The sequence below is a fragment of the Tachypleus tridentatus genome, chromosome 7 (genome assembly GCF_004210375.1).
Source record: "Tachypleus tridentatus isolate NWPU-2018 chromosome 7, ASM421037v1, whole genome shotgun sequence".
Taxonomy (NCBI): Eukaryota; Metazoa; Arthropoda; class Merostomata; order Xiphosura; family Limulidae; genus Tachypleus; species Tachypleus tridentatus.
Window position 1 is genome coordinate 154,479,270 of NC_134831.1, and position 62,248 is coordinate 154,541,517.

General features: G+C 33.9%; 1 protein-coding gene and 1 long non-coding RNA gene across 9 annotated transcripts; one reads left to right on the forward strand and one right to left on the reverse strand.

Annotated features, from left to right (window-relative positions):
• Positions 1 to 1,732: 1,732 nt before the first annotated feature.
• On the reverse strand, positions 1,733 to 33,402 carry LOC143256951 (uncharacterized). Of its 8 annotated transcripts, none has more exons than XM_076514867.1 (7): positions 33,164 to 33,402; positions 32,526 to 32,644; positions 16,024 to 16,102; positions 14,063 to 14,175; positions 7,328 to 7,423; positions 5,388 to 5,866; positions 1,733 to 5,138 (listed from the first exon to the last, which is right to left on the reverse strand). In XM_076514867.1, the coding sequence occupies exons 1-7, from the start codon at positions 33,186 to 33,188 to the stop codon at positions 4,394 to 4,396; spliced, it is 1,656 nt and encodes a 551-aa protein (XP_076370982.1). In that variant the 5' UTR covers positions 33,189 to 33,402; the 3' UTR covers positions 1,733 to 4,393. The 8 variants fall into 8 exon arrangements, with proteins under 8 accessions (XP_076370982.1, XP_076370985.1, XP_076370987.1 ...); XM_076514870.1 differs by lacking the exon at positions 33,164 to 33,402 and adding an exon at positions 21,604 to 21,759; XM_076514872.1 differs by lacking the exon at positions 32,526 to 32,644 and having other exon boundaries at positions 16,011 to 16,102; positions 33,164 to 33,347.
• A 98-nt stretch (positions 33,403 to 33,500) lies between these two features.
• LOC143256952 (uncharacterized) lies at positions 33,501 to 48,866 on the forward strand. The gene is made up of 3 exons (XR_013031636.1): positions 33,501 to 33,606; positions 42,547 to 42,626; positions 48,460 to 48,866. It is a non-coding gene; the product is annotated as an uncharacterized LOC143256952 (long non-coding RNA).
• Positions 48,867 to 62,248: the final 13,382 nt, after the last annotated feature.

The window sequence follows — 62,248 nt, forward strand, 5'->3', positions numbered from 1 at the left end:
ACCATTACACCTATTAGATATTATGATGCAATAATAATTAAAAGAAGAAGAAAAACTCTGAAGGTTCTAGTGACATGATGCAATAATATAACAATTACCAATTCACTATAATTGAGCTACACAATATATGATTCATAAACAATTATTTAAAAAGCTTGCCATTAATCATTACTTTTGAAAAATTACTAAATTTAAGACTCAGAGAGGGGTTATGGTTTATAGCATTAAAGCTAGAATAAAAAAAATCACTTCTGTGTAAGGCTTGATCTGTTAACTTAGGAACAAAAACTTTACTACCAAAATACTCGCCTTAGTAGTGTTCAACCACGAAGTTGCCTAGTTTAAGTGTTAACTTCATGCATATACCACACTAAACAACTTTACAGTGACAAGTAAGTTTCAATGGGTCTTCTTTGCCATCTCTATCGACAGAACTTGTGAAAATCGTAGAGAAAATGCCTCAGTAGATTTGAAGAAACAATTTTGAATTGTGCAACATATGCAGCTACTACCATGTTTTGTTTGGAAGAATATGGGTTTTACTCTCTCATAGCTAGAAAACTAGTACAAATGTTAAATTTAAAATGTATACTTAAAACATACTACCCTTAGTCTGTTTACTTATAATTAAACACAAAGTTACATTATGCGTTATCTGTGCTCTGACCACCAAGAGTGTCAAAAACTTGTTTTCTAGTACTTTACGCCCTCAGACTTACTGCTGTGCAACTGGGATACACCCGTAGTCAGTGGGCATTTTAATATTTAACTTCTTTCAATATGAAGATTCTGAAATGAACACCCATTTCATTATTGAGCAGTTTGAGATAAATAGCAGTTGAATGAATGTGTAGTAGAATCAAGTTTATCTTCCAGTCAGATTGTTTCTGATTATCTTGCATACTGTTCCCTAGCCACATGGATCCTTTTTGTGTTTGTGGATTATCACTTGCCCACTTTGCTTACCATGACTGGTATATGAACTATTACAAGTTCCTTCTTCTCCAAGTTGCTCCATATTTTTTATTTTCCAATACATTTAAGTATGTAAATTAACCTCATTTTGAATATTCCAAATCCCTGATCTCAACACATTTTTGTGATCTAAGCATATGAATATTTTGTCAGAAATGTCAAAATGTATTTTTGATACATGCCTTTCCACCTGAACTTTATACTGACTGTAGTTTTCACAACTTGCTTGCATATTCAAAATAACTTACTCCACCTCTCTATAAGCAAAAACTAAAATTACAGTAATATCAAGTGATTAGTTACTTTCTAGAAAAATTGATCATTTAAGAAATTTAGGAGACCAAATTTTGTTTCTAATATTGAGAGGGGAATTATTAAGATATTTAATTCTATTTGAGTTCTTTAAAGACAATATTTTCTGTCATGCAAAATATAAAAAAAATGGTTTTTAGTAGAATTTTTGAAAATACCCAATGGACTTTCTTTCCTTCCAGGTTGCTAGGTAGTTGTTTACTAAAGTCATCAGAAAATGCAATACTTATTGGAAGATTATTCAATAAGATCAAGCACTCATCAACAAGATTAGTTTATAGTCATGAGAAGTTCAAGATAAATTCTAAGCAACAACATTTCTGCCACCTATTGGAGAGTAAAGAAAAATCCACTTTAGTGTTACAAGACTACCCACCAGTTAGTTTTACATAAACTTAATAAATGTTTACATCTAAGAAAAAAGAAGCCATTAGTACAAAGATAATAAAGGTGTATTAATATATTTATTTTCTGAATAGGTAATTTACACAACAGTTTATACACAAACAATAGTTACTATCTGGAGAGCATATATACTGTACACTTCAGTAAGGCAATAAATATTAGATATTAGTACAAACTTGAAGCATTGGGCACTTATGTTTTATCAATATGTTTTTGAGTAAAACAAGTTTTGTACTTGGTAAATTACATTACTCATTCTGGTGTAAATTAAACCCAAATTCTATTTATAATAATCAGCAAAGTATTGACAGATTGAACTGTATTACTCAATATCCAATCCTCTCTAAACTCAAACACAAGAAAATCTTGAGTAACGTCTTTTATCTTGCATATGTATTCTGTGCACAATTTATGCTTATAGTATTCCAATACAATCATAGAAATATAATTTTACAAATGTTTTCTTTTATGTAAAAAAAAGTTGAGCAATTAAAAATATTTTTCACTATTAAAGAATTTAGGATTATGGTTGGAGTAGAGAAATATGAATTTATGCAATCTTTGTTACCATTATTACTAAATATTATGTACTCGTCATATTATGTGACAACTCCAACTTAAATACCATGAAAACAAGTTTCTGAATTTTGAAATTGTCAATAATAATATTACCTTGCTAAAATTAAGAATTGGGATAGACACTAATAAAACATTCAAAACTCTGTAATGAAAAGTTCTTTCACGTTTTGTTAGTTTTACTCCTTTTTGCATGTTTACTGGAAATCATATGCTACTACTGCAGTTATCATTGATCCCCAGTTATTCGTAGTAAACTGTAAAATGTTTTCTTTTTTAATATGGGTAGAAAATGTCACTTATCATTATGTTTAGGAAAAGTTCATAAAAAACAACTTACTAATTACACGTACTTGAATCCGATAAATAGAATATTTACCCTTTGAATTAAAAAGTCATTTTTGTCATAATTGATTACAAATACTTAACTATAAAAGTAATTTCTATCATATTATCCTTGATAATTAGTGATAATTTATTTCAAAAATCATACTAATAATGAAATGTTTAAGGTACTGAGGTGGTTAGGTGTAAATATGAAGTTTTATTATATTTCACTTGAAACTGATTTTTGTTTTTTTATTAACATTAATATAACTGTACAAACATTAAAGATAAAAAATAATGATGGTTAATAATATTAAGTTGAAATGAAAAATAGACATTTAAAATTATCAGTAACTCTAGTTTTTTTTTTCTTTTCCCACTGTGTAGTTTTGCATTATCTCTGCCCTGCTCACCTTGGGTAAATGAACACCAAATGTAAGCAATGTAAAACTGAAAACTTACCACTGATCCAAAAGAGAACTTACAAGTAACTATAAAATGTTTTTGATTTTCGTTCTCCAATAAACTACACTTTTTCTTTATATAAGGCATTATCCAGTATTAAATGTTTTTCCTTGTTGTAGTTTCAAACTATTTTGAAAACAAGTTATGCCAACAACTCTGGATATGAGTGAAAAATAAGCCTCTTAACAGTAAAATATGAATAATTAGTGATGGAATAGTTATAATTATTTCAGTTATATCAGTATCATTTAAATGCCACTAACAGTAAGTTATTTTGGAGTAACAGTCTAACAGAAGTTAACAGAAAATTTGACATTCAAAAAATTAGTCTTATTTAGTTCTATACATTTTTGTAACTTACTGAAAAAATTCTGATAAATAAAAAATAGTAAGATATATTAATAATTTTCTTTTTCACATTGGTTTCTTTTTACTTTTTAAAGACCCGTATTTGCTGGCACACATTCATCAAACTTAATATTCACACAGATTGTGCCATTCAGCCACTTCCTAGTGAGTGGCTATCTGTGAATATTTTCACCATAATGCAACTTTAAATAAATTTCAGTAGATGTTTGATGAGCAGTGAACTGCAGTCCCTTGTAAGAAAAAATATTGTAGTTATAATTATTTGACAAAAAAGAATATTGAAACATTTCATTATTAATTTAATCTGTAGTTTTCTATCTTTACAATGTGATTACTAAACATACCTAAGTGATCCCTTTAGCAAACCAAAGCCCAATAATGATTTTACTTGTAACTTTTTATTGCCACAGAGCAATTCTTTAAGAAATTGTTGTTATCTATGGCTGAATGTCATGGATTGCTAATAAGGAGACAATTCAGATCATATACAAAATATTATTAACCTTAGCAATAATGAATATCAAACTGAACTTACTGTAAGAACTTACAAATTGTAATACACCATACAATGAGTACATGAAGCATGATACTGCTACACAATGCATGAAGGCTAACACTGTTTTGGGGATAAAATAATATTTTTAACACAAAATCATGTATAGATCTTCAACATAACAAAAAAATATATATACATGTTTCAGGTCAGGCTGTTGTTTCTCACTCTTAGCAGTATTAAGCAACATTTCATCCTAGGGAGATCAAGTTTTGAAGTTTGGAAAATTCATTTATTCATTCTGAACTTTTTTTTGCCAAGTAAAATTGGTGACAGAACTAATTAAAAATTGTCTGAAAAATCACTGAGAACATAATGCTTAAAAGGAATATACAACTTTAATAATAGATGCTATACAGAGGATGTTTGGAAATTTAAAAATGGTCCCTTTCCTAATTGGCACAATGCAGGCTAAGAAGGTAAGTAATGATGATAATGATGGTGAACATGTTCATGAATGTGGTGGTGTTCATGCCTTTGAATTACCACTTTTGGGGAGTGAGAATTACTGTTTGTATTTTCCTTAGATACTCCAAGGTTTGTTTTTTCTGAACAGTTATTCATTTGTTGCATAATTCGAAGTCTTTCTCGTTCCCGGTGCCTGTGCCTGTGATGATGGTTTGGAGATGTTTCTGCAGTGGTTAATCCACCTTTTGCCCGTAGTTTGATTTTGGGAGAGTACAAAATGTTTGAGTGTAAATGATCATATACATCAAATGATTTAGATCGTCTGTGATGAAGCTTTCGTTCCCAGTCAAATTTTTCTTCAGGAAGCAAGTCACAAAGGTCAAAATTTAAGTTCATGAGATTGTCTTTATGATCAGAAAACACATGGCTGTGAAATAGTCGAGTTGCAGTGTTGGCATCATGAGACTTTGACCTCTGATGACTACAGTGGTTAAACTTTTTATTGCAGTGATTTTCTGTAACCTCCTGATTAGTTTGTGTTCTTGGGCCAAGATTTTTGTCATAAAGTCTGTGTGAAAATGGATAGCAATTGTCATTTCGTAGTTTCCCAATGGCAGCTAAGTCCAAATAATGATTACATCGATCACAACATTCAAGCATGTGATTTCTACAACCATGATGATGTCTATGACGACGTTTTTGTCTAGGATCCTCCCCACTGTTTTTCTTATTCTGACAATATTGTTTCCTGATTTTAAAAAAATAAAATTTTTTTTAATAAACTGTACAATTAACACATGAAAGATTTGCACCATTAGCTTTATGAAAATATTTACAAGACATAAAATAAAAGTTGCTATTGTAATGTCAATTATCAGTTAGTGCATGACTGATGGTTTCCTGTAATCAAAACACACTTTTCATCAATAACAAAAATGATGCAAAGTGTCAGTTTATAGAAACACTTCAACTATTAAAATGTACAACCAATACCCACTTGCTTTTCTCAGAACAATCCAAGCAAATCTTTTCTACACTCTCCTGTATCATCTTCATCATGTCTTGTCTCTGCAAGGAACTAGATCGAAAACCTTGCTGGGACCTGGGATTAGCCTGAAAACACATATTTGGTTTTGTTTCAGATAGTTGTGATGGGAAGCTGTTGACTCCAAGTGAAACATCATCGCACTTAGCCCTTAAATTTTCTCTTTCACCTGAAGAAGATGACAGATAAGTGGTACAGGTATTAACACTGTTGTTACTGCATTGTTTGGATACATTTCCTGTAATTTTTATACTATCTGGCTCTTTCGTCATTGTTGTTTTAGGCTGGTGAAACGTATTGTCTTTTTCTTCTGTTATTTCAGAATCTGGTGAGATTGCTAGCTTGACCTTGATGGTCTGATTTCCAGAAGGAGGGAGCTTGAATGACTTTCCAAGGGTGTCATGAATAGATCGAACAAGTCCTGCAATATCCTAGAGAAAACAAAGAAATAATTAATAGGATGTCTACACCAATAAAAATTACTGACAGGTCTTAGCTCACTTTACCTGTTTTTTTCATCCTTAAAAATTTACTTTGTACAACTGAAACTTATCTAACAACTTGAAAAATAAGGATTTTGATGCATCTTTCAAGTTCACTTTCCACTTATAATACAAGAGAAACCCATGTAGTGAAATGGTCTCAACTAAAACAACATAGAAATAATATCCAGAAAATGTTATGACTTCCCCAGAAATTATTTAAAGACAACTTATAATGGTAGAAGTAACAATTAAGAAAAACTTTTGTATGTGTTGGAAAACCATGAAGTTACAAATGATAGCTACACATGCACAAGACATACTTAACAAACATTTTCCATGAGTAAAAGCTGGTTATAAGCAGCTACTTTGCAGGGATGTTCTATCAACTATCAAGAGTAATGAAGTGTGATTAATAAGAATATACATTATGTAGTAAGTTAATATATTCATTTTCTTGAAATATGCCACACCAAGAAACTGTATGATTTATCTTATTTTAAGCCTATTTGTTCTTGTGTATTAAATAGGCTCACAAAATTAGCATTTTTTTTCTTTTACTAATTGTATACCTTCTCAGTAACACAAAAGATAATCTCAAGATTTATAGTAGTAAAATCTGTGTTTGATGCCCATGGTGAGTACAACATAGATAATCTATTGTGTAGATCTGTGGTTAGCAAATAATATTAATCATACATAAAAATAATATTAAAATCTCATATGATCAATTAGTACTTGCAACAATTCAACAAAACAAATGAACTTTTGCCATAAAATTTCTTTTCCAATAATGAAATTGACAACAAGTTAAAAACAAAACAAGCCAAACAGCTTATTTGGTATTTGAAATTTTAATCAAACAAACATAAACTACATTCACTCAGGCCCAGGGTTTAAAGGCCTTTCTTGTGATTCATATGATCCCATTGTACGATTAAAGTTCATCTATTATCCCCATTTACTTCTATAGTTACCACGAGGGAAGAGTCCATGCCCCAAAATACACTTCGTTAGAATACCTTCTCACATCTGAGCAAGTGTGCCACATTTGGTATGATTAGTTTGCAAGTAAAGGTACGACAAGTTTTAAGCCAAGCACCTTTGGATTTCGAGGGAGTCAAGACACAGAATCAGAAGTCAGATTTAGGTTCAGCATCTACGAAAACCTACTCCCAGAATCCCATCATACCTAAATGAATTTCCAGACATGTTTTAGCTTACCTTGGTAAGGCTACACCATGTAGATAAGAACACCCACTGGGCCATCCTTAAGTCTACCCAACATGATTGGTTCTGTTAGTTAAAATAGTATTGGAGGAGTTCACAGACAAAGAAACAAATTCACAAACACACCTGTAGAACTGAAAGTAACACAATATTGTGAAAAATACTATTTAAAACTCTTACATCCTTAGTGACATTCTTGTGCCCATCCAAGTTGTACAGTGTGAATGAAAACTCTTGCTTCTCTAGATCTCCCTCAGATATATCACATGAAGTTTTCTGCAAAGTAAGTACTTGCATGAATTTAATGCTACATAATCTAGAAAAACAGTTATGTTATATATTTAATACATATATTGCTTATAACAAATTATGTTTTATTTCACTTGACTGTTCAGTATTAATATATTACCCACACACAGACAAATATATTTTTGTGCTTGAGCTTTTCCTACAGTTTTAAAAATAATACAATTAAAACAATAACATGCATAAATCACATGCTCATTGTCTTTTTCAACCAACTGAACAAAAGAAATATATTGAATAACATAGCTTGTTTTACTAAAATGCATACCTATGCATCTCCAAAATTATTTAAATTAGATAATTATTTGTTAACATTAAATCTTACTCTTAAAAAAACAAAACATAGTACAGATGATAGATCTCATTTACTTCAATGCACAATCTTAGCGACTCTGAAAAGCATCATACTTGCATGTTAACATTTTCCTCACCATGTATTATGGGCAGAATAATAATGTGCTCATCCAAGTACCTGTAAACAAGAAGTCAGAGAGCCAACACATGTAGCTTGGCTGGGACATGTTCAGACTGTACCTAGTGCACATTTCAACTCATCCATCAGTTATTATTGGATGAAAGAAGTAGCAAAAGAAGTGCATTTAAATTATTATTACATGCTATCCTCAACTCTACCATTGGACTCTGGACTGATACCAGTTGAAGAAAGAAGGACACAGCATTTAGATCATAAAGTGTGTTATAATAAGAATACACATGTTAACTTGACTAGACAGCCATCTGCTGCAGGAAGAGGGCATGATCTGTTAGTATATGCTGACTCCAATGAATTGAAGATAGCTGCAAGAGGGCACACATGTATAAAGTTTGCTCACCTCAATTCTGTTGAACTCTACTGGTTGGCACTCTTTATTCTAGTCCCATTTGTTAGGTCAAAATCAGTAAGAGTTATCCACAGTTCACCATCACAGTGGCTAAGTACTAGTAAGTGCTAAGGGTCTCCTTAACTCAACTTGAAAAAAAGCGGAGGTGAATTCATGGTAGGGAGACCCAGAGAAAATACCTAGACACCCATTGGTTCTGTCCCAGCCAGAAATGTCTTTTACTGGAGACAGTGCAGTGGGTGACTATATAATCTTATTTTGAAAAAAGCCAGCAAGCACATGCCATTGCAGCAGGCAGAGTACTCACTGGTGCTGACTTTTTCCAGGATAGCCCATGGAATAGGTATGGTCTGGATCATGCAGTAGTTGTATCAGAATATACCACTAGGACACCTCAGGTGGTCTAGCAGAACAACCCATTTCAACAGTGGACATATAATGGAGCCAGAGCAGATGATATGAGTGCTTTCCATTATCCTGGCTCAATGCAGTATTTTGAGAAATAAGTGTAGTCTGGAAGGCATCACCAGCCACCTGGCAGGATCCTGAAGGCAAATGATATAAGAAGAAGGACAATGTACTCACCTGTCTAAAGATGGTAGGTAGACTGAAGGATAGGAAATGGAGGTAAGCAGTAAAGTTCATAAATGTGTGAAATAAAATGGAGATAGGAACAGTCAACTTCCCAACCAGCTGCACTCTCAGGAAGGAAAGCCCAGATAGGATAAAGTACAATATAAGAACAATGGAAAAGGACACAAAATGGGAATGGGGTGGGGATATCTGTGAATAGGATTGGGAAGGAAACATTGTAGTATTGTGAAAGGTGTTAGACAAGACAGACCAGTAACAGGTAATGGAGGAAAAGGCTAAACCTATGTATAACAGCCAGGTTAAAAAGGAAGAAAGATTATCTGTGGTAAGAAGGTCAGGAGGAGGAGGACAGATAAACCACTGTAAAAAACTTATAATGGTAGATGGACCAAGCAGAAAGATGACAAGAATGAAAAAGGAAAAGGTAACCTGCTTAGAAAGTCTGACTGTATGGGGGATAGACTAAACAAATCCCAAACTTTGAAAGTGGATGGACAGGTTTCCTTGATGAAACAGTTATGTATGAATTTGAAGCAAGAGAGAGGGTATGGTTAATAGGGAAATGGGTGTATGGATCTCAAAATGGATGGAACCAGCATTAAGCTGTTCAAAGAGGCACAATCAAGAGGACACAGCAAGGAATGTAGCAAATCTAGGACAGGATTTTTGTGAAGCAACTGTGAGAGGAAAGGCCAATAATAAGCTGCCAGTCCCTGGTTGTTTTGAGTACTATGAAGAGACAAAAGTAAAACTCCAATAAAGGGTCAAACACTGTCTCTGTGCCTTGTTTGTGTAACAGATCTGGCACTACTTATTCCAGATGCCAAGAGAGATAGGATCTGAAGGAGGAGGAAAGTGAACTGGGTGAGGATTGAGAGGGGAAAGGAAGAATTGTAGGGAATCAGTAATTGCAGAAAAAAGTAATCCATCTCTCTGCAGAGGTGTTCCCCATAGATATGCAAACTGCAATGAGTCACCACAAAATTCTAATCTACTTGGTAATCATATATGAGCCCACTGATACAGAACTTTGAAAGTCTAGTAAGTGGTAAAGAAAGGAGAAAATTTGGAATTTAAAGGTACTAGGACAAGGTACAGGAGTGGGATGAGGATTTAGAACAGTCAAGTAATCAAGGATGTAAGCAAGGATTGATGATGAGCAGCTTCTGCCTATGATTTAATTGAATCAAGAATACCTTCAAAAATATAAGAATGAAGAAATGAGGTAAGGTGGAAGTCACACGAAAAGGAGGAAGAAAGTTAACACAGAAAAGGAAAGTACCCCTATTCAAAAATTCTCAATAACAAATGATCCAAGTGAGCAGACAAAGTGCAGAAGTAGTATTATTGGCAACAAAAGAAAAGGAAATGGAACAAGAATCACCAGCAAAGTCATCTAGGGGTTAGTGAAGTGTCTCTGACATTGGGTGTGGAAGGGAAAGGTAATGAAGCAAAGAAATTAGGATCAGGTAAAAGTGAGAGAATTAGAGACTGGAGAGAAAAAACAATCCCAAGGGGTCTGATTTCCTAACTGGTAAAAGATTGTAAAGTTGTAACTGAACAAAAGGTTATGGGTTGGAATAAGTGTATGTCAGGATAAAAAAATCATAAAGGTGAAGAGGGTGAGGTATATAGTCGTAGGAACGTAGTTGGTCTAAAAGGTAGTCACATGAACCTTAATGAGAAGGCAGAAAACACAAAATTAGTTTGGATTGTGAAAGAGGGAACTAGAAGAGTCATGAGACACAGGGGTAAGAGTTAAAACAGAACTTACCTGAGCTATAAGGTCACAATAATGTGGGGAAGTTTGAATATTCTTCTCAACAAGAATAGAGGTCCCAAAGGCATAACCAGGAAATGGAAACAAATTTTAAACTTGTTTTCCTTTTCATTCTTCCCTTCAAAATGAGGAGAAGGCACTCCAGATGAGTGGACAGATACCAAACCTCTTGGCTGCATAATGAAACCCATTACTCTATGCACAAATGACCGTCACCTTATTCATGTTCAAGATAGATCCAGTAGCCATGTTTGAAACTTGACCTGTATGACGAAATTCCTCACTTACACAAGAAGTTGAAGAATCCACATGAATGTCAGAATTCATATTTTGAAAAGATAAAGGAAAAATTCCTTTAATTTACTGCAGGTCTTGGTAAATTATAAAAAGAAAATTCACGTCCAACACGTTCAGTGCCAAAGAAAAGAATCAGAAGGGTTTTACCGCATAATAATATAATAATGTTATTATATACTAGCACAACTCAAAAGAAATCTCATGCGTTTTGGTTGGAGTTTCTTAAACACTAGTGACATGCATATACATAAAGCAGATGGAACAGAGAAGATAGCTTTCTGTCTGAAGTGGTGTGTATCATAATGGAAATTACAGAACATGTGTTAAAAATCAGATAGTTATGTTTCAATACTCACAGAATTGCTTTCACTCTTATTATTTGCTCAAGATTAGCCTTATTTGGTATTGTTAGAAAGTCCATTTAGACAACGTAAAACTGCAAATATGGTGATTTTAATATCTGTTTATCTGTGTTTTAACCAAGATGCTGTGAACTTCGCTAAATTCTTAAACATGAATACTTTTTTCTGGTAATTTCTTTATTCACCTTAGTCAAAAATATCCTTCTTAACAAGTACTAGATCAATGAATTGATAAATCATTTACAATATACAATGTTAAAACACATCAAAGAACTAGGAACTCCCATTATGGTTTTCTCTTCCACTTTATGTAAAAAAAAAAAAATCCAGCATAGTTCTGATTATGTACATATTTATTAAGCCCATCTCTAAACCTCCTTAAATTTACAATATCCACCATGCCTAAATGAAACCAGTTCCAAGGGCCAATCACTCTGTTAGAAAAGTCCAAGCTGCAGATGGCTACACCCTGACAAAATTTGTATTTCCATCCTTTTTTTTCCTCTTATCTTCACTATTAACTACCAAACAATAATGCATTGGTATTATCAGTTCCTTTACATTAGTGAACACCTCAATCATTCCTTTTCCGACTTTTCTATGTTAAAGAGTAACATTTTTCAGAAGTTAAACTTAACCTGTCTTCTTATGACAGACAGCCTTTTCATCCCAAGTACTATTCTAGTAGCCCTCCTTGAAATAATTTAATGTCCTTTTGAAGGTAAGGAGCCCAAGATGGAAACACTATTACAAATGAAGGCTAACCTACACAAATGATAATCTCTTTACTTATATTCAATATTTCTGTAGATATAACCTATAGTTGAATGCACTCTACCACTAGCAATAACACTACTTAGATGGCTTATGAGACTAGTCAATCAGAACACTAAATATTTTTCTTCTTCTATAATGCTGTTGTTAAGGTTATTCCCATCACAATTATATTTATTATTTGAATTATAAAACCCACATGCATTACCTTGCATTTAATATATTTAAAAACCATCTGCCAGTTATTCATCTAAATCACCAGATGATCTATTATTTTTTAATGTAGCAGCATTCCTCTCTCTAACACCAAGCAACACCCAAGATCTAAGTGACCTAATTGCTGATTATCCAGCAAAATTGTAAACTTGGTTAAATGACTTTGCAAGAAGCTTCTATCAGACTTTCAAAAACTTTTCAAACCACTAATGCATAACTAATAGGCCTATAGTTACTTGGATAATTTTTATCACTTCTTTTAAAATACAAGTAACGTTAGCCAACTTTGAATCCTCTGACACACTCCAATGAATCGCTTTGATTATTTTTCATTGGTTTCAATAAAGTACTACTTATTTAACCCACCTGTGGAGTTACCCATGTTTAAGTCATCAGGAAATTTCATTAAGGTTATTACAGTATTGAAATAAACTAATTGCACAAGAAACAGAAACTGTTATGATCATATCTAAGTTTATTAAATCAAATGTGCACTAAAATTACTGAGTTGTATTTAAGTACCATAGTAACACAATAAAGGATTTACTAGTATCCATTTAAAGAGAAATATTTATCTAATTTTTCTGAACTGGTGGAATAAGTTTATTAATTGTAATAATAAAACTTACATATGATAAATAAAAATAGAAGTGTATGCATGCAACAGAGCATACCTTTAAAATGAAATTAGTACCAGCTAAGATCAAAGTTAATTTCAATGCAGTTAGAGTACTTTACTTTTCATTGTCATATTTTTTATGAAATTCTACAAAACATTAGTCTGTGAAAAAAACACTAACTTTCACTGAGTTTTTCTTTAACTGTTAACAAGCTGTATTTTTAACTTTTTTATTCATAAGTAAAGGTCACTGATACACTTGAATACTTCATGTAATGTGTGGGTGAAAATATACAATGTGCATTTAAGATATGTCTGTAGAAACTCTCTCTTCATCTGACTAACACCACATTATTACATACAGTCTATCTGTTCTTAGTAAACCATTAGCTCCAAATGCTCAAGATATAGACTTACAAGATCCAACAATCAACTATTTGTGTAATATTGCCAATGCAAAAAAAAAAAAAAAAAGAACATTGGCAATGCATTTCTTGATAAATTTTGTTACTCTAATATCATGTACATCAATTATAGCAATACTATACTTTCATGTGATGTTATATTTTTATAATCATTCTTAGAACATAATGGGTCTTTGTTGAGCTACCAGGGCAAATGACCAGCTGTTCTTTAAGTCAGCCTCAATCTACCCATTTTAACTTACAGTAAACACCTACGTCATACAACAGTCTTAATGTAGTTAATATCAAGGACGTTTTCAAGTGTTTTTACTGATATTAGATAATTATTTCTGGAAGAAAATGTACGGTTTATTTAGGTAGTTTCTATCTTGTAGTTAGTTACAAAGAATGTGAGGTAGTTATTTTATAGTTACAATATATTAAGAATGCAATATTGGTAAAACTCAAGAGCAAAAATAAATATTTTGGACTGAAACTAATGGCAGACTAACCTGAAAAATGTACAACAGAACACGTAACAGGTGATTTATCAAGTTAATAATCTGCTGAAATGTAAATACCATTCCAACCATATAGCTGACATACTTTCAAAATGGAATTTATACTGCCTTAGCACTCAAACAAGCTGTGAATAATTGTTTAAAACAGCAATAATTGTAATTAAACTGATTTATGCCATAGAAGTTTGAGTAAAACTTACATTTGCACAAAATTTAGTCTTCTCTTCCTTTTCACTCTTTTCTTCTTCTGCCTTTTCTTCCATGCTGTATTTTTTTATCTTCTCTGCAAGTATTGCTTGGTGTGGGAGATTTGCTGCAATAAGTAGACTATATTTGTATGATTTTATAAATTAAATTTACCATATTTGATGTCACTGTTGCTACTGTATTATTTCTAGTTATAATTAATATTCAAATTTTACATTCCAACTCTTTTAGTCTTCAAGTTACACCAAAAGCCACTTCTTAAACAGCACATAAGGTTAATAAAAAACTTTTATCTTGAAAATGGATTTTTGCAAAGTCCATTATATTTAAAACTAGATATATCAAACACACATTATATTCACCATTTGCAGGCGAATCTGTGAAATCAAACGAACTATCTTATTGTTTTAAATAACATTTTCAAAGTTCGAGTTAACATTTCTTCTCTTTTATATAACATATCAAAAGGGTTAAACTGTTTTCAAGAACTAACGCAACCATTGATTTTGATATTGCAATTTATGTTTGTGTTTTAAATGCAAAACTAAACAATGGCTATCTGTAGTTTACATCGTAGGTATAGAACCTCGATTTTTTTATTCACGAGCTCTTAAGCTTACGAATACCGCTGAAATAGTGTAATATTCCATACTCTCAGTTCTCAGTATGAAAAAATACTGTATTACGAAAGAAAGAAAAATGGGCTATTCTAAAAACTAGGTCAAAAATAAATCGGTGAGAAAGCGGTTGAGCAAGGCCTTAGGAAATAAAAAGAGGAAAAGCCAAGTGTTCATTTACCTTAAAATTTTGCAAGCACATGAAAGACTTCCGCCATCAGATATCTGGGAGCGGGGTGCGTGAATGAAGAAACTTAACAAAATGATACAAAGGCTCGCCGACCGGCTAAAGCTCGCAAGTGGATTAGTTCTTTCATTTTAAACACAACTACTCACAAGAGAGATAGTAGTTCAGGTACATATTTAAGTGTATTAGAGCTTTAAGAGGTTAAAATAACCGCACGACAATATTGTTATGAAACGTCATATCAAATGTGACCATCAACTTCTGAATCCGACTTTGCACGTAGGCACACATTTAGCTTTTTGTTTGTTTGTTTATTCATTCAAAGATAACGATTTGTACTGTTTTCTTAGCGCATTATATTTCGCAGAATGAACCGACATTGTACATTTTCATAATGTTGAGAACTCTAGTCCAAATATATAAATAAACTGTTCTTATAAAAAACAAAGTAATCTGTAACGTTTGGACATAAAACACTCAAAACATAACTTGGGCTTTTATCATTTTAACAATTTTATTATTGTTGTTCTGGATAAATAATTTTCAATATAAACACCGGAAATGAACCAAAGCTTTTTCTTTGTGTGCTTTGTTTTGAATTTCTCGCAAAGCTACACGAGGGCTATCTGCGCTAGCCGTCTCTAATTTAGCAATGTAAGACTAGAGGGAAGGCAGTTAATCATCACCACCTACCACCAACTACTGAGCTACTCTTTTACCAACGGATAGTGGGATTGACGGTAACATCATAACGGCTCCACGCTCGAAAGGGCGAGAATGTTTGGTGTGACGGAGATTGAAGCCTGTGACCCTCAGATGGCAAATTCAGCGCCCTAAGCACCTAGCCATGCCGGGCCGAACCAAATCAATCGTGCTTAATATAATAGTTGAGCATTTTTTTAACAAAAGTATTCTATTTTGTTGATATAAAATAATAACAAATAACCAATGTTTAAATACAGCTGCTTTCTAGTTTGTTAGTTTTTTTCTTCAAATTCCACTACAGTAATTCAGAGTACTCTCTGAATTATTACATTTTGTCATTTACTCTTCCAAGATTTTATGCATGTATACTTGCCTACCTTTTAATATTCTGTAATGTAATCAGTATTCTATTTATATTATTGGTAAACTTACACTGTTATCTTACCTTGTAAGGTGGTCCTTTTATCTTCTCGAAGTTCTATTTGGTTATGCACAGTATCATTAGTTATAGGCAGGGACATCTCCTATAGGGACAGAAACTACAGTGAGTGAAGCATAACTTCAAGAATGAATGTATACGTGAATATTATATTAATAAAACACATATTGTATTATAAATTCAAACTTATATAGGTTTACCACACAACAATCTTTTCAAGTAATGTAGTTAATCAAATTCAACTCTAGAAACTAATATTTCACGTTACGTAAAACATCGACTTAGTCGCGTAAACGATTTGACACACAAAAGAGACCCGGTGTGGTCAGGTGGTTAGGGCGCTCGACTAGCATTCTGAAGGTTGCAGGATCGAATTCCTATCACACCGAATGTGCTTGCCCTTTAAGCCGTGGGCACGCTATAATGTCGCGGTCAATCCCACTATTCGTTGGTAAAACAGTAGCCCAGAGTTGGCGGTGGGTGGTGATGACTAGTTGCCTTCCCTCTAGTCTTACACTAATAAATTAAGGACGGACAGCGCAGATAACCCTCGAAATTCAAAAACAAACAAACAAACAAACAAAAAGTACAACAGAAGAAAGCTGCTAGTAACAACGTTTATTCATATATAAGTAAAGGTGAATGTCATGATAACATGCAAATAGCTCGATTGCAATTTATAGCTGTCAAACAGACTCTTTTCCACTTAAAACGTATTACACCAGAAATACATCCACTTTCGAGACTTCTAATGGTTGTTGAATAAATAAAAATGTTTGAGTACTTGGTGTGCTACTTTGTCTTTGAAACGTCGACAAAAGATGACTTTCGGTCGTACTGTGAAATATACATAATATAAAATAAAAAAAACAAGAAAACTGAGAGAATTCTTCTTCACAAATAAACGATTAAAAACACAGAACTATTATCTGTAGTTAAGCATAAATTTTAGTGTTATAAACTTTTTGATTTGTTTTGAATTTCGCGCAAAGCTACACGTGGATTATCTGCGCTAGCCGTCCCCAATTTTGCGGTTTAAGACAACAGGGAAGGCAGCTAATCATTACCACCCACTGCCAACTGTTGGGCTAATCTTTTACCAACGAATAGTGGGATTGACTGTCACATAATAACGCCCCCACGGCTGAAAGGGCGAGCATGTTTGATGTGACTGGGATTCGATCCCGCGACACTCAGATACGAGTCGAGTGCCTTAACCACCTTGACCATACCGGGCCATAAGCTTTCTGACTTACAGTTATGCCACTTGGAAACCATAAACGATCAGAAGTGTTCCCTGGCCCGCATGGCCAGATGGTTTTATAGCACTCGACTCGTAATCTGAGGGGACGGCTAGTGTAGATAGTCCTCGTGTAGCTTTGCGCGAAATTCAAACCAAACCGAACCGAAACAAACCGAAAGTGTTCCCTATAAATTGAGTTTGCATTCATGATTAATTTTACAATACAATCTTCGAACCAAAATTTTTTTCGTCGCTAGCACGGTGGCAGAAGACAAGTCATGCACTTAGAACGTAACATATCCAAAAAGAAAATATCAATATTTACATTTCCACCAACCAATTCAAACTTAAACTCAAGTTTGTTAATATTCTTATTATTCGAATACTGAGAATGAAATTCATAATGCATCAAATGAAACAGAATTAGGATATGTCAACTTTTCCTCATGTCTAAGTTAAGACATTCGGGATATATGAAAATAACTTTTTTCAAGGAACCCCAGTAACACAGTGGTATTTTTGCGGGACTTATACTACTAGAAACCAGATTTCGATATCCGTGGTGGGCAGAGCACAAATAGCCCTTCGTGGAGCTTTTTGCTTAATAATAAACAAAACTTTTCATTCAGGAACCATTCCACACTTCAGTACAACATGTATATTCAACTGTTGTAACCAAACTCCCAAGACAGAGACATCTATTGCGTAATAATTTCTTAAGCCACGCAGGAAAACATACTGTTTGGATCATATCCTTGCGTTGAGAATATTATTTTTTGTTCATTTTCATTCTAGATCAAGCAGTCGGCCGCGGTCAGGGTGACAAAATTAAAGGAAAAGGGAAATTAAGGGACCGAGGGTTTATATCAAGGCCAATCGCTTGGAACCATTTTCTCGCGTGACCTGCTGGCTCTTCCGAGTAGGAAACACGCCTTAATTACAGGGAGCGGTTTCTCCTACCTGGTCTGTTTTTACTGCAGAGAACAGTGGCGGTGAAAACTGAACGTCTGTACAGATTTACATCTTGTAATGCCTAGCGGGTTCAGTATCAAACTATAGATAATTATTTTTCAGTATAGCGACCCCCCTCCCCAACATACACAATGTTTTAGTGTATTTTCCAATTCTATTGTTACAATTTAGTTTCAACTGTATATAGCGTGCTTCTGTAGTATGTAATATACGCCTGAATCAACTGTATTTTTGAATTGATAAGGCTATACGAACAACTACGAAACAATACTGGCATGCGTGACCGCTACAACATTTTTCATTTACAAGAGGCAAAAAAAAAAAGTCTTCTTTAAGATACGCCGCCTCACGCACGACAAGTCGCGTAGGCGCCAAACTGCAGACTATAGTGTTAATGGCTGCTTTTAGTTGAACACCATGTAACAAAACACATAGAAAGACGACTGTTTATTTTATATTCATGCCAATCATGAGTATATTGATGAAATCTCATCGTAGAACCAATCTTATCACCAAGACGAAGTTAATGTCAAATGTAACGTACGCGTTCCTCTGGCGTCAAAAGGTAACGTACTTAGATCCAAATATATAAAATCTGAAATGCACAGATATCAAAGTAATTGACTCTTATTCACATCAGTAGTAAAAAAAGGCGTATTTTTCAAGTAAATAAATTATCTCTAAACGGCTCTTTTCACAGTGTTAATTTATAACTGAAACAAGCTGACCAAACACATTCAAATACCACAACACTTAACTTAAAATTTCAAGTTTGAAAACTTATGACTAAAGAGAAAGACAATATCGAATCCGTAACCAACTGTCTCGTGTGAAGTCAGAAAGTTTTGGTAGATATGTTAAAGATTTTTTGTTTATTCATGGATAGGTTAAATATGTGCTTACGTTAAACTCAAATCTATCTATACAATAACTCCTTTTATCGCACTCTCCCCTTCCAACTAACTCAGCAGCTACAAAACTTACTCTTAAGAACAATATATGTACAAAAACCAAAACAAACGTGAAAATATTCGTTTATATTAATAAATACTTTTATACGCCGAGGAGTTATAAAACTGGTATTACTTGTTTCAGATATTAACACAAAGCTTCACAAAAGGTATCAGTGCTAGTACTCATAATTTGGAACTGACAGACGAGAGGGAAAGAACCTAGTCAATAGCGCTCACCGCCAACGTTAGGGATACTCTACTCGAAAAGTGAGATTTCAGTGCCACTTTTATAACACACCAACAGCCCCAACGCGTGAGTTCAAAGTTTCGACAACACGATGAAAACCATGAATTTCTGGATTTATAATCAGCAGTGCAAACTATTAAGGCACGGCCAACCCGATGTTGAGATGGATAAAAGTTTAAAGTGTCGAGATAATATATGGAACAATCTAAAACGCTTGGGAAGCATATGTTATATACATACACACGTACTAACAAACTGACGCTTTGAAAAGACAAAAAAAAAGAATATATTAATTGCATAAAAAGTTTATGTGCTTATTGTGAATTACAAAACCACACAATGCAATATTTGTGCTTTTCTCACTGCGAGTATCTAAGACCGATTTTTAGAATTATAAGCCACTGAGCCATCGGGGAGGCAATTATAAAAATAAAAGGTATCAAGTTTGTTGTGAACAGATTGCGTAATAACAACCAAACAGCGTTGGGAATACCCTATCTTTGCAACCGATTATCATTCAACAAGTAGGACCTACGTGCTTTAACCCTCAGTGTCCCAAATCTAACCACGTAATCTTTGTTGTGTGCACGGTAGTTTCCTCTTAATAATGTGAATAAAATACACCCACTACATCATGACAGCTAAAGTAAGTAATTTGTAAGAATAATTTTGCAAAAGATTTGGCCTGGAAGGACTAACGTTTTAGGTGATTGAAGTTACTTATCTAAGCATTTCCAGTTTATAAATTGTTTGACATTATTTATTATGTTTATTTTAGGCATTAAAAAATAATGCTAAATATTGCAACTTATAAGAACAGATGTGGCAATTGTGTTTTCATTATGATTGTGTGAGGCATACAAAAATCACTAAATATAAGGAGAACGTAACTATAATTTGGGTCCTATCGCGCAGTTATCTACAATTAAATTGTACTTTTTCATTTTTATAATATGTAAAAAATATTATTTTATATTTATCTAGTCAAAACGCGAAATTGTTATTGGTATATTCGCTTCAGTGTTTATATTGCTAATTTTTATTGGCCACATACGCTTGATGCATTATTGTTTTATACATATTTATAGATGTGCCTGTTAAAGTGTTAAAAGTTACTGAATGAGCAAATTTTAGTCGGTTAATGACTCAGTTTGTTAATTGTAACTTCTAGTAGTGGTCTACCAATTAGCTGGCGCACATAACCAAGTTGCTTTGCGCCATAAAACGCCAAACCCACCCACTCACCCATTCAATTAACTACCTGAATGTTGAGAATACTATTTGTGTTTCTAATGAGAAATAAAGGTACACAACTGACAAATAAACAGAATGCATGTTACATGAAATTAATTTATGAAGTTAAACCTATCGGGGAATGTTGATAATGCTATATGTTGAATTTGTGATGAAATAAAACATTGTTATCATTACGTGGGCTGAACTTTCCTTTATTCTTTTCAGCAAACGGGACCAGTTTAAGGCTGGGGCTGGTGGAGCTGCAGTTCTAGGACCACTAAAAAAAAGAGGCCCAAGACGATCAGCAAAATCATCAAAAAGACGTGTATTAGAAAATATACGTATTCCCGCATCAAGAGTGGATTTCAGCGTTTAAAAAATAAATCTGAAAACGCATGCGCCCTAGTCATTTGTGATAGACTTGCATTTATTAAAAAAAAAAAAACACGTTATTGTTTGTTTGTTTTGAATTTCGCGCAAAGCTACACGAGAGCTATCTGTGCTAGCCGACCCTAATTTTGCAGTGTAAGACTAGAGGGAAGGCAGCTAGTCTTCACCACCCACCTCCAACTCTTGGGCTACTCTTTTACTAACGATTAGTGGGACTGACCGTCACTTATAACGCCCTCACGGCTGAAAGAGCGAACATGTTTGGTGTGACGGGAATTCGAACCCGCGACACTCAGATTAAGAGTCGAGTGCCTTAATCACCTGGCCATGCCGGGCCTACACGTTACTGAGACGTACAGTTTGAGCTAATCCCTTAAATAAAATATTAATGAGCGACTAGAGCTGCAAGGAATGGGAAAATGATGAAATTTGTCCGTTTAGCTTTCGTGTGTGCATCCTTATAGCAAAAACTCATCGGGCTATCTGCCGTTTTTACCGAAGAGAATCGAACCACTGATGTTAGTGTTGTATATCTGAAGACTTACCACTGTCCCACCGGAGCATGTTTAGCGTACGAAAGCTAAGTCACGTCTTTGAGTACGTATCTGTCAGCAGTGGTTACAGAAGTGGTGTTCCGAAGTTCAAACCCCGCCATTTTCGATGCGAAGTGCCCTCAATATGCAACATTGTTTTTGAACTTCCTAAAATTTGAGAAATTAGTCATTATCAAACTTTAAAAATAACTCATTAATAAATTTCATTAGGTCATTTTTCCCTGTGCGTGGAAATCCTACCCTTAAAGTAAACTGAAATTGACTTTACAGATGTATTACGAGCTGTAAACTGAATTTCCCAAAAGTGTCAAGAAAATCATTCGCGTTCATCATGCGTTATTTTTCGTCTAATCACATTTTAAATTGGCAGGAAACCAGAACCTGTTACAATGTTGAATGTAGTTGTGAACAGCCCCCCGCTAGTACAGCGGTATGTCTCCGGATTTACCACGCTAAAATCAGGGGTTCGATTCCCCTCGGTGGGCTGAGCAGATAGCCCTTTGTGGCTTTGCTATACGAAAAACACACACACACACACACTTGTGAACAGACTCAGGCTCATCAACTGTCTATTTGAATGGACAGATCCGTCTAAACCCTGTTTTGAAAAATGCCTGTGATAGTTTTTATCAGTTCATTAGTGTTATAAGAACAGGTCATTTACTGCTAACAGGTAAACTTGTCATTTTACAGAATGAAACTTAGTATACTAATGCATGACATACATTAATATGGCCTTGGAACGGTTCAGATGTTGCACTCGTGTTCGGGGTTACAAGCCACGACCCTCATGTAGTAATAAACACAGTATTTCACCGTGCTATAATATTAGCAGCCGTGACGGAAGTAGGAAGATGTCCTAAACGTTCTTGATTGTGCCGATGCACGCAAGAATACACTTAAAAAACAGTAAAAAATATAAGCAAGACTGTAAAATTCACATTGGACAAAGAGTGAAAAAGAGATAGATGTTATGTTAATGGACAAACAAAAATTTGTTATGAACAGGAATTTTCAGAATAAACAAATTTTATATTAAAAGTATTATGTCCAATTGTTGGTGTTTGAAAAAGAAAAATTAAAGCAACGTCCAGTACGTTCGTGTCCACATATGGATGTAGTTCCACTAGATTACCTTAATGTGTTGATTTGGCCACAAATAAGAAAAAAAAACTGATGTAGTTAGTGATGAATTTATCCCTTGTAGGACGTATATAAAAATGTTCAGACAAATAAAAGAAACTAACCCAACTCCACTTTTTCAGATCAATAATCAAATAAACCCTTACGAAGACAAATGTGTCTTAGGAGCACATTAGGCATATAATGCTTCACGAGTTTAAAAAAGGCAATAGTGCAGCAGAAACTACACAAAACATTCAAGGTGTTTATGGTGCGGAGTCTCTCAATGAAAAAAAAATGTCGAAGGTAGTTTTCAGAAGTTCAGATCAGGTGACTACAGCTTAAGTGATTTTTCACGTTCAGGTCGTCCTGTTGAGTTTAATGATGACTTGCTACTGGCTGGACTTGATGAAGATTGTGCTGTAACTAGCAAAGAAGCTTAATTCAACCCACTCAACGATTCACTGTCATCTGCAACAGCTTGGAAAGGTGTCAAAACTTGGAAAATGGGTCTCCCATGATTTGACAAAAGCCAACTTAGAGCAAGCGTGGACATTTGCACTTCTCTGTATTCTCATAAACGTAACTCACCTTTTTTTGACAGGTTAGTGACTGGAAAAAAATTTATATATTATAAAAATGTTAAGTGCCACAGACAATGGCTCAGTCCAGATAAACTGGTTAAAGCACAGCCCCAAATGGACCTCCATCCTAGGAAAGTCTTGTTAAGCATTTGGTGGGATATTGTTGGTGTGATCCACTAAGTTGCTGCCACTCAATGTAACAATTACATCAGACTTCTACTGTCAACAGGTAGAGCGCTTGAATGTTGCACTGAAAGAAAAGAGGCCTACTCTGATTAATTGTAAAGGTGTTGTGTTACACCAGGATAACCCACGGACCCATACAGCGAGGATCATATCTACAAAGATGAAGAGCTAGACTGTGAAAAACTTCATCCTCCTTATTCTCCATATCTTGCCCGTCTGATTATTATCTATTTCGAAGTTTGCAGAACTATCTTGATGGAAAAAAGCTTGGAACACATGAAGATGTCAAAATACACTCTTTACATTCCTTTCCTCCAAACTCCAAGAATTTTATAGAATTGCATCGTTGGCAGGAAGTAATTAATAATAATAGAACACACATTATTGATTAAATAACATTAAAAGCGTTTGAAATTTTTCCTTTTTTCCTGAACCTAAAATTGGACATTACTTAAGGGATGACCTGATATAAAACCCTACTGGAACGTTCGTGTAAAAAGCATCTTAAAAAGTAACGACTTTCAAATAAGACTTCAAAATCTTTACTCTTTGCTGCTAAGGCTGTGCACATCTATAAATGCACACACACAAAACATGTTAGATTTAAAATTATATATGAGGGGAAGGAGTTAAAAAATCAACACATGATATTAAATTTCATTACAGATATTCATAGAATAAATTCTTTTAAAGACACGCAGGTTTATTTAAAACGATGTTTCAGAAGTATGTGTTTTATTTTAAAAAGCTGCTTTTATACTGGTAAAGTTTTATATTCGCTTATTAAAGGTTGCATCTTAGTCTACGCATATAATTGCCCGTTGCTATGCATTATGTATAAAGAAGTTAGTTATACAGAAAGTATAAATGCTCACTATATTTTCAAACAACTCTCCATAACAATCTCCAGCTGCAGCATAACACACATCCTGAACTCATGCAACCAAATAGTCAGTAGCTACAGTAAATCATCATGAATGGTATAACATAGCTGCTAGCTATGTTTATTATCATTACAGTGTTTGAAATGAGCTACTATATGAAATAATACTTTACACATAGTTGAGCATAAAATGCCAGCAAACAAGATAAAAACTGGAAACCTAAATACCTGCAAATAGTAGTCGTAAAAAGTACGCAAACATGGCTAAAAATACCTTAAACATTATTTACTCAAGTTGAAATTCCTGTTTTCACTCCATCAAATGAAATTATAGGTAACAGCAGAGTCAGAACAGTTGTTTGTAACTTGATTAAATAATATCAACAATTATATCAGTCTTGTTTCTTTATTTTTTACGATCCACATTTGCAGATTTTTAAATTCTCAGCTTTTTATATTTATCTTGTATACACATAAACCAAACTCAATAATTCTCAGTGTCTCTTTCTACGTACTATATCCAAACAAGATGTTGGTAATTACTGTTGTCTTAAACAGATCTGTTCTCCTTAAACAGTAAACATTTTCCAATGTCAATACGCTCATCCACAGACTACCAGTTGCCAATAACTTGACATAGCTCAACCTTTGCCTTCCCTGGATTTTTTCTTCTTTTGGTCTTTCCACTTACGATCAAACTTTCAAATTATAATTATTGTTTCCTCATAACGTGTTCGAGAAAATCCAACTGCCTTTTTCTAATGTTAGTTAGCAGCCTACTCCTGCAACTTGACAAACTATCTACATTTGAGGCCTGAATTGTTCGACTTACCTTCAAGATGCGCCTTAAGAACCACGAATCAAATGTTTCAATTCTCTCTTCCATACTTGGCATTTCTGATCAACATTCTGATGTGTACATGGGAATTAGTATACCATAGCAATCCAAGACTAAATTTCGTGACCAAAGAAAGTTTGCAGTTTCAGTATCTTTTTCATGTTCAGAAATGCGTCTTTATCCATTCCTATTCTGTTTTATTTCATGATCATATTTATCAACTGATGTTATCCAGTTTCCCAAGTAGTTGAATTTATCGGCCTGCCTTATCTTTTCCTTGGCCCGGCAAGGCCAGGTGATTAAGGAACTTGACTTGTAATCTGAGAATCGCGGGTTCGAATCCCCGTCACACCAAACATGCTCGCCCTTTCAACCGTGAGGACGTTATAACGTTACGGTCAATCCCACTATTCGTTGGAAAAAGAGTAGCCCACGAGTTGGCGGTGGATGGTGATGACTAGCTGCCCTCCCTCTAGTCTTACACTGTTGTCTGCCAGCAATCAGCTCTGGTAAATCCTCAATTTCCCTCAGAATTTTCTTACTGTAAAAATAAACCATGTAAAGTGAGAAGTCTTTGCCTCTCTTAATTTGGATGAAAGCACATCATCCATTTTCTATCCTCGCTGCAGCAGTTTAGTCTTAATAGAGGTTTCTTAAACTTCTTTACCATTAATATCCAGTATTTGTATTAATTCCACATGCTTGACTTTATTAAAAGTTCTGATATGATGAACGAAACAATTAAAAGGTCCTTCTTTATTTCTAAGTAAAACTCTGTAAAATTGCAATAACGTACAATCATCAAAACCTTATTATTTGTACCCGGATAACTGCTTTAATATGCTACAATTTTCTCGCAATCAGGTCAGTATATACAAGTCGTCAAAAATTTCCTTACGACTAACTCAGACAAAAAACTAAAATTCTTATACCGATTTTTAACAAACGTTCAACCTCCAACAAGTGCCTGAAACTCGTTCTTCTAGAATCTGTAATATAAGCAGTATAAAAGATGAGTCATTCTTTCTACATTTTCTAGCAAGCCATGAGAACAGGAGCATTAGGGTGACTCATATCAATCGATACTTTTACAAGAATGACCTAAAGGGAAATGGATAAGCCAAACATCCTAGGGTCAAATATAAACTACTTGCTATAAAATGGCTCATTAATTCCACACACCCATATCCAAAAAAACTAATTTGGTCTGTTCGAGCCGTTTCTAGTTTCTGGACAGAATGGTTGAAAAAATCTCTAAATGTCAGCAAGTCTTAAAATTTCCAAGAAGTCTAAAAAAAGCAACATTTTTATATAATTACATTTCTCTAATTAGATCATGTAACTTGATGAGTCTCATGTTGATAATCTAAGAAATAATATAGATTAAATCGATCGTTCAATTTATCCTACAATACATTAAACTAATTTTTTGATTTAAACCATACACATAAGTTTATTTTATGATTAATTTATTAAGTTCATTTCTTATGTAAAATTAAGGGTTCAATCACCGAAGAGGACATGGTGCAGGTACTAAATTGTGTAATTTTGCGCTAAAACAAATTCATTTGTGTCAAAGTTGCGTTAGCTTAGGTGCTTATAAGCGTTGCTTTACTCTAACCAGTTTCGAGCATTTCATATGTACACAGCGAATCAAAATATTTCTAAAACTGTACTAGAAAAGAAAAGCAAAAGCCCTGTAATTGGGCCAATGTTGTAATATATTTTAATGTACCACAAGTGCCGTTTTCAAGATAAAAATACAAGTTTTTCCCTGAGTATTTTCCTTGCTATAATATCCTGTCATATTTATGGATATTGCAGACTCACAAGACATTTTAATTATGCCTTGAAATAAATAAACTATTTTACCCTGCTGTGGGATTAAATTATGAAGATCGTTATTAATAGTAACAGGTAAAGAGATTTAGTGAAAGAAAACGACAATTCTTGAATTTAAAACACGTATATGAAAATAGCATGTTTACATTGCTTTGGCTACGAACTTTCGGGGAATGAACGATTAAATATTTTAGTGTTAAAAAACGTTGGCTCACCGGAAACAAGTGGCCTGACTCAAATAAACGACAGCTAGAGCTGTAACGGTAGAGATTTTGGCCTGACCTACAGCTGGCAACTCGCCAATTTGGACGAGTAGGCAGCAAGACACGGTATGCTTTGATCTTTCCGCAACACAAGAACCTCATACAAGGTCGTGCAGAGGTCTTTCAAATGATCGTAGAAAATCTCCACGAAGTTTTACAGGCGTAGTTTTCCGCTTTAGTGATGAACAGAATCATACAAATCAACTTCGAATTACAAACACTGAATTTTACGGTAAAGTTCCATACGTCAGTGAAATGTGCCTGCAATTTTATTCCGGACTAGTATCAAACGGATAGGAAAACAAGTGTCAGTAATTTTTTAAAGAATAAAAAAGTTTGGAATCTACTTTTTCGTTCACACCTTATCTTTAAAACATACAATAAAATGGTATACGTATAATATGGAACAACTTTAGCTCTTTAACTGGTAGTGGTATGTACAATCGGACAGCAAAAAAAAACTCTCTATATATCTAAATTAATTAAATAATTTAAACCTCATTTTGTGGAGAATATATTTTATACAACTTGGTTTCTTTTTTCTTTTAAAGTTGTTTAAAATTACTCGCACTTTATAGAATCGTTTCATTGTTTTTGATGCTTTTCAGCTCTTCTTATTTTCAATTTGCGTATTGACGTCTTGTGTGTGTGTGTTTTCGTATAGCAAAGCCATATCGGGCTATCTAGTGAGTCCACCGAAGGGAATTGAGTCCCTGATTTTAGGGTTGGAAATCTGTAGGCTTACCGCTGTACCAGCGGGGTATATGACGTACTGAAAGTATTTTAATGTGTAATGCATTAACATACAAGGAGAAAAGCCCTCTCCCACTAGTAGTGCGGTAAGTCAACGGATTTACAATGCTAAAATAAGGGGTTCGATTTTCCTCGGTGGGCTCACAGATAGCCCGATGTGATTTTGCTATAAGAAAACACACACACACAAGGAGATAAGAAGTAAAGTAAATATTAGAACAGCTGAAGACTAGCGAAAACAACGTAACTGATTCTGTAAATAACAAATAATTTCAAATACATGTAAAAGCTGAAAAAAACAATAAAACAAGTTGTTGTATGAAATATATAGACCTATATAAAGCGATCGTAATCACCAAAAGGGACAGGCATGACTCTCACTACATATATTCTTAAGAGTTTCACAGTAGACAATTTTTATCCTTTATCCATGCTATCACATTTGAATAAGTTATGGATCTTGAAAATATTCACAGGATACATCACACTCATTTGTCTGCTTTGCATGTCGAAAACATAAAGTTTGAATGCTAACGGCTTCGATATCCTCAGCAAATAAATAGAGAAGTACATGAAAAAGAAATGAAAATTTTATGTTGTTTATGAGTTGGTATCCAAACTTACATTTGTCATGGAAATATAGTACTAAAAATCGCACGAAAACCGTGCGTGTGTATTGAAATCAATCGTCAAGGTAAAGCATGCGTAATTAAACTAGTATACTGACAAAAGTGGTGTTTTTCAATATACAAGAAAATTTACAGTAATGTCTGACTACACGACAACGCTTTATCCCACACAAACAAACAGAACAAAAAAAAATTGAAAATAAAGGACTACAATAACACCGCTATCAGGTTAATCGTTTCTATAGGGTACAGAACTACGTGCCATTACCTTTGGCTTATCTAAAGCTGATTTGGTCGTATATCTCTTAAGATGTCTAGGTACACAAGGCGGTAGGCTTTAACAGAGGTTTAAGAGTGTACCATTGGATTAAGAATTAAGACTTTCGCCGACTCTCTACACTATGATGAGATAAATATAAGAAGAAAAAGAAAACATTAAACTGAAGGTTTAACTGATACAACATTTTTGCTATTTCTTTGCAAAGCACATTACAAACGAAAGGGAACAGACATATTAACCGCCATGAAGATAGAAATTAGTAGATCAAAATACCATCGATTCACTGGTCACCTGAGGTACATGAGGAAAGAAAGTAAGACATTTTAGGAATCCGATTAATGATTAAAACATCACGTTATTTATTATTCTTCAGTACTAAATCATAACAATTAAATCTGAGTAAAACGTGCCTTCCCATGGCACATTGGATCTTATGCTGAACGTTGACTAAATTGAAAAAAAAACACCTCAGGCCCGGCAAGACCATGAGGTTAGGGCGCTCGAATAGTAATCTGAGGGTATAGCGTTCGAAACCCCATCAGGCCAAACATGCTTGCCCTTTGAGTCTTGGGGACGTTATTATGTGACTCTTAGTTCTTGGTAAAGGAGTAGTTCAACAGCTGTCTTCACTCTAGTCTTACACTGTTAAATTAAGAACGGCTAGCGCAGATAACCCTCGTGGAACTTTGTACGAAATTCAAGAAGCAAACACAAAAACCCTCATAAACAACAGAAAAAACCCATGGATAAATCTATCACAATATTATTTTTTAATAGTTCTGTTCAAGAGGTGGTAACGTATACTTTCAAAAGAAAGCATACACAGAATATTTACAGCAAGAGTTAGTCTGAACTATTATTAAATAAAAATATCCTGTATTTGTCAGAAGTTAAGTGTTTAATGTTAAAACACTAATCGTCAGATCTTCAAAATAAGTAGGAAACAATAGGGAAAATCTTAAACAACGCAATCCAGGCTAAAGGTTAAAAACTGATTTTTTGACAGGCGATTAAAATTTACATAATTCATGTATTTCAAGCTAAAATAGAGGGAATTGGATTATCTTCTTGGAATAACGATCAGGGAACCAGCATATCCAAGTGTTACGTGCAAGTCGGATCATGCCCACATAGCACAAAGAGGGGGCCCTCGTGCTCCGGGCTACTAATCAAAGCGCTTGGACCGCCAGCTTATCATGATACACGATGGCAGGCTGAGGAGAAGTGGGCAGGCTCGAATTACTGCTAGGGTAAAAACCTTGCACAAGAAGAAATATCACGTTTTCGATTCATTACCTCACATAATGAGAAACAACAAAAAAGAAGCGTTTTATGCAAACAGTAAAATGTATTAATAGCAAAAACGGATTTTAGAAATCTTACATATTTATGAATAGAGCCTAAAATGTGAGCATAATATGTAAACTAAACTAAATGATAACTTATAGGTCAACTAAATATGCGTATCAAATATCTTATGCATATTCAGATCACTTTCCATGTAAAGTGAATGTTGGATCATGTTCTAAAGAAAGCTCATTCAGAATGGATTTAAAACGGCTTTAATGACAAGCAGTTTAAGAAAAAAGAACAACTGCGGAACAAAATTATAATTTTTATAGATTAAAATACACTGAGCAAATTGACAAACTTACAGGTTTACACGGGGTTTGACAATACATATTCTCGTTATCCTGTGTTTAAATTTTCCTATCAAACAAAATTAGTCTTCAATAGTTGTGATTTATAATTCACATTGACACAAAGGTGTATGAAAAGTTCTGATTCTCATGTCAACATCAAGATGTGTGTAAATTTTTGTTTCTCATATTAACACCAAGGTGCCTGTATATTTTGGTTCGCAGATTAACACAAGAGTTTTATGAAAAGTTTTCATTGCCACACTAACACGAAGGTTACTGTAAGTTTTTGGTTCTAATATTAACACCAAGGTTTCCGTAAGTTTTTAATTCTCACGTGAACACCAAAATGTCTCTAAAGTTTTGGTTCTCAAATTAACACTAAAGTGTCTAAGTTTTTTGTTCTCACAGTAAACCGACGTGCCTTTAAAATTTTGGTTCTTAAATGCCGAAGTATTAAATAACAAATATTCTAATATTTCACTACGTGAGGCAGGAAGTTTCATTTCACCATTTCCTAAGGCAAGCATGTGCATTTGGCGAGAAACGCCTTTCGTTAGGAAATAGTGGCGTCTGACGGCTTACTGGTTGTCGTAAAATCGCTCTTATTTACATACCAGAGTTGCTTTAGCACGATCACTCCGCGCAAACGGCAGATGGAACAGGGAGATAGCCGCAAGTATATGTTGCTGCACTGCCGGTTTCTTTTGAAGAAGACGCTCCCTGTACAACCCCCATGTCATTCCCCATTCCTTAGGCTTCTATACGCCATTTAACGCTCGTGTAGTGGAAACTGAAGAGAATGGCACCCTTCACCGGCCCTGAGTAAGGAGGTGATGCGTGACAGCAACCAACCCGCAGGGCATGTACAACGAACAGAAAGGAAAGCATCATGTCACGGAAATGTGCCTGAGTAGGTGAAATCACCTGGTGTAAAAACTTTTCTGTAAACACGTGTAACCTCAATCACGAAACTACAGTGTATTATAGATCACAAGATTGCGCGAAGTTTGCTAGTTCACACATTTTATAATTCAGTGTTTGATATAAAATGGCCTACTCGGTGGTGTATAAGCATAACTAGTGTAACATAAAAGCATATCTCACGTAACTTCATAACTTTATTACCATACTCGTAGAAGGTACAGAGATTGACGATAATTACAGGATGCTACAAAAAATCAAATTAAATAGTTAATGAAGTCATTTCGTATTTATGCGACCTAAACTGATTAAAATTATGTATCACATTGAAATGACAGGTATATAACGATTTATTAGAAAACAGTTTAAATGTAATTGTATTGATACCTGAATCCCACGCTTTTGACACAGTGGTAATACCAAGGATTAAAGTAAAAGCCAGATCCTTCACTAAAAAAAAACTAAATTAAACACTATTTATATCTAATAATATGTACAGTACTTTGTTTATTTTCTAAAGTGAGAACTTATAATAGGTATCACGTTGAATCATCTTTGAAAACTGTAAAATTATATATAATTTTGCATATGTCGACATCTTTAATTTTTATCACACATTGATTCTCAGTATAAACTTCGAGACCGACGCCTCGAATAAGAAACGATACAACGCAGTTTTAACATAATAGATTACTAGATTTAGGTAAAACCATTTAAGAAAGTGAAATATTAAGCACATATAATCGAAATAAGAAATGAACTACTAGCTGTAGGAACACTATACTGTTTTAACCGTACAGGCCTACAAGGTCTACGTAGGAACACTATGCTGTTTTAGACGTACAGACCTACAAGGTGTAGAAACACTATACTGTTTTAAGCGTACAGGCCTACAAGGTGTAGGAACACTATACTGTTTTAACCGTACAGGCCTACAAGCTGTAGTAACACGATACTGTTTTAACCTACCGAAGGAGATCTGCTTCTGTCATGATTACCAGTAATATGGTTAACAGCTTTTAGCTTTTCAGCATCGTCGTCTGTTTGGCACAGGGGATTAAAGTGTGCATTCACCAAAAAACATTCCCCTGAAATTGTGAGAAACACAATTATGAATAAAATAAGTATAGGCGGCCAAAGTTTTAGAAGTGTTAGAAAACTATCAACTTTCAACAGCAAAATTTTAGCAAAGTCAGAAATATGGCAACTTGCAACACCAACTTATTCCAAATTCAAAAGTATATCGTCGATTTTTTTTTTTTCAATTTTATTGGCATACATTCATATAACTTTATGGTGCAAATGTTACAGAGCTTTGGCTTTGTCATTACTATTACTGCATTACCAAAAATGTTTTATTTCTTATAAGTTATAATTTAACAAATAATAGTAAAATGTAAAAATAACATCCTTTATAGTTGAGAAATCAAAATGAATAATGGTTTTTAAGTTTAAGAATAATATTTTTGTAAAGTTCAATCTCTCTCCCGATATACATAAATTATTTTCTTAAGACTTATCATTCTTTGAAACACCTGTTTATTTATAGTATAATTAATTCCGAGTTTCACTTCATTCAATACACTTTTCTTACACACAACACATACCATGCTTGCTCTGCATTTTTCCCATATCATTACACGTTGGTGGTACATAAGGATATACAACAGATCCACAATCCACTTGTTATCACAGCATACTCAACATGAATTAGTGATTTCCATCGTAAATACACCATCACAGAACATATTTCAGTTCTCTTTAACATTTAACTTCAATCACATTAACTTCCACAGTGTGCAGAGCGCAGGGGGCGGAGCCCACTATCTTTATTGTAGCCAATCAGTGTGTGGTTGGAATATTCCATCACAGAATGTAGAGGGTACCGAGAATTTTGAACGTAGGAGCAGGAAATGAATGGCGCCAGTCACGCTTCACGTGTTGGAAGAACTCAAACCGAGAGTGGGCGGATGGCATTGCGTCACGGTCTCCAACCACAGAACAAGAATGTGCTTAGGGTTTCTTGTATGAACTTCAATGTCTTATAAAAGTAACTCTTCAGTTATTTTTCCTTATAGCAAATAAAGGTATATGTAAATTAAAATTAAAAGTATTATACGTTACAAAAACCAGATCTTTGAGGTATGTAAAAGCGTGATCAGTTAGCATATGGGTTAGAGGCTTACTTCAGGTTATATCCTAAATATAGGGTTTCTTACAGCAGAGTGTTAGTGTAGACAGCCTCCGGTAACAGAGAGCCTAATTATTTGGCAGGGCTGTGGCTGTTCGGAAGGGCTGTCTGGGCTGACAAAAGTTAGTTGCTGGTAGCGGCGTCTCAAAGCCTGCTCTACAGCCGACCCCGGTGCCTGTTTTGCGGCGGTAGCTTTGATGTTACGAACACCACTGGCGCTTCGTCTCATAAGTAGGGTGCAAAGCACTCGAACGGCGCTGGCCTCAAAAGGCCTTTTCAAAGCCCCCATGGCTATAGTTAAAATGTGGCCATATTTTTCAGTGGTGCAGCATTTAGTTCCCAGCACGTGCCACTCGAGCATAGTTTCCAACAGAAAAGGAAAGAAAGAAAATGGATGAAAGGAAACATACCGGTTTTTCTATACGCTTGAACGCTTGTTTTTGTTGTGAATATAACTGATCTAGAAAAAGTTTAAAACGTATTACTGTCCTTCTTTTATATATTGAAAGGAATTCTTTACAGGGTGCACTGACTTCAAATGTTCTGCTTCTACATGCACATACATTTTTTAAAGATTACAAGCAGGGCACCTATAAACCACTTGTAAAAATCAGCCGAGTTCTCAGTTTTGTGAAACAAGTGCAGTAAAGTTCTATGCTGTGTAAAGACACGTATTGACTCTTTTATTGTGGAAAAACTTAGTTCTTATTGTCTTTGAACTAGACCAGTTTTACGTTAATAGCCAGAATTCTCGTAAATGCCTAAACGCTCTCATACAGTATTTGTGAGGAAACAAATGAACCAAAATGTGTGTAAATTGAGAATAAATATAAATTGTTATCAATCAGTTCTTCCTAGATTGCCTCCTTATCCAGAAGACAATTTGAAAATAACAAATGAAACGCGAAGACTTCACGTTCAACACACGTTTATGACGCGTGGGTGCTAAACGTAAACTGCAGCTAGTGATATTACGACGTTTTCTTTATTTTTTAGAAGCAAAATCGCTACACACGGGGGCTCGTACTCTGATTCTTCCCGACAATTACCCGAATTCACAGAATAGAAAACCATGATCGATATCATACTGAAACGCCGAAAATCCCAGCGCCCATGGGCCAGGGCCAGAATCTTTTAATCACTTAGGGACGCCTCCGCTTAAAGTTACTTTCACAAATATTTGATGTACGATTTCTGTGTCACACAATATAAGAATGACACTTTTCTGTTTTATTACTGATATGTAATAAATAATATGACATTATAGTTCTTCACCTTTGTGATGGATGTCAACCTGAATAGTGTCTGTCTTTCCATCAATTTTGTTAAGTGTTTGTGACAATGTCATCTGTCGATGAGAGAGGTGCTGACGTAACTGTGTTGTAATACAGAGCTGTCAAAATCCATGTTTGGCTGAATGTGGACAGTCGTCTATCTTAAAGCAATATCTTTCCTAAGGTTTGTATTTGTATGACTGTATGTGAATGTGTATAGTCGTTTATCTGAAGTGATATCTTTACTTACATTTTTCGTTGTTCGAGTTCACGTTCAGTTGAATTTGGATAGTCATTTATTTCAGGTGATATCTTTATTGAGATCGGTCTTTGTTTTAGTGTATGTTCGGTTGAATATGAATAGTCACCTATCTGAGGTAATATCTTTACGTAGATCTGCTTTTGTTTGGTTGTATGTTGGACTGATTATGGATAATCATGTATTTGATGTCACAGCTTTACTTAGGTTTGTCTGTTTGACTGTATGCTTGGCTGTATGTGGATAATCGCCTATTTGATGGGGCATCTGTACTTATGTCTCTTTGGTTTACTATTTTCTGCTGAACGTGTACAGTTATCTATCTGATATTTTATCTTTAATCAAGTCTGTCTTTGAATGTGTACTCAACTAAATGTGATATTTTTAATTAGTTGGAGCTCTTTACGATTCCATGTTCGGCTGAAAGTAGGTATTCATCTATTTGAGATAATATCTTCATTTAAGCTGCAATATTTTATTTCAGGTGATATCTTTACATAAAATGAATAGTTGTTGATTGTAAAATCAGGCAGAATTGAATCAGATGTGATAATTTTACTTAGGTCTGTTTATGTTTGACTGCCTGTTTGGTTGAATTTGGATAGTCATTTATTTAACGTGATTACTTTACTTAGGTCTGTCTGTCTGTCTGTCTGTCTTTGACTTTGTATTTGGCTGAATTATGGATAGTCATTTATCTGACGTTATGTTTTCTTGTAGATTTGTCTTTGACTGTACGTTTGGCTGAATGTAGAAAGTAATTTACCTCAGGTAATATCTTTACTCAGGTCGGTTTTTATTTCACTTTATGTTCTGCTGAAAGAGAATAATCATCTTGCTGACGTGACATCTTTATTCAGGTCAGTGTTTGTTTCAGTTAGAAGGCCGATACTCATTTATCTGATGTGATATCCTTCGTAAGAAAGGTATTGTTTGATTGCATGCTCGCTGGATATGGATAGTAATTTATCTAACATAATATCCTTTCTCAAGACGGTCTTCATTTGAATTAGAAAAATCATTTATGTGAGCTGTTATCTTTACTTGGGTCGCTCTTTTTGATTGCAAATTGTGATGAATGTGGATAATCGTTTATCTGACGTAATATCAGCACTTAGGTCGGTCTTTAACAGTATGTTCGAGTTAATGTGGATAATCTTATATCTTCCCTTAAGTCCATCTTTCATTGATTGTATATTTGGTTAAATGTGGATAGTCATTTACCTGACGTGATTGTTTGTTTTTTTGTTTTTTAATTTCGCGCAAAGCCACACAAGGGCTATCTGCCCTTGCCGTCCCTAATTTAGCAGTGTAAGGTTGGAGGAAAGGCAGCTAGTCATCACCACCCACCGCCGATTCTTGGGCTACTCTTTTACTAACGAATAATGAGATTGACCGTAATATTATAACGCCCCTACGGTTGAAAAGGTGAGGGTGTTTGGTGTGACGAGAATCCTATCCCGCGATCTTCAGATTCCGAGTCGAGCATCCTAACCGCCTGACCATGTCTGATGTGATATCTTAATTTAGGTAGGACATTGTTTGACTGCATGTTCTGCTGGAAGCGAGTAATCGTTTTGCTTTAATGACATCTCTTCTTACTTTAATCGGTCTTGATTGATTGTAAGTTCTTCTGAATGTGTATAGCCTTCTATCTGACGTGATGTATCTGTCAGTGTCTTGCTGTATGTTCGGTTGGAAGTAAATAATAATTTATTTTAGGTGATATTTGTTATTAAAGACTGTCTATATTTGATTGTATATTCGATTACACGTGGATAGTCATTTATCTAATGTAATATATTCACTTAGATCGGTTTTTGGTTTAGTGCAATTTGGCCAAATGTCAACAGTTATCCATGTGGCATGGTATCTTTATTTAGGTCTGATTTTTTTATTTTTTTTTTACTGTACGTTTGTATGATTTTAGGCTATCTTTTATATGACGTGATTTTTTTCACTTATGTTTGTCAAGTTGTGATTCTATGTTTGGGTGAATGTACGTGATCATTTCTACCTGGTGATAATTTTTCTTATTTTGATCGAAGTTTTACTCTATATTTAGCTGAATGTGTAAGGTGATTTCGCTCTAGCGATATCTTTTACTTAGTGTTTGTTTGGTTGCTTGACTTGGTGTCTAGTTAAATATGCATAATCACCTACTTAACGTGATATCTTCACTTAGGTCAGTATTTGCTTGACTTTGTGATTGGCTAAACGTTGATAGTAATTTATGGGACAATATAAACTCATATTTGTCAGTCCTTCTTGTACAGGATGTTCGACTGAATGTGTATAATAATTTTTACTTAGTTCTGTCGTCATTTACTGTATTTTCAGCTGAATGTGATAGTCACCCGTCTTATGTGATACATTTATTTAGGTAGGTCTTTACGTGGCTCGATGCTCAGACGAATGTGGATAGTTATATATCTAATATGATATATTTTTTTAGGTCTGTGTTTGTTTCACTGTATTTTCAGCGAAAAGTGGGTATTCATTTATTTGCAGTGTTCGGCTGAATACAGATAATCCTCTATCTAATGAGATATTTTCTCTTAGGTATTTCTGTTTCTGAGTGTGTATTTGCTTAATGGGGATAGTATTTAATTTGGGATGACATGTTTACTTAAGTCAGTCGCTGGTTTAATGAAACAATGCTTATCTGATGTGATATCTTCACATAAGTTTGTGTAGTTTTACTTGTGTGTTCGGCTGAATGTTAATAGTCATTTATCTGACGAGATATTTTCACATATTTCAGTGTTTGTTTTACTGTGAGTTTGTCTCTTTCACATGTTTTTAGTTGAATGTGGATAATCATTTATCTGATGTATTATCTTTATCTAGGGCTGTTTTTGACTTGATGTTCCGTGTCAGATATAAAATATTTATTTTGTGTCTATTATTCATTGATATAGAGGCTATCAAATATTGTGTGCAGTCGACTAATATCGAGGCTATAGAGATTTCTAGAAGATCTAAGTGATAGATGAATAAATAACGGCGACCACATGAGTGGAAACAGAGAGAAGAAGTAAAGTCACGCGAAAGAAAAGATCGCTCAGAGAAAAGTTAAATAGCAAGTTAACCATCCTGGATGTGAAGAGCTTAACAATTTTGAAGGAGATAAGGAAACTACATTGTCTCTTCAAAAGGTGTCTTAAAGTAATTGAACTTGTCTAAGTTGATCTTGACAAAGAGGCAGACGATTATTGGGATTATGAGAGAAACAGATGATTTTTTTAAAGTTCAGGATACAACCACAGAAACTCAATGACAACGTAAGTGAATTGTTCACAGATAATATAACGATAAGAAATTGGGGAAAATAACTTAGGTTGTCAACTGATAAAAATATTTTTCAGGAAGTTCATATAATTTCAGCAATGCCACTTTTAATTTTTCATAGTTCATGGCATCGTCTGACATCATTTTTGCATTTAAGCCTTATACTGTGAGAAGTGATCTGAGTCAGAATTCCCAGTCGCTTTTGTCCCACTTCTCACTTTAGGAGTTCATTTATATATCTCCAGGAAAGCATCCATGTCAACTTTCTTTTCATCAAATCTGGAAAACTTGGGTTGGCTGGCCATGACGTCATTATTATTTTTGGGTCCTTCTTCTTTCTGTTGAGTGAGTTCGGCAATCTCAGTTTGTGCTCTTATTCTCTCTATTTCTAATTTCTCCTATTTCTATTTTTTCTTCTTTCTCAATTTATGCTCTTATTCTTTCTTTCTGTCTCTCTTTATTTTCATGTATTAATGAACTTATTTATGGCATGGTGAAAGAAAACATACCAACTTTGGAACAGTACCTGAAAGGAAGTCATGTATAAGACAAAGAGGAAAACACACAAAAAACAGACGGCTGGAAAGAAGTATTGACTTTTCTATATAAAAACAGTTTTACTGTTTACTCCAAATTCAAAAACAATCAGAAATACTTCTTTAACAAGAAGACCAAGATGAAATAACAATCAGTGATGTCGAAAAAACCCACTTGTAGAAAAATATATATGCAAAAACGGCTCGTTTGGGTTGAGAAAATATTTTACATAGAAGAGCGAACAACGTTTCGACCTTCTTCGGTCATCATCAGGTTCACAAAGAAAGAGTAACTGACCGGAAGCTGACCACATGTTTGGAAGGGGTTGTGTAACTGAATGTCGGAATGTAGAGGGCGGTGTTAGATATTTGAATATATAATTTTATTTTATTATATTTAATATAGGTATAAAGGCGTTCCTTTATATTGGTTTATTTTGAATTTAAGTTGTTGTATAAGTAAGGCTTCTTTAATTTTGCGTTTGTTTATGTTTGTTTCTTTATTTAGTATTTGAGTGTTTTCTATGGTTATGTTGTGTTTATTTGACTTGCAGTGTTCGAAAACGTGTGAAGGTGACTTATATATTCAAACATCTAACACCGCCCTTTACATTCCGACATTCAGTTACACAACCCCTTCCAAACATGTGGCCAGCTTCCGGTCAGTTACCTCTTTCTTTGTGAACCTGACGATGACCGAAGAAGGTCGAAACGTTGTTCGCTCTTCTATGTAAAATATTTTCTCAACCCAAACGAGCCGTTTTTTGCATATATAAGAAGACCAAGAGCTAACGTTTTAAGGTCGGGCAGAAAGTTCTTTTAGTTCTTCTTCCCACAGTCAACAGTAAACTCACCTGGCAGTAGAAGAGCCTTTTACTGTGTAGGAAGTGGTCAACAGAATGCACTATAAAGTGAGAGTGGATGGAACAAACATGGTAGACCACGCCAATCTGTTGAATAGATACTTCGAGAAAGATGTAAAAATTGACATGGTAAGTATGGCTGTTATAAAACAGAATATGAAAACATAAACTTCGTTATAGAAGATAAGAATCTACTAGACCTAAGAGCACTAGGTTGAGATGAGACTTACAAAGATGTCAACATCAGTGAAGAACTCACCAGTAAAAAGAAGAAACAGGAACAAATTATATTGTATCATTATACAGATAGATTAAGAAATATATACACTAGACAACAGAAAATGAAGATTAAGAAAAGGGGTATTGTCATGGTGAAACCCTACTGGAGGACCTATGTGAGAAGAGACCAACAAAAGAACTGTCAATGTTTTTAGAATGTATGAAAATATTTCGTATATGACTTTAAACGAGTCTTTGTATACAGTGAAAAAATATTGTAAATATTTCTCTTTGAAGAGCGGTTTATGTCAGATATAAAAACTGTTTAGTACAGCTAGTATTATTAATTGCTTTATCTTGTGTTTGTAATTCATTAACGTTGAAGCTCTCAAACGTTATCAGCAATCCATTGATATCGAGGCTATAGGGGTTTCAAAAAAGGTCTAAGTATTGGAAGTGTAAATAACGGCGGCTAGACGAACAGAAGAGAGGAAAGTAAAGTAGCGTGAGAGAGAAGATCAGTCAGATAAAAGAATTAAAGTTAACCATTTTGGAAATGAAACACTTAATGGTTGATATATTATATTAATATTAGCAATTTTGAAAGAGATAAGGAGAATAAGCAGTTTCGTCAAAAAATGTTATAAATTTATTGAGCCCACCTAAGCGGACTTTGATCAAAGGATGCTACTGCATTGACATGAGAACATAAGTGAACTGTACATGGATACTACAACGATAAGAAATATAGAAACTAGCCTAAGTGGACTTTTGATAAGAAAACTGAATAGTGTTCAAGATGCAACTACGACCTCCATACTGCAAATAATTTTTGTAAATATGTTTAACTTTTTTTCGAACATACACATATGTATATATATGTATATACGTAGTATTTTAAGAAATAAGTGGAATGCATGTTTGTTTATTATCAAATTTATCCCCGATAAGTCATAAACACCTGCTGCAGGTATAGAGGCTTTAAAGAGGCTATAATTCAACATACCCATATACTTACTTTAATATATAAAATAAAAAACTAAGTTTCTGACATTCGGCATAATTTGTATAGTCATGAATATGACGTGATATCTTTACTTACATTAGCCTTTGTTTCACTTTATGTTCTCCTGAAAGTGAATATTGATCTATCTGAGATTATATGCTTACTACAGTCAATCTTCGTTACAGCGTATGTTTGATTGAATGTGAATAGTCATCTTTCTGACGTCATATCTCCATTTAGTTTTGTCAGTATGATTCAGTTTTCGGTAAAATTCAGATAATCATCTGCATGACATAATATCTTTTTGTATGTAGGTCATCGTTTGATTGTATGTGCCGTTGAATGTGGGTAATCCTCTAACTAAGTTGATATCTTCAATTAGGTTTGTCATTTTTATTCTATGTTTGTCTGAATGTGACTAATCATCTGTTTGGTTTGGTATCTTCACTGAGTTGTATCTGTTCGTTGCTATTTTCGGCTGAATGTCGATCGTTTCTATCTGACATAATAATCATTTATCTGATTTGATATTTTTACATAGATCAGCATTTCTTTTGTTTTTCTAAATGTGGATAGTCAATAGTTGTGATATCTTTAACTACGGAGATTTAAGCAGTATTCCACATCTTGAACAGTTGGAAGATGGAAACAAGATTGAACAAGATAACTCTGTTAGTTTTTAGTTTGGTAAGGACAAAAGGAAAGTTTAAAGAAAGGTAAGATTCCTGGGCCAGATAATTTTTCCCCGAGGGTTTCAAAGGAGACGAAGGACAGGGTATGTGAGCCACTTGCCACAGTTTTTGTATCATGAACAAAATACCAACAGATTGGGAATTAACTAAGGTCACTCTATCTTCACGGGAGGTAATATAAGTTGCACCAGTATTTATCGGCCTATTAATCATACATCAGTTGTGAGAAAGTTTTGGAAAATCTGATGAAAGACACTTTGGAAATTCATTTAACAAAGTTTAGAATTTTCTCGGATAGTCAACCTGTTTTCACTAAGGAAAAATCTTTAGACATGTTTTAAAATGTTATTTCATGCGTTGATAAAGGTAAAGGTGTATATTTGATGTATTTGGATTTTCAGAAAGCATTTGACAAAGTGCCACATAAAAGACCTGAAAAGAAACTTATCTCAATATGTGAGGGGATGAGTTAACTAATTGAATAGAAGAGTGGCTGGATGGAAGAAAGCAGAGGGTTGCTTTAAATGGAGTTCAGTTAAACTGGATTAATGTTGTTAGTGGTGTACCTCAGGGCTCAGTCTTAGGACTCTTGCTCTTTTTTATTTACATTAATGACATTGATGATAGAATATTCAATAAATTATTTAAATTTGCTGAAGGTGTCAAGGCCTTGGGTGTTACTGGTTGTGAAGAGGATGCTGTTACTTCACAAAAGGATTTGGATCATTTAGTGAGTTGGGTAAGTAAATGACAGATGAGTTTTAATTAGGATAAGTGCAAGATATTGCACGTGGATCATCATAATTTGGATATAAATAACCTTAAGAGTGTCATGAAGTAAAGGTTCTTGGTCTAATGGTTGATCAGTCTCCCATCCAAGCAGTGTGCTGTTGCTGGATCTAGGGCAAATAGGAGTTTAGATTGCATTTACCGAAACACTGAATGTAACTTCAAAGAGACTATAATTTCATTGTACATGTTACTGGTTATTCCACAATACTCCAGTGTTCAGTTTTGGGCTCCTTTCCTTAGGAAAGACATTGATTTTTTTAGAAAATATTCTGAAGAGGGCTACTAAAATGGTACCTTTGTCATACGAGGAGAGATCGGGATCCTTAAAATGGTTTTTCTTGAAAACAGTAGAGTGAGAGGGAATTTGATTGAAGTGTTTGAGATTGTAAAAGGTAATGCTAATGTTGGTACATCAAGAGTTTTTATACATAACGAGAATTATGGAAGTAGGAGACACAAATATAGATCTATAGTCTATACGAAGTAAAAGCCATTTTCAGCTAAGATAGTTTTATTTTTTCAAATAGGGTTATTGGCCTATTAAAGGGTACATTTGAATAAGTTTAAAAGAAAGCTGGATAGTTATATGAATTATAAGGGCTGTTTAATTGATCTAATATTCTTAGTATGGCTTTGAGGATAGAACAGCTGAGATGGGCCAATAGGTCCCTTGTTGTCCCTGAAAATTGTGTATTCTTAATAATGATGTGTGTGTTACTACTTAGAATATTCCAGTACACATTGGACTGCAGTTTGTTCAGCTACTGGGAAAAGACACTTAGCCTATTGTGAATATAGATTTCTGGCAAAAAAAGTGGCAACTTTGGAGAGTCGCTCGTCGACTTTTGTTATATCCTTCTTTGTGATTTTGTGAATTAATCTAGATGATCAACTCAGACTGTACACTTAGAGCTTAGAAACTTATATTCTAAGTTGCAACTTTACTTATCTTTTTCGGACTTTCCTCTGAGCAACACACACCATTATTCAAAATTTCTACCCTAATACTACTAATTTAAATAATTTCCATAAGTTAGCTATGGCTCAACATACTCCTTAAAGCTCATGAATTTTGTAGTGTTATAGAATACATGGATAGTTTAAGAACCTCAGAGGATGTTTGTTTGTTTTGGAATTTCGCACAAAGCTACTCGAGGGCTATCTGTGCTAGCCGTCCCTAATTTAGCAGTGTAAGACTAGAGGGAAGGCAGCTAGTCATCACCACCCACCGCCAACTCTTGGGCTACTCTTTTATCAACGAATAGTGGGATTGACCGTCACATTATAACGCCCCCACGGCTGGGAGGGCGAGCATGTTTGGCGCGATGCGGGCGCGAACCCGCGACCCTCAGATTACGAGTCACACGCCTTACGCGCTAGGCCATGCCAGGCCCCACCTCAGAGGAACAAGACCTGTTTTGTAGTGGATGTGCCATGTCTTTGTAGGCCATATTATTTGTTTAAAACGTTTATTTTTGTAGCTATAATGGTTCGTATTATTACTCTAGATGATAAATTTCTGTATTAAAATTACTACACTATGTCACTCAGTTTCTACATTATATTATATTCGTTTAACTTACTGTCTCAAACTTGGCCGAAATTACTGAGGCTATTTAAAATTGTAACACTGCTTATATTCCATCACTATTTATATGCATCCAATTTGGAGAGTTCGTGATGATGAGAAACTCACTTGAAGTAAAAGTGATTCTTAGGGGGCTGATATGGGTATTAACATTTTTACTAATAAAGCAGAAAACAACGATTTGATCTTCTTAGACCATCTTCAGTGGTAATGTTATTATTACTTACATCTGTATTCAGACTCAGTGTGCAATATGGCCATGAATGAGCTTGCACCTTTATCTCTTCATCGAAGGCTGGAACATCTAAAAATTGTCAGTTGTCACTTGTTCTACACAGTGACATGTTGAAAGTCTCTCACTAAGTAGTCTAGGGCCTCCTTTCTTTGTGTCATTAAAAAGCAGTAGTATTGAAGATACTTTTAAGTTATCTGGTTTAAAATAGTTTGGGCAACAATAGAATGAAGGCCCATAGACTTGTGTAAATAACAAACAACAATATTGAGTTTTTTATACACAAACACTGATAAAATACTGTGGTATCACTATCATTGGCTGCCTTCTTAGCTAATTTGAATACTTCGATTACTGGAGCAGAAGGAGTTGAAGACATTTCTTTACAAGTAATACATGGATAGTAAATAGTGTTTTAAGTGTCAATTCATTTGTTGTAGCAGAAAGTGGAAACACACAAGACTAAGTGTGTAGTATAGCATGGAATGACACTTTAACACCCAAAAATAGTAGATTCCACTCATCCAGTGTCTGATGTTTAAGGTTGGGAGGTGTCTGCTAAAGAGAAAGTTTAGGCAGAGAATGCATTATTTTATTAGACAATTTTGGAGATTGCAACAACCTTAGAAGTTTCTGGATGCTGTCTTGAGCTGCTATCACAGATCTTTATCATACCAAATGAATTACATCACATACATGAAATATTGAAACACAAGTGTAATTTATAGATGGGTGAGTGGAATGTCTTAAGAGCTTAAATAGAGTTTGATCTGTGTGAATGTGCAATTTGACTTTTGCTCTATTCATTTTTGACGATAAGAGTCTATAATAGTTGGAAATATATGCTATTATTATTATTCAGAGATGAGTGATAGATTTGATATAAAAGAGTTATTTGTAGTAACTGTTTTCCAAATATTGTGAGGTGTAACGTATTTGTTTTCAGTTCTAGTTGATAATAGTTTGGTCTTATAGTTTTGTTTTACTAGTATTGATTTTACTGAAAGTGGAAGTTAAATGGCATATGAATGTTCCTTTATTCTTTGTTTTATTATCTTGCTGGTCTCTCTGATAGAAGTTTCACTGTATAAAAATGGAATTTTGTAGAAAATTTTGAGCTTCACTTATCTGATTTTTGTTTTTGTTGACATATTACTTTAAACTTTTGCCAGATCTGAAGTTTACTTGCATGTTAGATTTCTTACATATCATTCTAAGATTGTATATATTCCTTGAATGGAATAATGATTGTGGCTAGGCGAGCGATATATGTTTTTTATATGGAACTCACGAAGTTATTTGAATGACCATTTGCTTGTCAAACTTTGCAGAAGAGTTCTTTTTTCTTTTTGAATTCAATTGTCATCAAAGATTTTGATGACGTAATTGAAAAAAACAGTTTACAATACTTCTTTTAATGAAGTAAAGATGATTAAACTCGGAGTGTAGACACTTGTCAGTGTGAATGAATTTTTCTGTAGATAAATATAATAGATAATGTTTACGTTTATGAAAGAGGATGTCTAGTAAAGGAAGAGAACCATTTGGTTCAGTTTGCATAGTGAAGTAGGTGTTTTGATGAGACATTGAAAGGAATCTGTAACGTGTTTAGGATACGAGGCCAAACGATAAATGTATCATCAGTGTATCTTTTCAACAGGTGTGGTTTTAATGAAGAATAACTTAGGGTTTTATATTCTAAATGTGGTTGATGAGAAAGAATATTCAATAGACAGACAATCCGTTTGTTTAAAGAAGGCATCTTGAAATTAAAAATAAGTATTTTTAGTGTAATGTGTGGATAGTTTAATGATGGTGTTAACATTTAGGATGATTCATAGTTTGAAGGTGGTATAGCAATTATACAATTGCTGTCATATTTACTTGAAACATTTCATAAACTGCAAGATCCAGAAAAGTTCTGGAAGTGCTAGCGTCTACAAAAAAACCCAAAAAAACTGGTATCTTTTTATTTTCACGCACATGTATAGACTCACATCTAGTTTGGAATAAACTGAACTGGACACCGTACAAACAAAAGAGACAAGCTAGCGACTTTGTCCATTCATGTTATTGGAAGAACCAAATACAATATTTTCTAGTTCAAAGTAGTCTGAGCTATTGTTTTTCTTCTAACCTCCTCCTGTTTTCTGGCAAAAAGGGATAAGTTTCTCTTCTAGTATCCAAAGAGTCTATAATTAATACAAACAACACCCAGTCCTTCATGTCCAAAATATCATATATATAGATCTAATCCGTTAACATTGATACGTCATAGATAATCTGGGTACTTTCTGGCTACTCTTTTAGAAATGGTGCAACTATAATATGACAGTGCTAATGGTAATTATATCGGGTGTCCTAAAAATATACACATTTTAATGTAGTCCAAAAAATTAAAATCTGGTGGTTACCAAAGAGAACGTATTTATTTAAAGGCTAATGAGAAATTTTTGTGCTCTCATAATTCCTTTTTAAACTACATATTCAACGTAGGCTCCATGTTTACCGATAAAAGCCTGTATTTAGGGAATATTTGTAGGAAGACGTTTCCAAATCTCTCAGCGGACATTGTTCTTGAGCTCATTAATAGCCTGAGGCCTAGAGCTAGTATAAATTCTGTTGTTTAGATAGCCCAATAAAACGAAATCTGGAGGTGAAAGATCATGTGAACATGGAGGCCTTTCTACGTCCTCATGAAGAGAAATCAGTCGGTCTGGAACTTTTCCACTTAGGTAACACCTTGTTTTCATGGCTGTATGAAGAGTTGCCATATCCTGCTGGAACCATAATGTTCTCATGCAGATATTCCTATTCCTTCGCCGATACTGTTTATGTAGTTCAGGAGGGTAACATTTCTCAATTTGATGATAGTTAACTTGGTTAACATTGAGAGTGTAAACGTTTTACAATAGCATCAGCTTATTTAAAGTGAGTTTGTCATTACTGCATGACAAGCAAAGAAATTCTATCAGTTGTGGTCTACATCAAACATTATATTACAACTAGTTGTGTAAATGAACCCCATAATTCGAGTTAACAGCGCTTTTTAAACGTTTCTCACCAATTTTCAACAGTCCGAATGCGTGACATATAACAACATTACAAGAATGATTCATAATTGTGTGAGAAAGTAGCGGTTTTCATTGACTCATTCACTGAACACTTTTATATATTAACACTACAGCAACAATAAAAGAAGACTTTACAGGAAGTGTCAATAGAGCTGGATACTACAGCTTATAAATAAAAACTAGAAGGGACGAGTGAAGGCTTCTAATCTACTTTTGACACTACTTGGGAATGAATAAGGTAAAATGTAACCACAATGATGTGGCAAATGTAGACCAAGCGCAATCTCTGATACATCTGTGATCAGTTACAGTCAGTTATAATAACTACAATGGGTTTGTCACATGAACATCATGTGAGTGTTCAATCTCCTTAATTATTCCTACTTGGTTCATACACCAAAAGATACAGAAATCTGGAAGGGCAAGTATAAATTCTCTTGAATGACTATGATCAACAGAAACATGGAGCTTGGCCTTTAATGCATCCAGTGACCTTGAGGTTTGTGAAGCAAACTATTATCCCAATTGGCATGATGCAAGATTAGGGAGATTTTAGAGAATATCTTGGAGAAAAGCTCCAGAAGTAAATTTACATTTTTTACAATATGTAAAAAAGATTGTATTGACAATAAAATCTTTGAGAGGAAGTTGTAGCTTTTCCATTTCTGAGAATAACCCATATATATACCAGAAAGAAAGGAAATTGATATGTGCTACCTATTATCAATTAAATTACTAAGCAGCTTGAAGCACATATACTCACCAGCGCTGTATCTTCGGATTATTTCAACACCGTGTCTAAGCATTGGTTAACCAACTTTGGAGTTTCAAATGAAATATATCTTGAAAATGGCCCTAAGTATAATTATCTGTTTTTTGCTTGCAGATTTTGCGGACTGACGAAAACCACATCGTTCACGTTAAAATGGTATAACTTAGAGAGCTGTATGGACAACTAACACTACTTTCCAAGTTTGTAAGCCTGGTTCAGACTACGTGGGATGAATATCACCTGTGTAATGATGTTATACAGAGCAACAAAGTAACATTTGACTGGTTTTTTATCAAGTTAAATACAAGAAATGTACGTACAGTAAGAAACTGATGTTATTTCATGAAAATAAATGCATTAGAACTAAAACTGAAACTTATAGATGTTACATTCACAAATACAAATGTATTGAACAAGTAAGTTATAAGACTACAATGGGTTTGAAAATAAGTATTCGGCTGAATAACAAATCAAACACAGTGACACAAACACAGGTGTAAAAGGAATAAATGAAATATTTATTAAACACAACAAGTTTGTTTTGTTTGTTTGTTTGTTTGTTTTGATTTCGCGCAAAGCTACTTGGCTATCCGCTTTTTGTTGAATTTCTCGCAAAGCTACACGAGGGCTATCTGTGCTAGTCGTCCCTAATTTAACAGTGTACGATTAGAGGGAAAGCAACTAGTCATCACCACCCATCGCCAACTCTTGGGCTACTCTTTTAGATAGTAAGATTGATCATCACTTTATAACGTCCCCACAGATGAGAGGGCGAGTATGTTTGGTTTGAAAGAGATTCGAACCCGCGACCCTCGGATTACGAGTCGAGTGCCTGAACCACCTGGCCTTGCCGGGCCAAACACAACAAGATGCTGGTATTCTATTTTTAAACTACTAGTTGTATGTGTGTGTTTCTCTCATAGCAGAGCCACATCAGGCAGTCTGCTGTGTCCCTCGAGGGGAAATACTAGTTGACCAATTTCTGTTGTCAAAGAGACTTCAATGGTTGTTGGGGTGGGGGTAGGAAACTGATCTGCAGTTAAACAAGACAGTGTCCTAGTATGATATCCCAGAATTCTAGAATAGAGTACTTACGTCAAAGATCATAGTTATATTATAATTTAAGGGAAATAAACGCTATTGTTTGTAACATGTGAGTGTTCAATCTCCTTAATTATTCCTACGTGGTTCATACACCAAAAGATACAGAAATCTGGAAGGGCAAGTATAAATTCTCTTGAATGACTTCTCTGGTATTTAACTTTAGTCTAAAACAGTGACTAGAGAAATAAAGAGCTAACTACATTCTCTACACAAACGCGTCAACTAAACACAAAAAGCCTGCATGTATGTGTTTTCAAAACTTCATCCGAGTATTTCTAAATTAAGATAAATTTAATTTCTGAGTTATCTTATTTGAACAGTTTTGAATTGCTACACAACTCACTTTTTATTTCAGATCCTCCATAGACCTGAAAATTAACCTGAATTCAAGTATCTCTAGATCAGCTGTAGCTTCTGTAATCACTTTAGATTACACGTATGATGTCATGATATTTACATATGGGACAAATAAAGGAAAATTTTATTAAAGCAAAGGGTCTCTAAAAGTATAATATTACAAAATAAACTCAAAGTAAAAAACCTAAACATGATTAGTTAGCTAGTTTTAGATTTCGCGCAAAGCTACAAGAAGCCGCCCTAATTAAGCAGTGAAGACCAGACGGAAGGCAACTAATTATCACCACTCATCGCCAACGCTTCGGCTACTTTTTCCCAACGAATAGTAGGATTCATTCTAACATTATAATGCTCTTACAGCTGAAATAGCGAGCATATTTGATGGAACGGAGATTCGAACTCGTGACTCTCAAATTTCCATCGAATGCCCTAACCACTCGGCTGTGCCAGGGTCCTTAAACATGATAAATTATAAATAAACTTGAAAGAATAATTATGCAGAATGTTGAATCAAAACTAATTAAAACTCAAACTAAGATAAACATAAAATAGATTACATTTTAGATACAAGACCTTAAACATTGTATGCTTAATAAATCTGTACCATACACGAGAAACAAAAATAATCATAGTATTAATTAAAACAAAACACAGATTTTGGGATACAGTACCAAATAAACCAACAATACTTGCTGTTTAGCACAAAGCTACACAATAAACTATCTATGATGTGCTCACCACGGATTCTAATGTTATAAGCCCACATATGTACCCCGCTGAGCAACTAGTGGCTAAAATCAAAACACAAACTTGAGATTACTTAGAGATAATGCAGATTTGATATAAAGCAAAATATAGCAGAACAAACATATACTAATAAGAACAAAGCAAAACAGTTTGTTTCGCAGCAAAGCTACTTGGGGGCTCTTTGCGCCAGCCTTCCCTAATTTAGCAGTGTAAGACTAGAGAGAAGGCAGCTAGTAATCACCGCCAACTCTTGAGCTACTCTTTTACCAACGAATAGTGGGATTGATCGTCACGTTATAACGCCCTCACGGGTGAAAGGCCCACCGAGGCGAATAGAACCCCTGATTTTAGCGTTGTAAACTCGTGGACATACCTCTGTACTAGTGGGGGCAATTCAGAAAGAAAGAAACCAAAATTAAACATAAAATGATTTAGAACTTAAAGTAGGGATTGAAACAAGTAGAAAATTTAGGAATCAAAAGACGTAAAACAGGATGTAACAAATCCAGTCATTTTAAAGTAAAATAGGATGTACCAAATCCAGTCATTTTAAAGTGAAACAGGATGTAAGAAATCCAGTCATTTTAAAGTGAAACAGAATGTAACAAATCCAGTCATTTTAAAGTAAAACAGGGTGTAAAAAATCCAGTCATTTTAAAGTGAAATAGGATGTAACAACTCCAGTCATTTTGAAGTAAAACAGGATGTAACAAATTATAACAAAAAATTAAACATGTAAAATGACAGTAGAATTAAAACTAAATTACAGACAATATCGCTAAGCTAATTTCATGTTGGCCGCAATACTTTAACCCACACTCTACCTTATGCAGTACCAACTGTTTCATATTGAGTCTTAAGTGCTGATGTTGTAGAATCTACCAGCTTCATTGAATTGAGATTCTTAAAGAAACTGAACTGATTGGTGGGATTCTGCTAATCTAAGTGATTCACTAACACAGTGTGTAAACTCTGAACTGATCTCTTGGATTCACCCCGGTCTGTTATTGTTGGCTGACGTCAAAGGCAGTTTTCTTTTCCTACATCTAGCAGGTAGCCATGTCGCAATTCTGTAGCCTCTTTTTTTAAGACTTGGCCAAATCATTTCTAGATTCTTATATGAGCTTAAAAAAAAAAAAACAGTATAGAGTCCAACAACAGTCTCTATTTCTACATCGAATACTCCGTGGGCCTTTGCTGGTGGCATTAAATTTGTACAAACGTAGCTCCAAAATACAGTCATGATGATGGCTTCCAGTCGCTTCAAGCTACTTCCTTTTGATGCAGCCTCGCTTTGAGGTCCTGGGCATTGAGAAAAAGTCCTCCTTGATTGTATCCAGGGCTTGAATTATATTTTTCACGATTTTCTTATGCATCGTGGCGCATGCTGACCATCTTACAATGGATAGATTTTTGACAACATTACATTTAGAAGTGCGTAAGTAAAACGTTAGTACACCCTACTCATTTGTGGACTCAGAGAAACTTGTATAATTACTGAATGGTTCCGAAGAAAAAAATCATAATCAAATAGCATTCAGCAGCATTTATTACCCAAAGATTTAAATAATGTGCTGAGTAGGGTATATACACAGATAAGGAGGTTATTTCTTTGATTAAACTTGAAGACCATAATAAGTAACACACATTTTGCTAGCATTGCCGTAAGACTGTCTTTTACAATCCAGTAAGTCAAGTTAGTAAAATTTCAGTGTACTGGTGTCTCCTCCGAATAACGTCTCCCACCCTTATACACAGGGCTTGAAATAAATTTAGAAATCTTTACTAAAAATTCGAATAATGGAGGATAGTTGGTGCATTCATGATATACATTTTCTTGAGTTAACGCTTTTAAAATAATATTTAGCGGTCTTCAGTTCTAACAACTTGACTGCCATAGCTTCAATGCACTCTTAACGTACATATTTATCTCCGTTAAAAAAATGAAAAAAATGATAGCACTTTTACAATTTACAACAAAACATTTACTATAAATGTTTAAAAACAAACCTTACCAGATGTTTTTATTGTCTATTGCAGAGATTAACAAATATTTTGTTGAGTGTAATTAGGAGTGTGTGGGTGTTTTTCTTATAGCAAAGCCACATGAGGCTATCTGCTTATCAAACCCCTGATATTAGAGTTGTAAATCCGTAGACTTACCGCTGTACTAGCGGGAGGAGAGTATGATCAGGAAACAATTTCGGAAATAGAAAAATTTAACTAAGATATCAATGATGGTTTAAATATTAAAGTTTAATTATAAAAAATATTCTTAATCGACTATGTTTTTTCGAACTTAATATTAAAAATAGACTTTAGAGAATGGAAACTAATAAAACTTTTAGCATAAAAGTATTTGATTAATATAAAAAGAATACTCTAATCAGATATATTTTTGACAAATTACAATAAGAGTATTAATAAAACAAAATGTGAAAAATTTAACAAATATATTTTGCTTTTAATAAATCAAATAAGACTTTGTTATAAAACCTCTAAGACCTCTTCCTCCCTCTAGCACAGTTGTTGTAATCATCGTGCTAAATAAATTATATGTGAAGACTGTACACCGTTTACAGTCTCTAGTTACAACAACTCTTTTCAAAGCCATGCCCATTCACATACCACTTGTAGCATTTTGTATCGGAATATATACATTTCCTCGCCTGGTATGAGTACTTCTAAACATCAAAAAAAAAAAAAACAGTTCCGTATATAGCGGCACATTCATTTCACTAATTCATGACAACAGTGTTAGACATAAATACCCTAATTAATGTTTTTATTATAAAGTAGTTAAATGATACTTGTATTTAAAGGTTAGCATAAGGTGGCCTGTTGCTACTCTTGAAATATATCTTAAGTGGGGAGAGGTACTTGAGAAGTATTTTCATCATGTATGATGTAGCGAGACCGTGAAGTCGGTAACTCGTTGTTATTCAGAATTTTCTTGAAAATAATTCTTTGAGTAACGTAAGAGCCTATCTGTATTATAATGTAAGAGCCTATCGTTTATTATCTGTATATTTGCGTATTTGTGTAAGAAAGTTAACCTTATGCTTCTTGATACTTTATATGCTGCAGCGAGTATCGAGTGTTGAATTAGTTCAAATTGTCTTTTGATTAGGGTTGGTGAAATGTTTATACATGCTGAACTGGCATATTAGATTACTAGTCGTGTGTATTGTTTGTATATTTTAATAATGTTCTTGACATAATTTTATGTATCTCCATTTTGTGGTTTGAATCTGGTTAATATAGTTTTTCCAACTTGATTTATAATCATATGTGACACCTAGAAATTTAGATGACGTGGAAGTCTAGAGGAGAGATCCATTCATATACTTTTTGGGTGGGTTTCTTAGTACTTTTGTTTTGTTGGAAAATAAGACTGTTTGTTTCTAATGAGCGTTGATTTTGATTTAATGTTTTTGACAATACTTTACTATTTGATTTGATAAGGTTTGTAGGTTTGTGTTCTCACATTAATACTGAATTTTCTGTTGTATAAAACGTTAAATGGCCAGCAAATAATTCTTTGCAGTTGGTCCATTTAACACATTCTCAACCTGAAGCCATTGTGTCAAACAGTTTCAAATGCTTCCTCAATATAGATAGAGCATGCGAAAGTGCATTCATATTTGTTAAAAGTTTAGGTGATTGTTTCTTTTAATCTGACTAAATGTTCAGTCGTTTGCAGAGACGTTCTGAAGCCATCTTGTACTTAAGGTAATTTTGAATGATTTTCCAGAAAGGTATTTAGTTTTATACTTATATTTCGTTATAAGACCTTTCCAGTACAGCTGGACAGGCTGATTGGTAGATAGGTTTCTTGTGTATTCGTTCTTTAGGGAACATGTTGTCAAGAGACTGGTATGTTCCTCGATTTAGGGGATGAGTTAAAAGTGCAACTAGAGGACAAAAATACCTGAGTTCATTTTTTGACGAGTATGGCCTGTCTGATATCATTAGTAAGTCCAGTACTTCATTGGTGGAAGTTGACATAAAGCCATGATACATGAAGACAGAAGTTAGAGAGGTGGTGTGGTGTATTTATTATAATACTTTCATTTTTATATCGATGTTTGTTTCAGTTAAGCATGTTTATAAATCCATGTAACTTATACTGTTAAATATGTATTGAAAAATTACCGTCTATTCATTAAAATTGCAGAAGATTTTCGAGTGTAAGAATCAACATTGTGTATATGTATCTAAATGCCACTATTTCTGCCTTAGCTGAAATTTCTAGAATCTCGTTTAACGCCTTTAAAACAAACCAATGCAATGCACGGAAAGGCAGTATATATTGTTGGTTTGCAGTATATATTATTAGACGTAACTAACTGTTCAAAGAATAATACGTGGCGATCCCAAAGTTAGTGACAGTTTCTACTTTCTAACCAGTGATGACATTACTAGGACAATGATGTTATCATTTTTTTTTCACAGTATAAGTGTACATATGATCATCTTTGACACATGTTCGAGATCGAGTTTATGAGTTACTTTTAATTTTTCGTGAACTTTTAATTGAAAATATATGAGTAATCAGTAAGTCATTTATTCAGTATTTTTAGTTGTAACAAAAATGAATTACTAGACAAGTGACATAAAGATGAAAGAGTATTTTTGTTTGGTATAACTAACGTGGTGATTGGTGTTCTCCAATACATTATACACAGTTAATATACTCTCTGTGTAATAGTTATGACATTGATTATCAATGTAATAAATCCTGATGAAAATGTTTATGTAAGTAAAACCTTTGTCGTATTTTTCATTTACAAAGTGTTATAAAATAAATTCATCACTGCTGATAGATAGATCACAACTAGTCATTGTCAATGATTTGAAATCCTCGTCTAATATTTAGAAGTAATGCTTCTAAACACGAAACAATGAAAATAATACAGAAATTTTACATATTTAAATAAGACAGATCTCTCTCTCATTTTTTTCTAAGTCAATTGATACAGGCTGTTAGTATATCGGGCATGGTATGCAATAATACACTGCTGGCCAAAATCTTAAGGTTAATGAACATAAAGAAAAAAATATGCATTTTGCGTTGTTAGACTCAACCACTTATTTGAGTAAGGTTTCGAAAAATGAAAATAAGAAAAGGGAAACAAATCTTTTAACATTTAAAAAGGAAAATGTGAACACTATGAAATTAGCCTAAATACTAGCTGGTTAAAAGTTTAAGATCATACCAAAAAGAAGTCCTAAACTGGGTAGGAAGTGCCCAACAAGAGGTCTCAGTAGTGAGTTGCATGGCTGTCATTGCAAATAATTGCAAACATTCGTTTTGGCATGGTCGATATAAGCGTTTGCAAAATGCTGGCTGGAATGTTATTCTAAGTGGTGAAAATGGCTTCACTAAGAATCATGCACTGTTTGGAATTGGAGTTTTAAACTCTGAGTAAATTTCATGGCTGATTTAGTTTTCAAATGTTTTATGTAAATTTTAAAATAAAGAAAACTTTTATTACTCATCTAAATTAGTAAATGAGTATTAATTAGAGTTTGTTATTATTAAGTTATTATACTATCTGTTACTCGTATAAGGTGAATATTAGTTATAGTTTATTATTACAAAAATTATTATCGTAACCAATGTTTGTGTTACATGCACTGAATTGTTATCAAAAACTTTAATCATTTGGTCCTTGGACTAACCATGTAGCATTGTTTATTCTAGACATTTGATTTTCTACATGAGTTGTAATCTCATTCAAACATGTTACATTAACTAATGTTTTTCACAATTTATTATATCGCTGAAAATCTTTAAACACTTGGTTAATAATTAAAAGAGTAAGCTTTAATTAAAATGTCATACTTTTAAAATAAGAAGTTTAATTAATTAATAAATTGGCATTAAGTTTTGTTTTAAGAAAAATTAATTATAATTGATTTAATGAATTAATTATAAATTAATTAGTGTTAAGTATCCTTTTTATAACGATTTAATTATAAATAACTTAATAATTATAGAATTATTGTGCGAACTATGAACACCTAGTAACATGTTCACTACTTTGTGGTAATATGATTTAATTATTAATTAATTAGCATTTACTGTCCTTTTCGTGTTAACTAATTAGTTAGTGTTAACCACTCTTTTTAGGGTAATTTATTCATAAATCACTTTATGAGTTAGACTTAATTGTCCTTTTTAGGAACAATTTAATTCGTTACAAACCTCGCTTCCTTGTTTTTTTCTTCTTGTATGTGTAAATTGTTGTGATACGTACTTGGAAGGAGTGGTGTATAGTGTTTGATTTTGTGCGATATGCTCATTTGCATTATTAAAGTGTATTTTGAAGGTATTATGTTAGTGGTTTTTGACTTTCTATATGTTTGTATATTCTGTGTCGTTATTATATGTTAGTGGTGAATATGGGTTTTGTTCGTTGTGAATGTTTGTTCATTGTTTTAAGTATTTTCAGAATACTTTGGGAACATTAAAATCATTTAATTTTAGTCCCATCTGTTTTTTTTAAAGGGTTTTAATTTCATTTTGTGTTTTATTTTTTAATGTATTGCTTTGTGCTTTAAGGAGTAGGTATCTTGTGTTATGATTAATGTTTATAATGTAGCACTTGGTTGCCAAGTGTTATTTGGCTGATATTATTTGTGTTTTGATATCGCTGTTTCTGCTGATTTTATGATGCATTCTGTAATTCTGTATCATTCTGATTCGCAGCTTTGTTTAATGTAGTAATTTAATTTGTTTAATGTATTAACACATTCTATTCAATCTGCTTTTTAGTAATTAAATTTCGGTTGGTAGATTTTTTGGGAGCGAGATCAAAGAATTACCATATAGGTAAGTGATCACTATCCAGTTCATAGAGTACTTCAAAACTGGCACATTTATTTGCAGTTAAAATCTGGATGTATTATTGCAGTGTTCAAGATATCGTAAGTGGTATACATAAAACTTGCGTATGTTGGAGTAGCATCATTTAGTAATATCGAAGTTTAGTGATTTGATTCCATTTCTTGCCGTCATTCTACAACCTTAAGTATTATATTTTATTGTTAAGATTGTCAACCTTGTTTGAGCTGCCTTTCTTATTCGAGTTTCCACCATGACTGTAGCAGCCTGCCTTATTTAAGTGGTCTAACCAGTATAAAGATAAAACCACTTCACATATATTTGGATTATGTATTTTGATTATTGAACAACACCTTATCTCACCTTCTGAAACAAGTTCAGCGTAACGTAAATAAATAAGTAAAATCACGTCTGATCTTACAAATTAATCTACACTTATATTCATCTGATAAACACAAAAAAATGACGTTATAAGTTACAGGAAATTCGTGTGTGACAGCTATAGATTAAACACAAACATTCTTCAGAAACAGTTCAATTCCACAATAAAATTAATTCCCTATCCAAAACTACTAGAAATAAATAAATACACTATATTTTCTTTCTTTATGAGCAAACGAGTAATCGTGATCTCACTTTACAAAGCCAGGCCCCTGTGGCACAGCGGCATCTCTACGGATTTAAACGCTAGAAACTGGGTTTTAATACCTGTGGTGAGAAAATCGCAGATACCTCATTGTGTAGCTTTGTGCTGAACTACAAACAAATAATTATAAAGTCAGAAAATTTATGAATATTTAATATGTCAGTCTTGTTCTGCTAATACCAAAGATAACAACTGGTCAAATTGTTTTATATCAATTTTAATATAGATTATCGTGACTTTTTTACCCTCTCAGTGGGTCAGTGGCAAGTTAACATACTTACACTGGTGAAATTTGGGGTTCGTTTCTCTGTAGTAGAGAGCGCAGATGGACTATTGTGCAGCTTTGCGTTAAAACAACAACAATGACAATTTTCTTAGTGGAAAATCACATGCTGACATATATTTCAGTTCTCAGCTAAACTGAGCGTATTCCTCATTTAAAACAAATAAACATGGACCTCATCGAATTTTTCTTTTAGTGTTCCTGATTTCTGCAGCATTTATTAAATGTAGAACATACCAGTATTTAAGCTAAGTTGTTATGTGATTGAAAAATCGTGCTCTAGAAGTGTCTGGGATGGCTTATCGGTAGCACTCTTACCAGCTCAAACTAAATCGAAAGGTAGCATGAAATATAATCACAGATGGAAATGACTTTTCCTGTCATAATTAACTATTCACATTAGATTTCATTATGCCAACTACGTATCTAAACACACCAGATACAATGTAATGTAATTAAAATAAAAAAAGGACAGCAAAATTACTTCAGCAATAATTTCATAGCAAACAGCTTAGTGCTGCCATCTCTGATTTGAAAAATCTGTTATATCACGTAAAAATGAAGCATCGCTACTGTGTTTCGAAGGAATAGAATTTAATTTGTCAAACGCACAGGAATGGACTATAACATGACACAATACAAGGTGATATCGGTTGACATGTGTAGTATACAAATATTGCATATCTCATTCTCTTATAGCTTATATTTTATCTTTAGAGTTATATACAGTTCAAAAGTAATAAATCTGGCCAGTTTAAATTGTAGCTGTTACTTCAAGTAGCAAGATTCAGTCATGTCAGCTACCTGATATAATGGGATCGTTCTTTCGTAACGTACGTTACATTATGTATAAGGTACCGCTACGTAACTGTCAAAGAGAGCATAGATACTACTGGGTTATTGTGATCCAGTGCTGGGTTTGATCAGCTATAGGAAAAGGTGAACTGAAATGTAGTTTTTGTATTTTCAAAAAAAAAAAAAAAGAAGATTTGTTTATATCTTAGGAAGTCAAGCATGTTATATAAGTTTCACATTCTGTTCCCGCATCTTAAAATACCAGCTGAGTAGGTGTTTTATGTTCTGTTTGTCTTCAAATACGGTTTATTTTTATTTACCAAAGTTCAAATACAGTTTTATTTCAATTAAATTTAATTCAATACCATTTTATTTTTTCCTTATTTTAACTTTAACTAATATACATTAGAACTCTATTAGTATGATCAACACATAATCATTTTGATCATCAGTTAATGAAATTTTGGTGTGGTCTTTTCTAGACCAAATCTTATTTCATTCCTCATACTAAAAATCATTAAGTCTGTCCTTCCACAAACTAAGTAAAAAAATCTTATGTTACATATTTAATTAAATTCAGAAAGTTGCTATAGATAAGGGTACGCCAGCATTTGCCACAGAACGTAATAAGAATGTTTAGAAACTAATGATTGAAAGTAATATTACAATCAAAACTTGAAATAAACTGTCATTGCTCTCGGATTTTATCTGTCAACCTCAGCGGTTCTAGCTGTGTTTAGTTTCTAAATATTGTGTATTCTACACTGCAGAAATTATGCTTTAACATCTTTATAGATGACATAGATAGTTAATTAAAGTATCACAGTAAATTTAGGCTCGCTAATTTGCAAAATAAATGGTATAAATCCTTTTCTGCCATGCAGATCCTATGACTACCTTAACTGCTGATTATTAATACCATACTCATTTGTAGTTAAACAGTCATTTCATTAGCTGTTAATATATAACTTGCATGTGTAAATACACCATTCTTGCATCTGTAAATGCTCCAGTTCTATTGTCACGAACATCAGCATCCAGGATGATGAGACAGTTTTGACGAGGATAAGGTCTTCTGATGGTTTAGGGAGTAGAATTCCTGCAAACATTTGCCTCTATATGAAAATCGCAAGAATCATTAGTCAATGAAATTAGTGGTATGACTACCCTAACAGAACTTACTGCAGACAGTTAAATAGCAAAATGTAAAACCTAAAAGCAACAGATATCTCATTTGATCTCAGACTAAGTTCAGTTTTTAAACACTGCAATCTTCACAACTTCAATGGATACTCGATCTTATTTACAATATGGAAAATCTACTTTGTGTGTGTTAGCACATTCTTACTTTTTTTTTCAATTTCAAGTCTGTATTTGTGATTCGCTAAAAAAATCATTCTAAGGTTTTCACTGGTGCCATGAAATATGCAAACAAAACCAAAATGGGATACAGATAAATATTTTTCCAATTACAACCCACTCAGTGTAAGCTTCTTGAAAGTCACAGATAAAGATGATGTGGATTTTACACAACTATTATCCAGTTCTGAAAGAGTAAGTTGGGGCCCATTTTCGTCATCCAGTTTAGGTTGACTGTAGCTGAAAGCCAGATTCACTACATTAAATAAATTAGATACTTTTCAATGAATTTAGATATTCATAGTTTCAATTTTTTCACAATTGCTAGTAGTTTATGATCAAACACATTTTGAAGGTTATATTACGCTGTTATTTAGCATATGCTCCATTTCAGTAGTGGTTATGACACTGGCGCTACAGGACATCCTGCATAACAGATGATATGTAACTTGTGTTACAAGGCATCATACATGGTGGTTAATATGTCCTGGTTGCTCCAAAGCAGTTAGCATGGCGATTGACTCATGTCAACTGTAGGTGTTGACGAGGTACTGTTATCCTAACCAAATGGTTGTATGGTCCTAAAAGCACATAAGCAAACGTTTTGAGCAAATCAGCGAGCTACTGTCACTGTTCGGAATTCAAATTTTTGTGTTTTTTATCCAGCGACCTCAGGAACTTTAGAACAAACTACAGCCACTGCAGATCCAGTTATATTAGCAACATCAACTTCTGATACCATTCCAGTTGAAATAGCTGACTGCCTGTAATTACAAAAAAGTAGAACACTGGCAGTAGTCCAAATAATAACTGTTCGAGCAAATGCATCATTATTGCTGAAAAAATTAGTATGTTTTATGTGTCTGATCTATCATAAAATAAGCAAAGTTTTTGCTCAGAACTAAATATCAAATAACAGTAAGTAACACTCAAGCTATATCTGAGTCCTTCAGTTCAATCATGAAGCTACGGCTCAGACACTTGAGTTGTCTACTTATAATCAGAATCATCATGAAGAACAAAATAATAAACGTCAGCCAATGCATCACAAGCAGAGACAAAGATACGTAATGTATTTAATTTTACTGTTTAGCAAAATATCAAAATATTTTAAAATTGTTATTATTTTGAAATCTGATGTACATAAATACACATATATAAGGAAAAGATCTTCTGTTACAATTTACTATTATTTTAAATCTGATCTGTTGAAAAACACAGTATGTCATAAGCATTCTTTATTTCTTTCTTTAAATTTAAACTCATAAAAAATCGAAAGTACAAAAAACATCACTAGTAAAAAAAATTTCTTGACCCGAGCCTACAAGCATGCAAATAACATGCCAAACCTTTTTTATCATATACTAAACATAATATGAATTTTGCCTAAAGTTTCTAAATGCTATCTGAATTAGCAATTCCTAACTTTGTAGTGACAGACTAGAAAGACGGCAGCTAGTCAACATCACTCACTGCCAACTTTTAGGCCACTCTTACCAGATCGAACAGTAGAATTTGACTATCACTCTTACAACACATCTTGGCTCAAAATCCAGAGTGTGATTTTTGTGATGGTAATAGATCGTAAACCATAGTACGTCAGGTTCACAATCTGACACACTAGCCACTGTTTCAAGATTGGCCCTCGAGAAACACAACATTAGAGTCTGAACGAAACGACAGAGGATATTAAAACAAGGAAAATATAAACACAATAAAGTTTGTATCTTTTTGGATATTAGTGCAAAGCTGCTCAAGTGTT

Bases quoted from the DNA above. Each gene is read 5' to 3' on its own strand.
- LOC143256951 (XM_076514867.1), bottom strand. From the start codon at position 33,188: ATGGGAAAAATGCAGAGCAAGCATG. The intron at 7,424-14,062 runs GTAAGTTTTACT...CTTACTTTGCAG, and splicing joins AGACTAAATTTTGTGCAAAT to AAAACTTCATGTGATATATC. The intron at 5,867-7,327 runs GTAAGAGTTTTA...TGTTTTCTCTAG, and splicing joins ACAAGAATGTCACTAAGGAT to GATATTGCAGGACTTGTTCG.